Below are 72,089 nucleotides of genomic sequence, written 5' to 3' on the forward strand. Positions count from 1 at the left end.
AGCCAATATTGCTACCAAATGCTGTATGTCCTTCAAAAGATGTTGGCCCCAACATTGTTGGTTCTTAGTTTCCACAATTTTAGAATGAAAGAGTTCTGACCAATCTTCTTTTCCTTTTTCTACTGAAACTTTATGATATGACTTTCTAATCCTATATCAACTCTTCCCACATCACATGTATTTGTTCTATTCCTAGTAGCACTGAGCATTCTCTTCTTTGAATCTTAAATACTTATGTCTTTCTGATATTCCTCCTGTTAGGTAGTGATCTTCTTAAGAAGGACAAATTTAAATTCAAATTTGGGTCATACACAATTTTCCCATATTATATGCCACACAAGTATTGGTTAGACTGACCTGGAATTGTCTCCTCTTCTATCTCTTCTATTTATTATTCTACTAATGCCAAGGTTCATTTTGTAGATGAACATTGAGTGATCTTGTTTCTATATCATGTTTTATCTTTCATTCCTTTTCCCGTATCCATATTGACCTAATTTAATGTTCTGTCTTTGTAGTCCAGAATTAAATTTTTCTCTTTTTCTTGTATTTCTACTTAACCTCTTGAAACTATATCTAAGAATCTGCATTCTACTTTATTCTGTACTTACTTGATTGTTGCAGGAAGTCAGGAACCCTGAACAGAGGGACGGGCTGAAGCTGCGGCAGAAGAATATAAATTGTGAAGATTTCATGGACATTTATTAGTTCCCCAAATTAATACTTTTATAATTTATTATGCCTGTCTTTACTGCAATCTCTGAATGTAAATTGTGAAGATTTCATGGACATTTATCACTTCCCCAATCAATACTCTTATAATCTCCTATGCTTCTTTACTTTAATCTCTTAATCCCATCATCTTTGTAAGCTGAGGATGTATGTCGCCTCAGGACCTTGTGATGATTGCGTTAACTGCACATATTGTTTGTAAAACATGTGTGTTTGAGCAATATGAAATCTGGGCATCCTAAAAAGGAACAGGATAACAGCAATTTTCAGGGAACAAGGGAGATAACCATAAGGTCTGACTACCCGTGGGGCTGGGCAGAACAGAGTCATATTTCTCTTCTTGCGTAAAGCGAATAGGAAAAATATCACTGAATTCTTTTGCCAGCAAGGAATAATCCTGGGAAAAGAATGCATTCCCAGGGGGAGATCTCTAAAATGGCCACTTTGGGAGCGTCTGTCTTATGTGGTTGAAGATAAGGTATGAAATATGCCCTGGTCTCCTGCAGCGCCCTCAGGCTTGCTAGGATAGGAAATTACAGCCTGGCGAATTATAGTCAGACCGGTTGTCTGATCTCAATCCCTGTTTCCTGTTAAGATGTTTATCAATGACAATGTGTGCCCAGCAGGACATGGAACCTCTTCAGTAATTCTAATTTCACCCTGGCCATGTGATCTTGCTCTGCCTTTCTGCCCTTGTAATCTTTTATTGCCCTTTCAAGCATGTGATCTTTGTGACTCACTCCCCGTTTGTACCCCCTTCCCCTTTTAAAATCCCTAATAAAAACTTGCTGGTTTTGCGGCTCAGGGGGCATCACGGAACCTGCCAATATGTGATGTCACCCTCCGAGGCCCAGCTGTAAAATTTCTCTCTTTGTACTCTCTCTGTTTATTTCTCAGACTGGCCAACACTTAGGGAAAATAGAAAAGAACCTATGTTGAAATATTGGGGGTTGGTTCCCCTGATATTTGATTATCTTTATATCCTTGGCTGTCTTTTTGGTACTGATCAACTTCACTATGGGGCTATATTTTAAAATGTTGGTGTTCAGAGATGATGGAGATAGATTGTTAGTAAAACCCATGTTCAATCAATTTACACTTTCATTTACATAATACTTTTTTGTATTAAGAAATCTACATTTTTATAAAAGCGAGAACAACACATGCTTTCTACATGTTTGCATACTCTACTGTTTGCCAATTTTCATGTGATAGATGCTTAAGCTATAAGAGAATACATTTTTCTCTTTTATCCTCAATCAAAAAAGTTGAAATATAATGCTGTGATATTTTAAATGTGGTAGACAGTATTAACATAAATTGAAAACCTAATAAAAAATCTGTTTTCAAACAAAGTATAGATTTTTCAATAAAATTAAGAGGAAATATAATAATAAAAAGCTGCAAAGTAATAGCAGTGTAACAAATCCCCCACCTCTTATTCTCTGCAGGCTTTTTTTTTAAAGCCATAAATACTCTCAATTTTATAAATCCAATTGAAACCTCAGTTTAGTCTTAGAAAGGTGCAGCCACTTCACTGACCTTCATTTCTTTTCTTTAAAAAGTATAATTGGAAATATTTTTTCTGGATAGGGGTCGCTGACACTTGGTTACCACAGGGCACATCTGAAACCATCTTCTCAGTCATAACTGCAAACACGTAGTTTCATCTGCTTTTTTTCATGTTAGTGATGGGCTGGTGAACTCAAGGGAATATTAGATGATCCCTTTTGGAGGACACATCCAAAAGGCATGCATGTGGCTCACAGCTTCCTGTCATAGTGCACAAGAAATAAATGACTTCAATTCAAAATCCATTTCTCTCTCTTATTAGACATGTGGCCTCATCATGTGTCTAATGTGTAATCCCTCTAGTATCTACCCCATGGAGGTAGCTTCAGTACACTTAAGTGGGCATAGGTGTTAAAATTTTACATTAAGATCTTTCTTCTCCAGAGACATGCCTGACCCTTCATTAAGAAAAACTGTTGGAAGATAAGGTTGGATAAGTAGGTTGCAGCCACAAATTTGAGGAGGGGGAGGGATTAAAAACCAGACAAAATGCTTGGATTTGATAAAGAAATATGGGAGAAATACATGTTTTTGAGCCAAAGAGAAGCTGTGCTTTTGGAAACTGTCTTGCAAGTGAAAAGTAGCTCATAAATGGAATCACATTTAGAATACTGTAAGAGGACTTTTTTTTGATCTACAAAATAGAGTAACAATTGCCCACCTCAGACTTGGCGAATAGAACTATAATGTGGTGTAAAGCATTATGTTGGCACTAAGCAGCTTGTCTGCATCTCTTTTCCCTTCTCTGTAAATATAGAGATGATATTCACATATGTGCAATAAAACCATTTATTTTTAAAAATTTATATTTTAAGAATGTTTCCAGAAAACCAGAAATATAGACCTGCAGACCTTTGGATGTGTGGTGATGGAAGGGCTTGGTATTTTTTTTTTTTTTTTTTTTTAAGATGGAATCTCGCTCTGTTGCCCAGGCTGGAGTGCAGTGGTGCGATCTCAGCTCACTGCAAGCTCTGCCTCCTGGTTTCACGCCATTCTCCTGCCTCAGCCTCCCAAGTAGCTGGGACCACAGGCACCCGCCACCGTGCCTGGCTAATTTTTTGTATGTTTAGTAGAGATGGGGTTTCACCATGTTAGCCAGGATGGTCTCGATCTCCTGACCTTGTGATCCACCTGCCTCAGCTTCCCAAAGTGCTGAGATTACAGGCGTGAGCCACCATGCCCACCCAGGGCATGGTACTTTTAAAAGCATGTTTTAAGCATGTATGTCATGAAGTAAGCCAGCTAAATATTCATTCTCTTCAGGATTGAGAGAAGTGGAGACACCATATTTAACAGTTTAAGCACACCTCCCTGCAAGCTAGCTGTAATTCCACTCCTTTTGCTTCCATAAGAGCACACCAGGAAGTAAGTGAGAGGGATGTCACTGCAGTGATCACTCAAATAAGCTTTAATTTATAAAGAATATAATTCACAAAATTCAATACTATTAAATATTTTTAGTGGCAACTAATGCATAATACCTCCCTTTGCCAAGACACTAAGGCAGAGAAGTCTAAGTTATCCTGGCATCGATGTGGTTTACTGGCTCTTCGTTGTGAATATCCCGTCACCTAGGATGCTGTATCCAGTTCTTCCTGTCATTTTCCCAAGGTGGATACCACACATCTATTCCTTCTTCCTCCTTTCCTGTCTCCTCCACCCCTCATCTAATGCTTTTCCTTCACTCCCTCTTTCCACCACTCCTCTTTGCCCACAATTTTTGTGCATTATTAGCAAAGGGAATTCTGGAAATAGGACTAATGCCAAGAAGTATTCCAGTAATACTTGAGATGTGAAAGAGGATCCATTAATTAAATAAATAAAAGCAGATTAATTTGTATTGCCAGATGAAAACTAAGGAACACAATTTCCTAGAGAAATTCTTTGTTATTGACATCATTCACCATGAAAAAGACATAGTTTCAGCCCCTGCATCACTTGTGATGACTATTACGGGGCAGGACACTTCCTTTTTCTGCTGGATGGACAGATGCCCTTGGCTTCCACATGGTTTACATGGGTCCTCAAAACTGAGAAGAGGTAATGAAGGAATGCTGAAAGAAAAATTGAGGCTCAAAGCAGATTAATTGCAGGTCATAAAAGAGAATGCTGGCAATCAAGGACGATACAAATTCCAAGACAATGAGTCTCTACAGTGTCAGGCTGAGCAAGCAGGGAAGAAAAAGTAATGAAGAGTCCAATATAGTCTAACTACTTAATTGTTGAGTGGTTCTTGGAGCTTAAAGACCATGGGAAAAGCACAAATCTCCTGTCTTTCTGCCTGGGGAAAAAATAGTACAGTGTAATAGATTTACCTCAAAAAAGAAAATGGGTGTGAGGAACAAGCTCTCAGATGGGATAAATGTATATAGTACAAACACCAGAAAATATCTCCCTAACAGAGAAGCCTTAAATGGCTGTATGCTCCCTGCTGGCACCACCTAAATTGCTCACTGTGCATAGTAATTCACCAAAAAGAAGATTTAAAAAAAAATTTAATATGACTCTGTATATGTGTGACTCCTTTGGAACAATTAGTCTACTATACTTTATAATACAAGGTAATTATTTGCATTCCCATTTGCAACTGTACCTATATGTGTCTTATTTGTAGGAAACTATTCAGAATAGTGTTTCTTTAACCCATGGTTGATTTTCACTATAGAGATCAGATGTTAATGTGAACTTTCATTTTCATTCTTCCCTAAAATTCATACATCACCAGGCAGTCCTGAAAATTGATATAGAAAACTCATCCAGAAAGCCAGATTATTGGAAAATACACTGGGCATATCTTTTATAAACTGTATAATTCTGCCTAGAATGTAATTTCCAATTTTAATAAGAAAGAAATGCAAGCTCATTGAAACAAAACCTAAACAGCAACAATAAATAAAATTGCTGGGAGAAAAAGAATGAAGAAATTCTATGATTCTGTTGAACCCCTCTGATTTCACTGTTTTACCATCTTTTTTATTATGGTGAAATATGCGTAGTATAAAATTTGACTTTTTTTTTTTTTTTTTTTTTTTTTTTTTTAGACGCAGTTTCACTCTTGTTGCCCAGGCTGGAGAGCAATGGCATGATCTTGGCTCAAGATCCCCGCCTCCTGGGTTCAAGTGATTCTCCTGCCTCAGCCTCCTTAGTAGTTGGGATTACAGGCATGCACCACCACGCCCAGCTAATTTGTATTTTTAGTGGAGATGGGGTTTCTCCATGCTAATCAGGCTGGTCTCGAACTCCTGACTTCAGGTGATCCACCCAGCTCTGCCTCCCAAAGTTCTGGGATTACAGGCATAAGCCACCAAGCCCAGCTTAAAATTTAACATTTTAATAAATTTTAAGTGTACAATTCAATGGCATTAAGTTCAGGCATTTAAAATGTTGTTAAACCATTACCAATATCCATTTACAGAATTTTAAAAATCTTCCCGACTTCATATCCATTAAACAATAACTTCTCATTTTCTCCTCTCCAAGTTCCTGGCAACTACCATTTGACTTTCTGTCTCTATAAATTTGGTTACTCTAGGTACCTTATATACATGGACTCATATGGTACTCATCTTTTTGTGATTGTCTTATTTCACTTGGCTTAATGTTGTCAAGGTTCTCCTATGAAGCATGTGTCAGAATTCCCTTCATTTCTAAGGTTGAATGATATTTCATTGTATGTATATATCACATTTGTTTACCCATTCATCCATCAGTGGAGACTTGAGTTACTTTTATTTTTTGAATATTATGAATAATGCTGCTATGAACATAGGTGTATAAATATCTATTTGAATCCCTGCTTTCAATTCTTTTGGGTATATACCCCGAAGTGAGATGATAGATCATATGGTAGTTCCATTTTTAATTTTTGGAGAATCTGCCATACTGTTTTCTGTAGTGGCTGCACCATTTTACATTTCTACCAACAGTGCACAAGAGTTCCAATTTCTCCACAACCTTATTAACACTTGTTATTTCTGTATCCCAGAACTTAAAGTAAAATTTAAAAAAAGAGTCATTTTAATGAGTGTAAAGTAGTGTCTTAAAAAATTCATATATTCTGATTAATTTTTGGTACAGATCTGAATGGATTTACAAACCTTGATTTTACTAAAATAATATTTTATCCTTTCAGAGTAGGTTTCTTTTTAGCATTAGTGCCTGGCAGATCTATAGCTATATATCTCTAAACTAGTGACTACACCAGCAGGTGGCTTAAGTCACTTCCTGGTCTCATAGCCTTGTCTGCCGCTTCCCACCTCCTTAGGCTGAAACTTTATGTTGGCCACAGTGTCTGCTGTGGCAGGCAGATGCATTTTCTATTCTCTTTCTTGTGTGAATAATTCCACTCCTGCTCCTGGCTTCAATAATTGGAATATGATTTAGGGTGATCAATTGCAGTTTCTGCTTCCCTGAAGAAGCCAAATACCAGGTCTGCTCTGCTTATTACTCAACACTCAGTAGGTACTAACTTCAGCCCTTCTTACTACTTACTATTTGTGTTTTCGATTTTGTTCCCTTTTATTTTGTGCTTGCTTCTTGGTGACACTTTTTTTTTCTTCTCTTCTTATTTATCCCTCAATGCTGTGTGTTTACAGCATCAGGGATGCTTCGAAGTGGGACCACACAGATCCCTCTTGATTAGAAAGAAGTCCTGGGTTAGGTTCTAAGGTGTCATAAATCAGCTAGGCTCAATGCAACATGAAATGGGGTGAAAAGAAATGTCTTAATATCTATTGCTAACTCCAACAGAAGAAGACAGTGCACTGCCCAAGGGGACTACACAAACTCAGAACTATTCAAGGACACACCAGTATCAAATAAATTTAGTATCTACAGATTAACCACAGCAGAAGGGGTCTCAGTTAACTGCAAACTGTATTCAGCATCAGGTCAGAGACCATAATGTGGTTTGGATAATCATTTCAAACCCTAAATGACAAAGCATTGGGGAAAGGAGAGGAAATTTCAGGATCTTACTTGGGTGGCCTATAAAATCACTTGAGAGGACTTCCAACACAGTAGAAAAGGGACATTTCAGGTTTCCATCTCTTCAGAATCACTCCTCCAGATTCACCTTTCCTTCCTATACCAGCCAAGAAATGGAATGAGGGTGGATTCGTGGTGGGAGATTCCTGCTCTTCCAGCCCAGAAGTGTTGAGAAAGACAAAGGCTGACAACAAGTCCTTTTAACATTGGCATTCTACTATCTACAAAAAAGTCTATTTAATTTTATTTGCTTCTTCTACTCATAGTGTCACAATGCAATTGGCTATAGTATAATCAAAGTGCTTAGTACTTATACTCAAATGGGAATATGTCCAGATTAGATATCATATAATAAGACATGCTGCTTACATGGTCTGACAACCAGTACTCCAGAATAATGCCTGTAAACATCAAAGGTGGGTTTTCTTGTTAATAGGTTTTTTTCAAATGCCTTTTTCTAGGTCAGAAAGTTCTAAAGACAGTAAGGAAGGATTGACTGAAAAGAATTTAATTATTGGTATAAAATAAACCATAAAGAGGTTAATAAATATGTAAAGCATGAACTTCCAGATTTCAACTAAGACATCAACGTGATTTTAATGGTAACTGAAAGTTAGGGCCAGGCACAGTGGCTCATGCAGCACCTAGGGAGGCTAAGGTGGGTGGATCGCTTGAGGCTAGAAGTATGAGACCAGACTGGCCAAAATGGTGAAATTCCATCTCTACTAAAAAACAAAAAAAAACATAAAAAAAAAGAATTAGCCAGGTGTGGTGGCACATGACTGTAATCCCAACTACTCGGGGGGCTGAGGCACAAGAATTGCTTGAACCTGGGAGGCGAAGGACACGGTGAGCTGAGATCATGCCACTGCACTCCAGCCTGGGTAGAGTGAGACCCTGTCTCAAAAAAATAAAAAAAGGAAAGTTAATAGTGTCTTGGAGATAAGCATTATCATTGAAAGGAATTGCAAACATATTCAGAATTCTGTTTTTTTTTTTTTTATTTGTTAGCTAATCTAACCATTTATCCAAAAAATATTTATTGAGGATCTATTATGTGAAAGGCAGTGTGCCTGGCATACATTCCACACCTTTATAAAAGCTGTCTTTGAGCTGACTATCTTCTGTATCCCTTGCTGGTTACATGTTATCCGTTGCTGGTTGCATGACCACACCAAACCATTTTGGTCTGTTCACTTGTGTCTGAACTGACAACAGATTTTCAAAGAATCCCTTCTGAGAATAAATAAATTTTATCATTGCCCACAGAACGTTTAGGACAGTCCGGTGACTTTGTGACATGCTTTCCTGTAGTTTACTGCTTTTGTAATTAATACTTCCTTACAGAAATGTGTCAGCTCAGATATGCTGGGAAATATGAAAACTATTATTTGTCTTTGGGTAGGAATAGAGTAACTTTCAGACTGGATGCTACCTGGGAGAGCCTCCTATTCTTCACCTGAATTAATTCTAGTAATTGAAATTACAATACTCACTGGCTTCTTCCTATTTCACAACGTCTAATGTGGACCATGGTCCACAAAATCAAATGCCAATGGGATTGAACAAGTAATAAACATGAATGAAGCAAATTGTGGCATAGCAATGATGAATGAGAAGAATGTGGTCATCTGAAAAGTGCATACTCTGCCTAAAGGGCCGGGCATCACTCATGATCACTGAATATTCCCATATGGGAAATCTGGCCTACTATTGTTAGACTAGATCTTCTCATCTGTAAGCAAAGACAGAATTCTGGAATGTTATATACAATTTTCAATTAAACTTATAAGTGCAATTAAAAATATATCATCTGGCCATTATATGGTTTGGATGTGTCACTGCCCAAATCTCATGTCAAATTGGAGGGGGGGCCTGGTGGGAGGTGATCGGATCATGGGGACAGATTTCCTCCTTGCTCTTCTTGTGACAGTGAGTGAGTTCTCACAAGATCTGATGGTTTAAAAGTGTGTGTCACTTCCCCCTTCACTCTCTTTCTCCTGCTCTGCCATGGTAAAGATGTGCTTGTTTCCCTTTCACCTTCCAACATGATTGTAAGTTTCCCAAGACCTCCCAGCCATGCTTCCTGTGTAGCCAACAGAACTGTGAGTCAATTAAAACTATTTTCTTCATAAATTACCCAATCTCAGGTAGTTCTTTATAGCAGTGTGATAATGGACTAATACAGACCAGAAGGGATTTTTTGTTGTTGTTGTTCCTGAGTTGCCATTTTGTGATCTCTCCTGTATGTCCACAGCTGAAAATGATCCACTTTCTACCCTACTAGGTTTGGGTACTTTAAATCATAATGTCTATTTATGGTATATTTTGCAATGTGAAATATTTTTTCATTTTACTGTTATAGGCAAACTGGCTTTACAATCAAGTCTAAAAATAAAAGACTGATTATACTTTAGAAATTTCTAGCTATTTCTTATACATGCAAAAGGAAGAACTAATATTATAATGCCATTTTCTTTCCATCAATCATTATACAGTTTCTAAGAGAATCACCTTTCAATATTTTGAAATCAGAGTTCTTTAACCAAATTAGGAAATATTCTGAGTGAAATGTTCCCTGAAAGCTCCTTATGAAATAAGTAATAGCATATCAAATTATCAGTGAAGGAACTTAATGTATGAAAAGTAAGAGAATTCAAAAGAGCTGGATCCATTTCTCTATGCCAGAAATTGTTCAAAACTATAGTCTCTGCTTTTCCTGCTATTCCAATGTTTGAATTCACTGCTGATATACTAAGACCTTGAGCAGTGCTGGCATATAACAGTTAATCCAATATAATTACATTTGTTGGGTGAATAAATGAGTGAATAAAATGAGAGGAAAATTTAGAAAGAGTTAGCAAATAATGAGAATAGTCATAAGGAATTTTAAAAAAGAGAACTGCTTGTGCACCTAGGGGCAAATATGAAAATATATGCCAATTATCTTAAGTGAAATAACTCAGAAATGGGAAGTCAAATACTGCACATTCTCACTTATAGGTGGGAGCTAAATAAAGTGTACACATGGACATAGTGTGGAATTGTAGACATTGGAGACTTGAGAGAGTGAGAGAATAGGATGGAGATGAGGGATGAGAAAGTACTTATGAGCACAATATACATTATTCCAGTGATGCTTACACTAAAAGCCCAGACTTCACTATAAAATGTAACCATGTAATAAAACTGCACTTGTACACCTTAAATTTATGCAAATAATAAACAAAGATGTGCCAAGTATCAGCCAGTTTCAATTTGAATGGGAGGCTATCACATAAGTGAGCTCCAAAGTACATAAGTTGAAATGAGACACAATTAAGAAAATGATCAATATGTAATTCTTCCTTTAAAAAGATTTGATTATGGGTATCTCTCATATCTTGGGAAAATGGTGCCATGATTATAAGATAAATACAAAATTAACTGATAAGATTGTAGGGCTGTTTAGGTAACAAGTTCTGGACTATAACATCTTCCAAGTCATTGACTTTTCCCCCCAGTGGTTGTATTTACCACTTACAATGATGGCTGGGGTGGATTTCATAGTGCAATAGAACTCAGCATCTAATTTATTAATCAGATTAAGCTTATAGAGGGCTCAAATGAAACATCTTTTAGCTAAAAATATTTTGTTCATGTAAAAGAATTCAATTTAAGCCAGTGAATCCATTAATGGTTTCCAATCAATCAACTGAATTATTCCATGATTTGATAGATCAACATGGTGACTTTGTAATGAGCCTATGGAGGAGAAACATATGTGGTTGCCAGCTTATCATTTCACTATCAGTGGTGGAATGAAAAATGGACTCTACGTTCCCAGCTGGTTTCCTCGTGAGCAGATTAACAGGTCGAACATGACTATGACTCTTAGGTAGAATGAGAGTCAGCATTAGATAACCATAAGTAAAGGAGTTTCTCTGTTATTTGACAGTGCTGCAAAAGCATGACCATCTACAGGGGGTGCTTATGCTTCAAGTGATTCATACAGAACATGAATGTACTTGGATTATTTTCCAGTGAATGCATATCATCAGACATTTGTTCTCGTTAGTGTACAGACACTGAATCTGGTTGTGATTTTGTATATAGACATTGGTTCTGTTTTCATGTAATGAAGCTGGTTCTGGTTCTCTTTTTGTGTAATATTTTGTTTTATTTCAGTAATGACTATAATTTCCTCTAACTTTTACCCAGTTGTGTTTTTGTGGTAAAGTGAATATCCAGCCCTGCACACATCTTTGTCACCATCATGTAACCCTCTGTTACTCTAGGGCCACTATGCAGTTGGACGGCATTCCCAGGAAGGAGGACAAGGCAGGAAAGACTGGAATGAGAAATGGCTATACCAGGCATGTCTGAGAGGGATGATGACAGACTTAACATAACTGTGAAAGTGGATACAGATGACTCTTCCCTCAAAGGAACCATGGATTAAGGAATATAGCAGTAGCTGAGCTGAATACTGTGGTCAATTAAAAATAAATGTAGTTGTACTAAAAGATGGATATGGGATTCTGTCACTCCTCAGCCAAGAGTTAGGTTGGGACATAACGACAGATGGGACATAATGGCCTGAGAGGAAAATGCGGCCCCAGGATTTGGAAAACTGAGTTATTTTTGTTAATTACTGGAAAATTCCTAATTCCATTTTAAAGACATGGCGTAATCATCCTGTCTTACTCTAAACTTTGTACCAGCTAGGTTCTATCTTTACCTCCAGAGAGCTGCCAAAAATTTAGTGAGCATCAACATTGCTGTATTATGCATCATATTTAATTCTCACAGCAACCCTGTAAGACCTGCATTTTAATCAATGTTTATTGGACTGAATTCTTTTTTTTTTTAACGGACAGAGTCTCACTATGTTGCCCATGCTGGAGTGCAGTGGCTATTCACAAGTTCAATTATAGCAAATTGCAGCCTCAAACTCCTGGGATCAAGTGATCCTCCCACCTCAGCCTCCCAAGTAGCTGGAAGTTATTGAAAGTGGCAGGTATTTATTACACTTCAAGACTGAGAAATTTTGATATTTTTTCAATAAATCATATGTTGAACTTTTATATATTAACATTAAAAACATATTTATATTATATAAAAATTCAATATGGCATGTGAAATAATAATGTAAAATAACAATTATAGTATATAGATTGAAATAAACAAATAAGCATGTTAATTACCCTCCTAAGAAATTTTTAGTTTTGCAAGTTTAATAACTAAATGTAGGTGTTGTTACTGAATAGTATATATTTTTTGTAATTTTTTAGAGATAAAAAGAATACTATTAAACTATCAACACATCATTTTGTTTATATAATAAATGTGGATATTTATATAAAATGCATTAATGTATTTTTCACTACATTTTATTATCATTTAAAGATGAGCACATATAAGCTGCTTTCTAGGCCAATCATAATAATTAAGGTATTGTATGACCAGGACATGTCGTTTCCACATTTTGAGGTAATTAAATGGCATTCCTGAAAGCGAATCTTTTTGGAGCTCATGTTTCTTTGTTGTGAGAACACTGTCCATAATGTATTTCTTCAAATTTCAAAGCTGAGAAACTTGATTTCTAAATCTTTGGTTATTTTATGACCTGAAATCTCTCACCATGAAAATGTATATAAAAAATAAAGTATTTTAACACATAGTGATAATACCGTCAGAATGCCAGAAGTCTTCAGACTCACCTCAGCTACAGTTCAAGAAGCAGCAGCTTGTTTTTGAAGACACGGGATAAAAGTGAAATCTTGAATGGATTCATTGCTTGGCTTTCATATTACATGACAAATCTAATTGTGCACTATTTACCCCATTCTAGGACAATGTGAATGACATCTGTGTAAAATATGAGTACAATTAAATGATTTTCCACAGTCATGTGTGTGCTTTGGTGTCTGTCAATGTGTAATTGAGTTAACACTGAAGTAAAGGGGCTCTGGGTAGCTTTATACGTGTCCTGGAATTATTGCAGAAAAAATAATTCAAGAGTGAAAAGAAACAGAAAAGGAACTTATCTTGTAGGACTGAGAGACTATACATTAATTACTTTGCCTCTTCCAGTATCAGATTTTGAGTAAATTTTTTGAAAACATTCATCAAATCCTGTTTCTATTTAAAAACTTAATAAATAGATTAGTTGAAAATGCAGCACAAAAACATTTTCAGAAATTTAAACTCTTGTCAGTGAAGGCAAGCATGAAGTGAACAGCAAAATCTTATTTATAAAAAGTTTTTGACTTTCATTTTCTTGCATAATGATGTGGTGTTTTGATTGTATAAAGGATACTTTGAATCTAAGAGAGAAATGACTGGTTCTAAGACTAAAATAACTGTAGCAGTTCTTTATTAATTTGAGAAAGAGATTAAAACGACCCTGGTAAATTTATCTTTAATCATAAACTGTGTGAAAATTATATAATTTGAAAGTCAATTTTTTTTTTTTTTTGTCAGGTTCTTTATGTTGCTGACTGAAAACATCTAATTTGTGTATTGAAATCTAAGTAGCATGTCTTCGGGAAACAGAAGTACTTAGAATGCTGAATTAGCCTCTTAGCTCTGTTTGGAGAAAGTGCTATAATAGATTCTGAATTAAACTAGATGTCTAGGCTAAGGTCCTGAATGGGCTAATGTCCATTAACAATCAACAAATTAGTGAATGGCCTTTATTGAAATTTCTTTTCCCAACATAATGGTTTGTTTAACTGATGGCTGATGTGATCATTAGGAGCTATTAGCATGTTAAGAGGGTATTAAATAAAGCCAACAGTTGGCCTTAGAAACAAAAGGATAAACACAGCACAATTTATTATTTTGCTAGGCTAAGCAAACATGGTTTCAATGTATTACTGCCTTCTAACAATGCCAGTAGTCATCTGTTGAATATTCTATTGAATTAAAAAGAATCAAGAAATTTATGATTTATTGAACTTCTAGCTGTTGATATATATTAGCTAATTTTCAGATATTATCTGAGCTATATATAGACTCATCTAAAATTCCACATTGTATTGGATTTTTTTTCAATCAAATATCATTGTTGTGAATAAGGAAAATGCATATTGGAAGCAGATGTGGAGGAAATTGTCTTAAAATGAAGTTAGTTTCTGATGTATTTCATGTAATGTATGTCAAGGTAAAGAAGAATCAGGTAGAAGTATTTTAAATAGTACTTGAAATACAGTTAAATGTTCAAAATCCTCATGTTGATTCTTTACTACTTCTGCTACATTTAGCTTCCTATTGTTTTTGTCTGGAACAGTAGACCTAGCAGTGACATACAGAGGTGCTAAGAAGCTCTTTCCATTAACTTCATTTATTCTGTGATTCAAATGCCCACATTTTTGAAGTTGTTTTGTTTCTGTTAGTCCATCAGCAAATAAATAGAACTTTTAAAATCTGTGCATTTCTCCTAGTCTGTGCCTTCCAGAAAGGAATGTATAAAATGACACTTCCAACAGACTCTCTGTATATTGCCTTAGGAATGTGATCTCATTGCCTCTTTCTGTGCCTGAATTTTGATTAATTCAATATTTATTGATCACCACCACATGCCAAGCACTCTTCTAGGCACTAAGGACACTTAATGAACCCAAGAGAGAGGAAAATCCCTACACTTGTGAATCTTACATTCTACTGGGGGAATACAGACAACAGAAATAAGTCTAAGTAAAGAGATAGAAATGGTGAGGAGGGGAACCATGTAGCATTTTAAATAATAATTTGGTTGCCCATTACCATATTATGATACTACTGCAAAGATTTAAGAGGAGGTAAAGGGGTTTGTCTTTCAGTTATTAGAAGAAAGAACACTATGCAGAAGAAACCAATGGTGCAAAGGATCTAAGGCAGGAATTTACCTCATGTGTTCAAGGAGCAGAGTAAAGAAGGCTTGAGGACAGGGGATTTTTGGGAAATAAAGTGAGAAAGGAAAAAGCAGGGAGGGCTTTATAGTCATTCCATTGTAGGAATTATGAGTTTTACTCTAAGCACAATTTCACTTATGTTTTAAGAGGATAACTCAGGCTGCTACAACTTAAAATGAATACTCACCATAGCACTACTTTTAATCTTCATCACAGCCCTAGGATTAGTTTATGAATGAGTCTATTAAGACTAGACCATAAGAAGGCAAGGGCCCACTAAAGGGGTCCTGATTAGGAGCTGCATTGCAGCGATCCTGGAGGAAGGTAAGAATGGCTTGGTTTAAGGGAGGGGATTAGCAGAACACCAGAAGCAGTGAAAAGTGGTCCGATTCTGGTTATATTTTGAAGAAAGAACCAAGATTTGGATTGGATGTGAAATGGAAGATGTGAAAGACAGAAAAATCAAGGCTGGCTGCAAGATTTCTGAAATAAATGACTGGAAAGATGAATTGACATCACCTGAACTGGGAAAGATTGTGGAGTGGAATAAGAGTTCAGCTTTGAACATGTGTTTGGGTTGCCAGATTTAGCAAATAAAAATAGAGGACACCTAATTAAATTTGTATTAAAATGTGTATTTAATATGGTAATCCTAATATGTTGATTTTTAAATGTCTATTGGATGTCTGAATGGAGATGCAAGGATATTTGAAACTCAGGGTCTGGAGTTTGGGGTACAGCTATGAACTGAAATTTTAAGTTTGTGAGTTAACATGTAGATGGAATTTGAAAACATGAGACCAGATGATATAACAAAAGATGTCAGCATAAATAGAAAAGGACAGAAGTTCTGTCTCCTTACTACAGTGAGGCTTGGGGCATCTTAACTTTTATCAAGGTTGGGAAGAAGAAGACGGACAACAATGAAGAACAAGAAAGAAAAACAAGAGTAGCAGGAAGAAAACCAAGAGACTGTAGGATGCTCGCAGTCAGTGAAAGAAAGCATTTCAAGGAGAAGGTGGTGATCCATTGTGAAGTATCCTGATAGGAACAGTCCAATATAGAGGAAAATATTGATAATGCGATAGAGAGAGAGACTAATTGCTGCAGCAATGTCCTTTACAAGATGAGAAGTAATAGGCTTAACTAAACACAAGTAGAAATGAAACTCAGCATCTAGACTAATAGGCAGAAAGGCAGAAAATACAGTGGCAAATGCTAGCAGGTGGGCAGATGAGGTAGTAGAGTCTGTAGAAGTTCTCTTCTGTTTGTTTCAATTTTTTCAGTGACCTTAGGAAGCAAAACCATAGTTGTAATTCAGGATAGATAAGAAACTATTTGGGGTTTGAAGAGACAGGAGAAGCATAAGACATGTGTCCAGGTCAGGATTTTAACTGGACTGGCCAAGCATTGTGCAGTTACTGGGCATCACTAAAGGTCTTCTTAAGTGTGGGCATAAATTGAAATTGAAACTTACTTAGTATAGTTTTGTGTTATTTGTAGGACATCCACACCAAATTAGGGTATCAAATTAGGGTATGTGAAAATTAAAGTTAGGATTCTTTAGTAAGTGTTACCTACGTGGTTTTACCTAATTTCGGTGAGAAATTCTTAAATATAATAGACAGTCCACCATTTACAGGCATCAATCCATAAGAATTCTCAGAGCAGATCTTCTAATTAGAGATGAATAAAGCTTTGACTGAGCCCCAAATAAGAGAGCTTTGTACACCTTACCATGTAAAAATCATAAAGTGCTTCAGAGAGTAATTTCCACCTTTTCACAAGGAAATAAAGTTGACCCTTGAACAATGTAGGGGTTAGGGGTGCTGACCATCTCCACAGTCAAAAATGCACGAATAACTTTTGGATTAGTTTTCCTAAAACTTATCTGCTAACAGCCTACTGTTGACTGGAAGCCTTATTGAAAATATAAACAATTGCTTGGGATACAAGAAAAATGGCAGACAGGAGGCAGGACTAAATTGCAGCTCCCTCTTGAACGGACAGAGAAGCATGTGGAGACTCACATCATAAACTTTTTGCTCTAAGAACTACCACTGGAACATACCAGGAAAGCCAAGAGAATCCACAGACCCTTTGAAGGAAGCTGATTGCTCCTGTAAGCCCCAGGAGACAGCCAGAAAACTGAGTGCCTGAAGTGTGAAAGTGTGAGGAGGATCCTATGCCCCTGAACACACACTGTCACCGAGAAACCAGAAGGTAGAGATCATGGGAGGAGGATTTTGAATTTACCTGGAGCTAAGTTTAGAGAGCTGAATGAAATACAGGCGTAGAAGAAGCAGCAGGAAGAGCCCTGTGGGCTCTCTAAATCCTCAGGAAAGCCATTTCTGACTTTGTCTTGCAGAGGTCCTTAGGGGAAGGCTGCCAGAGGAACTGAGGAAAGACCAGAGGGAGGAGGAAACTTCCAACTGAACTTTGTAACAATTTTGACTGAATGCAAAGTTTCCTGGACAGAACTCAGGGGAGCAGAGGAATCGGGAGTGCAGATTCAGCACAGAAGCCACAGCAGAAGGGGAGGTGAGAAACCTGAAAGCCCTGCTTGCTTTCTCAGCCAGGACGCTGGTAGCCTGGGGCAAGTCCTCAGCCCTGCTCACCCCTTGCCTGGAAATAAACTTGGTGTTGTTGAAGGGGATGGTGGGAGTGAGACTGGCCTTTCAGGCTGGGGGCCGTGTGGGAGTGGGGTGAGGCCTCTGGGTGCCAGGTTTCCCCCACTTCCCTGGTGACCTGCATGACACAGCAGAGGCAGCCATAATCCTCCTAGGAACATAACTCCATTGGCCTGAGAACCACACCCCCATCCCCCACAGCAGCTGCAGCCAGCCCTGCCCAAGGACAGTCTGAATTCAGACATGCCTAACCCTACCCCCACCAGATGTTTTTTCTTCCTGCCCTGGTAGCTGAAGACAAAGGTCATAATCATTTGGGAGCTCTAGGGACCCACCCACTGCCTGATCCTCCCTATGCTACAGCAGCTGATGCTCTCTTGAAAGCACCACCTCCTGGCAGGTGGCCAACGAACACAAAACTATTGCAATAAACAAAACTACAACCAAGGACCCTCACAGAGTCCATTTCACTCTCCTGCCACATCCACTGGAGCAGGTGCTGCTATCCATGACTGAGAGATCTGAAGATTATTTACATCACAGGACTCTGTGAAGACACCTTACAGTACCAGCCCAGAGCCTAGTAACTCCACTGTGTGGCTAGATCCAGAAGAGAAATAACTAATCACTGTAGTTCAGCTCTCAGGAAGCCACATTCCTAGGGGAAGGGGAAGAGCACTACATCAAAGGAGCACCCTGCGGGGCAAAAGAAACTGAACAGCATCCCTTGAGCCCCAGATTTTTTCTCTGACATAGTCTACCCAAATGAGAAAGAACCAGAAAAAACAATTCTGGGAATATGACAAAATAAGGTTCTTTAACACCCCCAGAAGATGACACTAGCTCTCCAGCAATGAATCTAAACCCATAAGAAATCCCTGAATTGCCAGAAAAAGAATTCAGAACATCAATTATTAAGCTAATCAAAGAGGCACTAGAGAGAGGTGAAGTCGAGTTTAATGAAATAAAAAAAAAAGATACAAGATATGAAGGGAAAAATCTTAATTGAAATAGCATAAATAAAAAACAATACTTTCTGGAAATGAAGAACACACTTAGAGAAATGCAAAATGCACTGGAAAGTCTCAGCAATAGAATAGAACAAGCAGAAGAAAGAATTTCAGAGCTTGAAGACAAGATTTTCGAATGAACACAATCCAACAAAGACAAATAAAAAAGAATTTTAAAAAAATCCTCCAAGAAGTTTCGGATTATGTTACATGATTAAACCTAAGAATAATTCGTGTTCCTAAAGAAGATAAACCTAAAAGTTTGGATAACATATTTGAGAGAACAATCAAGGAAACCTTTCCCAACCTTGTTAGAATTCTAGACAACAAGCTTAAGGAAAACCTGTTAAATTTATTACAAAAAGATCATCACCTAGGCACATAGTTATCAGGTTATCTAAAGTCAAGGCAAAGGAAAGAATCTTAAGAGCTGTCAGGTAAAAGCACCTGATAACCTATCAAAGAAAACCTATCAGATTAACAGCATATTTCTCAGCAGAAATCCTATAAGCTAGAAGGTATTGGGGCCCTATCATCAGCCTCTTTAAACAGAACAATTATCAGCCAATAATCTTGTATCCAGCAAAAGTAAGGTTCATAAATTAGGAAAGATACAGTCTTTTTCAGACAAACAAATGCTGAGAGAAGTTGCCACTACCAAGCCAGCACTACAAGAACTGCTAAAAGGAAAACTAAATCTTGAAACAAATCCTTGAAATACACCTACACAGAAACTTCTTAAAGAATAAATCCCAAAGGTTCGATAAAACAAAAACACAATAAATTTTTTTAAAAAGCCAAGGTTATCAAGCAACAAGTAGCATGATGAATAGAATAGTACCTCACATCTCAATACTAATGTTAAATGTAAATGGCCTCAATGATCCACTGAAAAGATACAGAATGGCAGTGTATTAGGCAGGGTTCTCTAGGGGGACTGAACTAACAGGATATATATATATCCTGTAATATATATGAGCTTATTAAGTATTAACTTACACTATCACAAGGTCCCACAATAGGTTATCTGCAAGCTGAGGAGCAAGGAGAGCCAGTCTGACTCCCAACACTGAAGAACGTGGAGTCCATTGTTCGCAGGAGAAAGATGTAGGCTGGGAGGCTATGCCTGTCTCTCCAGTTTACACTTTTCTGCCTGCTTTATATCCGCTGGCATCTGATTAGATTGTGCCCACCAGATTAAGGGTGATCTGCCTTCCCCAGCCCACTGACTCAAATGTTAATCTCTTTTGGCAACACCCTCACAGACACACCCAGGATCAATACTTTGCATCCTTCAATACAATCAAGTTGACACTCAGTATTAACCATCACAGGCAGAATGGATAAGAATGCATCAACCAAGCATCTGATGCCTTAAAGAGACTCACCTAACACATAAGAGTCATAAAACTTAGGGTAAAGGGATGGGAAAGGATAGTCCATGCAAATGCAAGCAGGAGTGACTATTCTTATATCAGACAAAACCAACTTTAAAGCAACAGCAGTTAAAAAAGACAAATAGGGACATTATATAATGATAAAAGGACTTGTCCAACAGGAAAATATCACAATCCTAAATATATATGCATCTAACATTAGAGCTCCCAAATTTATAAAACAATTACTACTAGGCCTGAGAAATGAGATAGACAGCAACATAATAATAGCAGGGGACTTTAGTACTCCACTGACAGCACTAGGCAGATCATTAAGAGAAAGTCAACAAAGAAATAATAGATTTAATCCATACCCTAGAACAAATGGATTTACAGATATTTACAGAATATTCTACCCAATGACTGCAGAATATACATTCTATTCATCAGTACATAGAACATTCTCCAAGACAGACCAAATGATGGGCCACAAGACAAGTCTTGATAGATTTAGGAAAACTGAAATTATATTAAGTACTCTCTCAGACCACAGTGGAATAAAACTCAAAATATCTCCAAAACGAACCCTCAAAACCATGAAAATATATAGAAATTAAATAACCTGTGCCTGAATGATCATTGGATCAACAACAAAATCAAGAAGGAAATTAAAAATAATTTGAACTGAAGGATAATAGTGACACAACCCATTAAAACGTCTGGGATACAGTAAAGGCAGTGCTAAGAGGAAAGTTCATAGCCTTGAATGCCTTCATCAAAAAGTCTGAAAGAGCACAGACAATCTAAGGTCACACCTCAGAGAACTAGAGAAACAAGAAGAAACCAAACCTAAACCCAGCAGAAGAAAAGAAAAAAAATAGAGCAGAACTAAATGAAATTGAAACAAAAAAATACAAAAGATGAATAAAACAAAAAGCTGGTTCTTTGAAAAGATAGATAAAATTGCTAGATCACTAGCATGATTAATCAAGAAGAGAAGAGAGAAGATCCAAATAAGCTCAATTAGAAATGAAACTGGAGTTATTACAACCAATACTACAGAAATAAAAAAGATCATTCAAGACTACTATGAACATCTTTATATGCATAAAGTAGAAAACCTAGAGGAGATGGATAAATTTCTGGAAATATACAACCCTCCTAGATTAAACCAGGAAGAAATAGAAACTCTGAACAGACAAATAACAAGCAGCAAGTTTGAAATGGTAATAAAAAAATTTCCAACAAAAAAAGTCCAGGACCAGACGGATTCACAGCTGAATCCTATCAGACATTCAAAGAAAGAATTGGTACCAATTCTATTGACATTATTCCACAAGGTAGAGAAAGAAAGAATCCTGCCTAAATCATCCTATGCAGCCAGTATCACCCTAATACCAAAATCAGCTAGGGACATAACAATAAAAGAAAATTACAGACCAATATCCCTGATGAATGTAGATGGAAAATTCCTTAACAAAATACTAGCTAACTGAACCCAATGGCATAGCAAAAAGATAATTTATCATGATCAAGTGGGTTTCATACCAAGTATGCAGGGATGATTTAACATATACAATTTAATAAATGTGATACACCACACAAACAGGATTATAGACAAAAATTATACTATCATTTCAATAGATGGAGAAAAAGCATTTGACAAAATTCAGCATCCCTTGTGATTAAAACCCTCCACAAAATTGGCACAGAAGGGACATAACTTAAGGTAATAAAAGCCATCTATGACAAAGCCACAGCCAGTATTATACTGAAAGGGAAAAGTTTAAAGCATTCCCCCTGAGAACTGGAACAAGACAAGGATGCCCACTGTCACCACTTCTATTCAATACAGTAATGGAAGTCCTAGCTAGCCTGTTCAGACAAGAGGAAGAAATAAAGGGCATCCAAATCAGTAAGGAGGAAGTCAAACTGTCTCTGTTTGCTGATGATGTGATTGCATATGTAGAAAACCCTAAGACTCCTTCAGAAAGCCCCTAGAACTGACAAATGAATTCAGTAAAGTTTCAGGATACAAAATTAATGTACACAAGTCAGTAGCTCTACTATACAACAACAGCAGCCAAGCTGAAAATAAATAAAAAAACTCAATCCCTTTTACAGTAGCTGTAAAAAAATAAAATGCTTAGGAATGGAAAATCAAACATCGTATGTTCTCACTCATAAGTGGGAGCTAAGCTATGAGAATGTAAAGGCATAAGAATAATACAGTGGACTTTGGGGACTTGAGGGAAAGGGTGGGAGGATGTGAGAAATAAAAGACTACACACTGGGCACAGTGTACACTGCTTGAGTGATGGGTGCACCAAAATCTCAGAAATCACCACTAAAGAACTTAATTCACGTAACCAAACACCATCTGTTCCCCAAAAAGCTATTAAAATAAAGAAAAATTTAAAGAACACATATTTTATATGTTATATGTATTATATACTGTATTTTTATAATAAAGTAAACTAGAGAAAAGACAATCATAAGGAAGAGAAAATATTTACTATTCATTGTGTGGAAGTGGATCATCATAAAAGTCTTCACTGTCATTGTCTTCACGTTAAGTAGGCTGAGGAAGAGGAAGAAGAGGATGGGTTGGTCTTGCTGTCTCAGGGATGGCAGAGGTAGAAGTGAAGGAAGTGGAATGGAAAGCAAGAAAGCAGGCACACTCAATGTAATTTTTATTTTAAAAAAATCCACTTATAAGTGTTCCTGTGCAGTTTAAACCTATGTTGTTCAAGGGTCAACTGTAGTAGCAATTTTTAACCAGTGTTAAGAAATCACTGTCTAATGAAGTATACTCCCTCTTTTGTGTCCTTAAGTGGCATTGTGAGATGAATTCTGAATTTCTTACTGGCATCTGAATGGAAATTGCACAAATATACTTTAGTTTTATTCCAAGCATGTTTTGCACTTAGTGAAGTGGTCTTTAAGTATAGAGTTCTAATCTATTAATTTCTACTGAGTAGTAGTTTTCTTTCCTCAAACAAGCTCAAGCTCTGAAAAGTGCAGAGAGCCTGCCTTTGTAGGTATGAAAGAGACTGTGTGATGCTGTAGCTCCCTGCTTCTACTACTGAGTAAAATATTTTGCTTTGTGGCCATAATCCCTCTAAGCTACATTTTCTATGGTATAATGAGCCTTCTCCAAGAACAGTCTTTTCTGAGAAAAGTAGTGAAGAAAGGGTTGTTTCAAATTTATTTTCTTGAAAAAAAAAATTAACTGTCTTTTTGGACTAAAAATTTATCTTTTTCTGGTAGTGCTGACAATTTTTGTATAATCATTAAATATTTCTTCAACAACTAAAACTTAAAGACACTGTTATAGTATTACACCTTCAATAACTTTCTGCCTAATATAGAGTAGTCCAATGGCCTTTAAATGCAAGTTGATGAATGCAATTGGCTGTCTGTGATGATATTTTTACCAAAATGAAAACCAAAACAAAATAAACAGAAAAACAAGGGCATTGTAAAGTTGCCTACTGTCCTTTCTTGGGAAGCTCTTAAGAAATAATTCTAAGAGTTAAGTTCTTTCCAATTTTTATAGCAACCATGCATAATACTTCCTTTACATTTTATGCCATGTTTAATTTTCAAAAGAATTAGAAAACTCTAGTCCTTTAATTTATTTTAAAAATGCAGCTGGTCCATCAAATACAAAAGACTGTGAACCAAATATTTAGTCCACATATGATCTCATGAAGAGCAGAGTATATGAAGGGGCTTAGAAATACATAGAACAAGCAAAGAGAGGAGTAGTTCTGTTCCATTCAGACACTGATAAAAATCCATTTATGCCCATTTATGCTAGAAAAATTGGACTCAATGTTTTCAGATACATTGATTACAATACAATATTTTACAAATTACATTAAAGCCATATATATAATGTATATAATGTAATCAATGTATCTAAAAACATGAGCCAAATTTTGTTTAGTTTTTCATTTCACTGTGGTCTGGTAAAAATATATCAAAAATTTACGTGGCCTCAATATAATTTGTTGTTATATTTCATATAAGCCCTCTAGGTGAGTAGTAGAAAAATTATTCTTCGTTAACTAACTTTAAAAATCATCTGTTTTCTTTACATGGAAACCCGATATTTCCTTTTTGACCATGTGTTTACTGTCATATTGGTGATGGATCTAATACTTAGAAGGGCAAAATGTCATAGGCAGATCCTATGAAGGGGCAATCTCCTATAGTATTTCAAAAAGTTCTTCTGAGTAATTTTTTTCCCTTGGCTGTTTAGATGTCTATGTAGACTTCTAGCAAAAAGATCTACTAAATATTTTTATGGAATATACCTATAATCACAGAATTAGCTTAGATTAGGGGTTAAGTCATATAGAACTTTTAAAAAATAGATTTTATTTAAGCCAGAATAAGAATTCAAAATAATCATGAAAGAAATTTTGTGCCTGGGTTGACCACAGGGATATGTGATTTTTTGTTATTTGCTTTTGGTATAGCATGTATAAAGCCACAACAAACTTGGGGAAAAAAAAGCGACATTCTGAAGTTCAAAAATTTTACTATGTTCTACAAATCTTTTGTCATTAACAATAACAGATCATTCTTCAGTAATTAATACAAAATGGTTTTTCTTATATTCAAGAAGTTCAGATTACATTATATCTTACCAAATAAAAAAGAGTTTTGTGGTGAGGTGATTTCAGCATAGATAGCAAACAAAGAAAACAACAGTTTTGAACCTAAATGTCTAATCACAGAGTACTATTTAGAAAAACTCTGGTAGGTATATTTGATGGCACGCAGGGACATAGCTATAAGGGACAGAACAGCTTAGAGTTAAAAATACAGACTCTGGAACCAGACTGCTTGGGTTTGTGTGCCTGCTCTGTCCCTTACTCCCTGTGTAAAAATGGGCAGGTCAATTAACTAACTTCTATGTGCCTGTTTGTGTTTTTAATCTGGAAAATTGAGATAATAGTATATACATCATAGTCATAGCATGGCTGTGAACATTAACTGTTAATATATGTAAAATGTTTCAAATGGTAACTGACATATGATGAAAGTATAAGCCTTTACTTTTTGAAATTAAAATTTTAAATGTTATACAAAACATTAATAAATTACATAGTATATAATGTTAGGCAATAAAAATAGGGTACATGACTAGATACGTATATGATTGAATTGGCATTTCAAATAGGTTTAAAACAATCCCCATATAGAAAATGAATGTCTACCAGAAAAATTATAGCTTAATAAGAATTTATATTACAGCCTAAATTAGTGTTTGTTTTGCTCAGTAGATTCAATATTCACAGCACCAACTTCCAATTTGCAAGTAGACAAAAATGTTTCTCTTTCTCCTTTAAAAGTGAACTCCACAGCTTTGCAGAAGCCCTGGGCTTGGCTGGGGCGAGGATCTCTCAGTGACTCTCTACAGGCCCACCTCTTGCAGCAGGCTCAATTCTGATGTGTCATGGACATTCTGGCCTCTAGAGAAAAATCAAAACTACAAATTTTAAATTGGAGAAAAGCCAAAGGTCAAATGTATCTCTTGATCTACTTCTGCTATTCTTGTCAATTTTTTCACCGTTTCTATTATTATCCCAACAATGAACTCTCATTGAGCACAGCTGCTTGAGAGTTCTAAAAGAAGCTTGTCTTTTTTTAAATCATCTCTCTATGGATCAGAAATATAAAAATACACAATCATTTCCCTTGTTAAAATCCTGCTATCCACAGGGATTGAAAATACGATCTTCACCCCTAAATTTACAGTCGTTTCCATAAGCAGGTTCAATTATTATTAAAGAATGTAAATTCAGGTTCACTTCCATTTATCACACATATTGGGATTGGTTTGTTGTTTTTAAAGTAACGTGCAAATTTATCTAATGTTGAGTCAAATTAATGACTATTTTATCATTACCGAACTGCTTTTTATCCAGTAAAATATGAAAGCTGGAATAGGGTCAATTTGTTTGGAGGTAAGAGGAAGAGCAGTTACTTAAGTTTTCTGTATTTTTTCAACTATTTTTTTTTTTGTGATGCAAAAGAATTCTAAGAAAAGACATTTCCCCCAATACAGAAGCTATAAAATATTTTTTTTATGAGACAGTAAGTACGTGTACAACACATGTAAACTGTTGGTCGCATATGGTAAACAGATTAACTGCTAACCTAATGTTAAGAGAGAATTATGGTCCAATTTCTCAAAAGCAGGTTTAATTTTTTTACCTCTCTATAAGTTTGCTACTAAAGGGATGAAAATAAAGCTAGTTATATTGGAATTTTTGTCTATAAATTTACAATAAAACTTTGTAAGGGGTATATTTTGCCTATGCAAATATCTATGAAAAGATTATCATGGTAACAATTTCTTTCATAACTTTCCTCACCATATTACCTTTGCTTGGTCATGTAAACAAAAAATTTACTAATTATTAGTATGATGATAGTATTCTAGAAAATATTCTGTTGCTACTTTTTATATTCACTTAGCAGTCATAATGGAGATAAACTCATAATAAATAGATTATATCCTTTAGGAGCTACTATGTTGAGCCTTTTCTAAAGCTTTTCTAAAACATAGCTAATATTCAGTGAAACAAATACTTTTAATCATCTGCCGTCTATAATTCCCTTGGTACAGGATCACAAAGAAATAGGCGGTCTAATATTGGAGAAAAGCCACAGAAACCAGAAGGTTGACGTAGCTCTGAAATCAAAGGTGTTACGTGGTGCTGGGTAGAAGAAAGGGTGATGAGAGGTCAGACTGACAAGAAAGATTGAATCTTGATTTTGAAGGGCCTGTGTGGTTTGGGGAGAAGACTGGAAGCAATGAATGGTTTTGAGCAGCAGAGTAGCAGTCAAGTTTACATTTATGAAACATCTCTGGAAGCGAGTCTAGAAGAATATTAACAGATCATCTAGGTAATGTGAGGCTTTTACAATGATTCTAGCAAGAAATAACAAAAAGAGGCAGTCATAGACTCAGTGGTAGAGAAGATAGGAAGGAAGAGATTGATTCAAAATTTAGTTTTGATTATTTCATTCCATCTGTTCATATTTTTCCTTGCCCTATTTCAATCAAGGAGTTTTACTAAAGCATAATACTTCACTGAAAGTTAACCAAATAAATATGTGGTGCTTGAGGGAGTCAAAGTTATGAGGAAGAGAGAAGACATACTTTCTAACATCACAAGTAATAAGTTTGATGGAAATACTCTCCCTTTCATGCACAAGAGCTTGCCAGTTGACCCATATCTAAGTAATTAATAAAGATGCTAAAGAGGAAGACACGCCATGCTTGAGAAATTCAGTTGGATACATCAATGCCTACTGGTGCGTTTTCCCTCTAGGATGACACAGACATTTCCCACAAAAATCCTCTTGTACATTTAAGACAAGCTTAACCTTGTCTTGTTCCTGTCCTCTCCATTTGCTAAGTGGCACAGGGCTAGAAATTTAACAAAGATGATATATTTTGAATGTATTCTATGTTCAGTCCCCTTTGGACAATCAGGCTAATTATAATTATGGATTCCTCATCCCTGCTATTATGTTATGGAAGGAAATTCGATTAGGTGGACAGGTTTATTTTTGGATTTTTCTCAATTCCCAGAGATCTTTGAGGCACTTGCAAATTGATTTTTAAAAGATGTTTAATATAGCCGGTACAAAATTACGTGGTTCATAGAGTTGTTCTTTTCCTCTTTTACTTAGAAATAACTGTATAGTTTCCCAGACAGCATCTTACTCTAATATAGGGATAACTGAAATTTCCATCTTCACCTATTTGCTTTCTCTCTGTTTCTTCATCCACCCCACGCTAAGGCATGTGTTTTTGAGTTGGCAGTTGTTTTGCCAGGTCTCCCTGGGGTACCCAGGAGACTCCTCAGAGCATGCTGCAACCAAGCACACAGAACTGCTGCTAGGTTATTTTAAGAGGCCTGCCTCCTCCTTTGGGCCGGGGGAGCTGGAGCAGGGTTGTATAAGCTGGCTGACAGATAAATATAAAGTAAAGCCCCAGATGCTTTTCTGTGGTGATCTGGGTGAGCACCAGCCTGTGGGAGCGGTAATTTGTGACACTCCACTCTGAATCTAGCTCTCTTCTCGAGGTTGCTTTTTTATACTGAAGTCCCCAGTGAATTTACTCCCTTGTTATACAGATTTCCAATTTGCAAACACATCTAGTTAAGAGTGAATTTGCCATGGATAGTGTTTGTTCTCTGTTGGGGTCCTAAATGTGATACTTAAGAATCAGCATAGGTTACTAAAAGACCTCAGGTTAGAGCTTTTTAAAAACTGTATTGTAGCCGGGTGTGTTGGCTCATGCCTGTAATCCCAGCACTTTGGGAGGCTGAGGCGGGCAGATCACGAGGTCAGGAGATGGAGACCATCCTGGCTAATATGGTGAAACCCCGTCTCTACTAAAAATACAAAAAATTAGCCAGGCATGGTGGCAGGCACCTGTAGTCCCAGCTACTCAGGAGGCTGAGGCAGGAGAATGGCGTGAACCTGGGAGGCAGAGCTTGCATTGAGCCGAGATCGCGCCACTGCACTCCAGCCTGGGTGACAGAGTGAGACTCCTTCTCAAAAAAAAAAAAATGTATTTAGGGGGTACGGAAATGGGGTACAATTAATCAAAATAGATTTTTGCGAATCAATGAATTTAAACCAGATTAATAGTTACTTAGAATCATTTTTTTCTCTTTCTTTTAATAGAATTTAAACTTGCTAAGTTAAAATCCGATGCTAATATGTCAAAGTAATAGAATTTTATGAGAAAAACCCCCTAGAAATGAGAAGAAATATTTAGAAGCAATAGATAAAAGTAGTAGTGACAATTAAACAAACAAATATCTTAGTCCATGGTGAAATGTTTCAGTTAAGCTCTAACAGAACCCAAACCTGGGAAAAGGCAGTCCCCACCCTGGCCCCTGCGTTTCAGAGAGCCCAGCATTTCACAAACACAGAAATTCATAGAATATAAAACACATTAACTGTCTGTCACTTGGGATCTGGCACTTGTGACCTGTGACCCTAAATGTCTACTCTTGTGACGAACATCATTTAGGCCCAAGAAAATAGATGCCTCTCTTATATCTTTTGCCCCATGACACTGAAGTGAAAGATGACTCCATGACAATGATAAAATGCACACACAAAAAAGATCTTCTCCTAAAACTTCCTGGCTTCTGTGTGAACAAGTCCAGGGTGGCCTGCTGGGGGATGAGCAGCTAGCTTGAACAGAAGTGAATCATCTCTGTTAGGGTCATCCCAAGCCAGCCAACCCTCAGTTGCCTGGAAGCTGCCCACTTCTGGAGAGCTAAGCCAAGGCAAGAACTACTGAGATGATCCCAGACCAAATTGTAAATGTTAAGAAGTGTGAATTAAACAGATGTTATTGTTTTTTGATCACTAAGTTTTAGGAAGGTTTTTGTACAGCAAACATTAACATCAGTTAATATACATTGGTATAGAGAAATATGATTGCTTTTTGTTTATTGACCTTATATACAATATAATGATTAATAATTATTATCGTAGTTTGTCTGTAGGTTCTTTTGATTTACTATAATCACCAAAATTTTACATATGAATGATGACAGCTTTACTTATTTTCAATACTTGAATCTTTTTTTTCTTTTTCTTATTTTATTATAGTTGCTTGAATCTCTGGTACAACACTGAAGAAATATGGCGATGTTGGTCTCATTCTTAATCTCAGAAGGGAGAGTTTACAATAAATCTCCTTTAGGTATGAGGCCTCAAAGCACCTTTAGCATTCAACAAATCTCTTGAGGGAGATACAGTCTGTGTGTTTGAAGTGCTTCAAGTCTCTTCTTTTTTTTTATTTTATTATTATTATACTTTAAGTTTTAGGGTACATGTGCACAATGTGCAGGTTTGTTACATATGTATACATGTGCCATGTTGGTGTGCTGCACCCATTAACTCGTTGTTTAGCATTAGGTATATCTCCTAATGCTATCCCTCCCCCCTCCCCCAACCCCACAACAGTCCCTGGAATGTGATGTTCCCCTTCCTGTGTCCATGTGTTCTCATTGTTCAGTTCCCACCTACGAGTGAGAACATGCGGTGTTTGGTTTTTTGTCCTTGCGATAGTTTACTGAGAATGATGATTCCCAGTTTCATCCATGTTCCTACAAAGGACATGAACTCATCATTTTGTATGGCTGCATAGTATTCCATGGTGTATATGTGCCACATTTTCTTAATCCAGTCTATCGCTGTTGGACATTTGGGTTGGTTCCAAGTCTTTGCTATTGTGAATAGTGCCGCAATAAACATACGTGTGCATGTGTCTTTGTAGCAGCATGATTTATAGTCCTTTGGGTATATACCCAGTAATGGGATGGCTGGGTCAAATGGTATTTCTAGTTCGAGATCCCTGAGGAATCGCCACACTGACTTCCACAATGGTTGAACTAGTTTACAGTCCCACCAATAGTGTAAAAGTGTTCCTATTTCTCCACATCCTCTCCAGCACCTGTTGTTTCCTGACTTTTTAATGATCACCATTCTAACTGGTGTGAGATGGTATCTCATTGTGGTTTTGATTTGAATTTCTCTGATGGCCAGTGATGATGAGCATTTTTTCATGTGTTTTTTGGCTGCATAAATGTCTTCTTTTGAGAAGTGTCTGTTCATGTCCTTTGCCCACTTTTTGATGGGGTTGTTTGTTTTTTTCTTGTAAATTTGTTTGAGTTCATTGTAGATTCTGGATATTAGCCCTTTGTCAGATAAGTAAGTTGTGAAAATTTTCTCCCATTGTGTAGGTTGCCTGTTCACTCTGATGGTAGTTTCTTTTGCTGTGCAGAAGCTCTTTAGTTTAATTAGATCCCATTTTTCAATTTTGGCTTTTGTTGCCATTGCTTTTGGTGTTTTAGACATGAAGTCCTTGCCCATGCCTATGTCCTGAATGGTAATGCCCAGGTTTTCTTCTAGAGTTTTTATTGTTTTAGGTCTAACATTTAAGTCTTTAATCTATCTTGAATTAATTTTTGTGTAAGGTGTAAGGAAGGGATCCAGTTTCAGCTTTCTCCATATGGCTATCCAGTTTTCCCAGCACCATTTATTAAATAGGGAATCCTTTCCCCATTTCTTGTTTTTGTCAGGTTTATCAAAGATCAGATAGTTGTAGATCTTCTTTCATTCTCTCTCTCTCAGCACTGCAAAACCAGAAGACCATCAAAAAGTCTCCCAATTTTGCTATACCCCAGTGGGACCCTCTGTCTAAACCAAACTTCCATTGCCAGCTTTCCCTGTATCAAACCAGTGAGTGCTCTAGGGAAAAAGTGGCTAAAGGTATTTTAGCTGCCTCTCCAGGATTCCTTCCCTTCCGGAATTTTAGCCTCTCTAGTCCTCGTTGCTTCCATAGCTGTCTGATACCTTTAAAAAAAGCCCTTTGTGTTTATCTGGCTTGTCTAGTTTTCTTAATTAGAGTTTTGATCTGTCTGACACAAACTATACCATCCTTCTCAGAAACTTAAGTGATTTAGTGTGATATTTGTAATAGTTGCACACGAAAACTAAGGAATATTTTGCATAATCAAAAAATTCATATTGCAATTAAATTTGCATATGTGCAACTCTCAAAGCAATAACTAGATTGCTAAAATTTATATTACTCTTCACATTATAGTAGAAACTAATTCATGCTTTTAGAGACTGAAAATTATGATATTAGTAACAGTAAATTATGTGAAGAAATTAAAATTTTTTGCAATGTTTTCTGCATAAGGACAATATATTGTGTGTCCCCATTATGATGTTTGAAAGTGATATGCAAAATTCATGATTTATTTTTTAATCTAACTATAACTTTAAGAGTTTAATTGCAATTTCAGTTACTATTGCCTCCACAGAATTTCTTAAAATTGAAATTAATAAAAATCTGTCCAATAACTAGAGTGACTCAAAAAAGTTGTTTGTCATTTAAGCCACATTAAAATCATAACCTTATGTGTATTTTTCAGTTTTGTAAATTTGAAGATACAGTTTTTTCAAGGCAGGTGTTATGGGGGTGAGTATTGGTGTACCCCTCAGAGTTTAGTTTACATGTTGAAGCCCTAACCCCTAATGTGTTGGTATTAAGATATGGAGCCTTTGAGAAGCAATTGGGTTCAGAGGAGGTCATGAGGGTGAAGTCCATCAATGAGACTAGTGCTCTTATAAGAAGAGGAAGAGGCTGGGAGCGGTGGCTCATGCCTGTAATACCAGCACTTTGGGAGGCTGAAGCAGGCAGATCATGATGTCAGGAGTTCAAGACCATCCTGGCCAACATGGTGAAATCCCTTCTCTACTAAAAATACAAAAATTAGCCAGGCATGATAGTGCATGCCTGTAATCCCAAGTACTCAAGAGGCTGAGGCAGGATAATTGTTTGAACCTCGGAGGCAGAAGTTGCAGTGAGCTGAGATTGTGCCACTGCACCCCAGCCTGGGTGACAGAGCAAGAGTCTGCCTCAAAAAAAAAAAAAAAAAAAAAAGAGGAAGAGACACCAGAGCTTTTTCTCTTTGCCATGTGACAATATATCAGGAAGACAGCAAAAGTTGGGAAGAGGGCTCTCACCAAGAATGGTATCTGTAGGCACCTCCAGAACTGTGAGAAGTAAATGTCTATAATTTAAGTCACCTAGTCTTTGGTATTTTGTTACAGCAGCCTGAGCTGACTAAGTAGGAAAATACAGTATAATTTACCTGGAGGCATTAGTTCAATTTCTAATTTATGTATATTTAGTAATATGGTATGTATGCAGACTTTCATTTTTATTCCTGCTCCAGGTCATGAAAATAATGGAGTCAGGCCCGCTATTTTAAAATGTTATTTTATCTTTTCTGTCAAAATTTACTGTTACTTCATTTTATCCTCTGTGTCAGTTAGGGTTCAATCATAGGAGCAAGTTCACTATGAATATTATGGAATTAAAAAATTATTATACAAAATAAGCCTTATACCATTGTTGAAGGATCTAAAAAATAAAGGTCTGAAAAGAATCAGAAGGAAAATCTCTAATCCTATTGTTGATGAATGACTTGCAGCTTGCAGGAAGCTAGGAAGCTAGGCTGTCTGGGTGCTGGAGTAGAACTGGTGCAGAAGTCCATGAAAGTTCCTGGCTCTGCACAACTCAGTAAAGCAACTTCTGTTGGCCTGAGTGTGCTTATATATATTCAGTAGGATCGACGGTCAGGAAGGAGAGATGCGCATGGAGCAATGAAGTGAAGACATGCTGTCATCTGCCAAGCAATCTGAAACCATGTCATCTCTTACAGTGCAGTGGCTGCTTTTTTACATCTGCTTCCCATATCCCATGTAAATTTTTGTGTGTGGCTGATCTTAACCCAAATTTTTCAGGTAAAGAAACTCTAGGCTATTTAGTTTGTTTAGTTTGGGTAACACAAAAACCACATTCTAGTCTATCACCCTATAGGATGGGTTAAAAAATTAGAATTGGGAACACTGAGATGCAGAAAGATTATGTGATTTTTTTTTCTTTTTTTTATTATTATACTTCAGGTTTTAGGGTACATGTGCACAATGTGCAGGTTTGTTACATATGTATCCATGTGCCATGTTGTTTTGCTGCACCCATTAACTCGTCATTTAGCATTAGGTATATCTCCTAATGCTGTCCCTCTCCCCTCCCCCCACCCCACAACAGTCCCCAGAGTGTGATGTTCCCCTTCCTGTGTCCATGAGTTCTCATTGTTCAATTCCCACCTATGAGTGAGAACATGCGGTGTTTGATTTTTTGTCCTTGCGATAGTTTACTGAGAATGATGCTTTCCAGTTTCATCTATGTCCCTACAAAGGACATGAACTCATCATTTTTTTATGACTGCATAGTATTCCATGGTGTATATGTGCCACATTTTCTTTTTTTAATTAATTAATTAATTTATTTTTTATTATTATACTTTAGGTTTTTGGGTACATGTGCACAATGTGCAGGTTTGTTACATATGTATCCATGTGCCGTGTTGGTTTGCTGCACCCATTAACTTGTCATTTAGCATTAGGTATATCTCCTAATGCTGTCCCTCCCCCCTCCCCCCACCCCACAACAGTCCCTGGAGTGTGATGGGCCCTTTCCTGTGTCCATGTGTTCTCATTGTTCAATTCCCACCTATGAGTGAGAACATGTGGTGTTTGGTTTTTTGTCCTTGCGATAGTTTACTGAGAATGATGTTTTCCAGTTTCATCCATGTCCCTACAAAGGACATGAACTCATCATTTTTTATGGCTGCATAGTATTCCATGGTGTATATGTGCCACATTTTCTTAATCCAGTCTATTGTTGTTGGACATTTGGGTTGGTTCCAACTCTTTGATATTGTGAATAGTGCCACAATAAACATACGTGTGCATGTGTCTTTAGAGCAGCATGATTTACAGTCCTTTGGGTATATACCCAGTAATGGGATGGCTGGGTCAAATGGTATTTCTAGTTCCAGATCCCTGAGGAATCGCCACACTGACTTCCACAATGGTTGAACTAGTTTACAGTCCCACCAACAGTGTAAAAGTGTTCCTATTTCTCCACATCCTCTCCAGCACCTGTTGTTTCCTGACTTTTTAATCATGGCCATTCTAACTGGTGTGAGATGATACCTCATTGTGGTTTTGATTTGCGTTTCTCTTATGGCCAGTGATGATGAGCATTTTTTCATGTGTTTTTTGGCTGCATAAATGTCTTTTGAGAAGTGTCTGTTCATGTCCTTCGCCCACTTTTTGATGTGGTTGTTTTTTTCCTGTAAATTTGTTTGAGTTCATTGTTGATTCTGGATATTAGCCCTTTGTCAGATGAGTAGGTTGCAAAAATTTTCTCCCATTGTGTAGGTTGCCTGTTCACTCTGATGGTAGATACAAAATCAATGTACAAAAATCACAAGCATTCTTTTACACCAATCACAGACAGAGAGCCAAATCATGAGTGAACTCCCATTCACAGTTGCTTCAAAGAGAATAAAATACCTAGGAATCCAACTTACAAGGGATGTGAAGGACCTCTTCAAGGAGAACTACAAACCACTGCTAAATGAAATAAAAGAGGATACAAACAAATGGAAGAACATTCCATGCTCATGGGTTGGAAGAATCAATATCGTGAAAATGGCCATACTGCCCAAGGTAATTTATAGATTCAGTGCCATCCCCATCAAGCTTCCAATGACTTTCTTCACAGAATTGGAAAAAACTACTTTAAAGTTCATATGGAACCAAAAAAGAGCCCGCATCACCAAGTCAATCCTAAGCCAAAAGAACAAAGCTGGAGGCATCACACTACCTAACTCAAACTATACTACAAGGCTACAGTAACCAAAGCAGCATGGTACTGGTACCACAACAGAGACATAGATCAATGGAACAGAAAAGAGCCCTCAGAAATAATACCGCATATCTACAACTATCTGATCTTTCATAAACCTGACAAAAACAAGAAATGGGGAAAGGATTCCCTATTTAATAAATGGTGCTGGGAAAACTGGCTAGCCATATGGAGAAAGCTGAAACTGGATCCCTTCCTTACACCTTATACAAAAATTAATTCAAGATGGATTAAAGACTTAAATGTTAGACCTAAAACCATTAAAACCCTACAAGAAAACCTAGGCAATACCATTCAGGACATATGCGTGGGCAAGAACTTCATGTCTAAAACACCAAAAGCAATGGCAACAAAAGCCAAAATTGACAAATGGGATCTAATTAAACTAAAGAGCTTCTGCACAGCAAAAGAGATTATGTGATTTTTATCAAGTACATCATGCAAAAGCTCTGTGGTTTTTAAGAACTTTTGTCATCTGCTTCTTAGATCAGTGTGCTCAGCGTCTTGCTGGCTGATGTGCTTATTTCCTACTCTACTCTGGGTTTTTCCTTTGAGTTTAGGACCATATTTGGACAAAGAAGGATATTGGTCCAGTGGAAATGTCTGAGCTTTCATAGAAATTACACAGCATGGGATGTTGAAGAATTGGAGCAGCCAACTTAAATTGAGGATAACCATTCACTGAGGAAGTGATGGTGATGCCACTGGCATCATTAAACACAGAAAGCATTTCCTGAGCTCTGTAAGGCAAGAACATAGAGGAGAAAGGACTTTTCCATCAGCCAGGATTGTCCCTTGCTTTTTAATTTATAACTTCATGCTCTGTCCTCTTCTCATCAAATGTCTCTGCGTTTGCTGAAAATGTCAGGAAGACGTGATCCAGGGTTTTATATTTTATAGAGCAGAAATGTTAGTGTTTCATGTCTTGGGTCCTGTGTCTGCCAAGTAACTTCCCTACTGCAGTGCTTGCTTATCTCCTGTCATCAGCTGAAGTATTGTTGTGGTATTTACTGTTATTTTCTGTGACAAGGTAATACTAAACAGGAATCTATTTCTATATTGTTTTGTTCTGCAATCTTCCTGCACAAGCCAAATAACTACCTTATTAGAACTCATGGGATTTCCAGACTAAAATGTCTCTAACTGGCAGTCAAATCACAGTGATGCGAGATGGTGTTTGCATGGTGGAGCACACTCTGACGTCCTAAGCACACCCAAAAATGCAAAATGCAAATAGTAGTGCAAGAAGAATTCTTGGGAATATTTCAGCATCAAGTCGAATTTATGTTTCATAGACAAAGTGCCAGGACAGCAAGAAAATATAGACATTGTCTTAAGTGTGTATGAAAAACTTAAAGTTTTCTAAAGTTCTAAAGAGAGTAGAATTTCAAATACTTTCTTCACTGTACTTCACCATGTCTCTTAATTTGGTAAGCTGCATTTATCTTGTAATTTTATAAAGTGTTTTATTTACAAAGCACTTTCCTGTAAAAATTATATTTACTTTTTATAACAACCCTATAAGGTCAATATTAATATTTTCATTTTCAAATAGGAGAAATAGAGGCTCAAAGGATCAATGAGTTGTCCAAAATCACACAGTGTGAGTGGACAAGGTGGGTCCCTCAAATGTGCTTTGCAATATTATGAACCTACTCCTACACATAGCACAACACAGATGAACAATATGCTATTCACTGGTAATATTCTTTTTAAAAAAATATTGAAGACTTTCATGTGAATTTAACTCACACTCAAGTCTCTCTCTTAAAACCTTCACATTCAGTGACTCTTGACTTACCTTTTTTTTTTTTCCTTTTTTGAGACAGAGTCTTGTTCTGTCTCCCAAGCTGGAGTGCAGTGGTGCGATCTCGGCTCACTGCAACCTCCGCATCTCACGTTCAAGTGATTCTCATGCCTCAGCCTCCCTGAGTAGCTGAGATTACAGGCACACGCCACCGCGCCTGGCTAATTTTTGTATTGTTAATAGAGACAGGGTTTCACCATGTTGGCCAGGCTGGTTTCTAACTCCTGACCTCAGGTGATCCGCCCAGCCTCCCAAATTGCTGGGATTACAGGCATGAGCCACTGCGCTCTGCCCGACTCTTGATTTATCTTTTTTCTTTCTTATCTAAATTCAACACAGAGCCCACACTCCCTGTTCCTATTCAACTTCATTCATTTCCAAATTCTTAGCAACCTGGTTCCTGTAGCCATCATATCTCATAAAATCAACATGTACCTCCTAGTTATTAAATAAAATGCATTTAGGGATTTTTTTTTCTGGGATTTTAATATTTCTATTAAATTAGCTCTTTTATTATAAAATGCTATTCTCTATCTTAATATTTTTTGCCTTTAAAGTTTAATGTGTCTGATGTTAATATAATAGCTTTCTTTTTTTTTTCTTTTGAGACGGAGTTTCTCTTCACTCTTGTTCCCAGGCTGGAGTGCAATAGCGTGATCTCCGCTCACTGCAACCTCTGCCTCCTGGGTTCAAGTGATTCTCCTGCCTCAGCCTCCCATGTAGCTGGGGTTGCAGGTGCCTGCTACCACGCCCAGCTAATTTTTTGTATTTTTATTAAAGACGGGGTTTCACTATGTTGGCCAGGCTGGTCTTGAACACCTGACCTCAGGCGATCCACCCACCTCAGCCTCCCAAAGTGCTGGGATTACAGGCGTGAGCCACCACGCCCAGCCACTTTCAAACTTTCTGTGTTCTTAATATTCAGATGTAATCTCATGTAAACAGCATATACTTGGGACTTTATTTGTTTTAGGTTTAAAGATACTTTATTACTGAACCAATATGTACAAACTCTAACATGAAAATAAGCTACAGAATACCAGACTACTTACAATACTTTTTTGTATTTTATAAAACTTTTTTACCAGATTAATTCTCTCTAACATGACAGGCATTCACAAAAATCAAACTTTTATTAAATGCATAAATAAATATTGACTTCAGTTGACCACTGTAAGGGACATGAATTCTACAGACCATTTGGATGAGAAGGTAGCAGTTCTGTTTTCTGTATGCTACAATATAATTATGTTACAAAAACAAACAAACAAACAAACTTTATATATACCTTTGTTAAACACTCTCCATGTTACGTAACTTGCTAAAATATTCAGTAGAGGCAAGACAGCCATGAGAGTCCATTCTGCACCTGACACTGAGTCTGGGCATGCAAAAACCATAGATGAGTCAACATCTTTATGGACTTATTTATATTTTATAATGAACTTTAAAGTGCATGGAACAGATATTTAGCCATTGTGTTCTGGTTATAATGTGAATGTTTGTATAATAAGATTTAGAGTTATTTGACCTCGTGGAAATGACTGAGTTCGAGGAATTCATGGTTAAAGAAAATTTTCGATATTAAATAAGTTAATATAAAAATGACATTTATGGATACATAGGGCAAAAATTAGTATTTATGCTTATATGATACAGACACAAGTAAAAACTTAATCACACTTTTAATCAGGATTTTAGTGAACATAAAAGACACAGTTTAGGCCTTTGTAGTCAAATATAACTTCTAGGCCGTCTGTTGGTTGTTTATTAATCCAGTCTGAAATTATTTGTCTTTTAATTGAAGTCTTTGGCTGGTTTATATTTAATATGCTTTGGCCTATACCTATCATTTTCTTGTTTGATTGTTATCTTTTATTTTACTTTATTTCTATCTGTTTTTTGTTCTTTTATTCTTCTTATCTTTTTTGGATTAATCATGCATTTTAAATATCCTATTTTTCTGTAGTAATTTTGAAATTTATTTTAAACATTTATTTATACATTTTATTTTTCAAATATTTACATGCTAATTTACTCTTTGTTTTGCCTTCCATTTTTTTTCTCTGATATTTTGTGGTTACCACTAGGAAAGTTTTTCCCTCTACTTAAAATCTCCATTTAGTAACTATTGGATAGTAGGCTTAGTACCTCGGTGATGAAATGATCTGTACAACAACCCCCGATGACACAAGTTTACTTACATAAAAAACCTGCACATGTACCGCTAAACCTAAAATAGAAGTTTGGAAAAAAATATCCATTTACTATTCCTACTAAGGTAGCTTTTGTTTGTCAAAAAATCTCCTATTTTGCCTTTATTTCTAAGGGATATGTTAAGAATGAGCATAGAATGCTACATTAGCAGGTTTTTTCTTTTCATACTTTAACGATGTCATTTCACTGCCTTCTGGTTTGACCATGTCTGCTGAGAAGTCAGCTGTCTTTGTGTACTCTTGCTCCTTTAGAAGCAATATGATTTATTTTCCCTCTGATTGTCTTTTTTGCTAGCATTTTAATTATGCTATACCTGTGTGTGTGTGTGTTCTTTATACTTTTCTTTCAAGGGGTTTGCAGAGCTTTTTGTAAGTGTGGATTAAAGTCTTTTCCAGTTTTGAAAAATTTTCACCAGTTCTCTTTTCAAATATTCCTTCTGCCTTGTTTGTTATCTTTTATTTTTTATTTTATTTTATTATTATACTTTAGGTTTTAGGGTACATGTGCACAATGTGCAGGTTTGTTACATATGTATCCATGTGCCATGTTGGTTTGCTGCACCCATTAACTCGTCATTTAGCATTAGGTATATCTCTTAATGCTGTCCATCCCCCCTCACCCCAACCCACAACAGTCCCCAGAGTGTGATGTTCCCCTTCCTGTGTCCATGAGTTCTCATTGTTCAATTCCCACCTATGAGTGAGAACATGCGGTGTTTGATTTTTTGTCCTTGCGATAGTTTCCTGAGAATGATGTTTTCCAGTTTCATCCATGTCCCTACAAAGGACATGAACTCATCATTTTTTATGGCTGCATAGTATTCCATGGTGTATATGTGCCACATTTTCTTAATCCAGTCTATCGTTGTTGGACATTTGGGTTGGTTCCAAGTCTTTGCTATTGTGAATAGTGCCACAATAAACATACGTGTGCATGTGTCTTTATAGCAGCATGATTTATAGTCCTTTGGGTATATACCCAGTAATGGGATGGCTGGGTCAAATGGTATTTCTAGTTCTAGATCCCTGAGGAGTCGCCACACTGACTTCCACAATGGTTGAGCTAGTTTACAGTCCCACCAACAGTGTAAAACTGTTCCTATTTCTCCACATCCTCTCCAGCACCTATTATTTCCTGACTTTTTAATCATGGCCATTCTAACTGATGTGAGATGGTATCTCATTGTAGTTTTGATTTGCATTTCTCTGATAGCCAGTGATGATGAGCATTTTTTCATGTGCTTTTTGGCTGCATAAATGTCTTCTTTTGAGAAGTGTCTGTTCATGTCCTTCACCCACTTTTTGATGGGGTTGTTTGTTTTTTTTCTTGTACATTTGTTTGAGTTCATTGTAGATTCTGGATATTAGCCCTTTGTCAGATGAGTAGGTTGCAAAAATTTTCTCCCATTCTGTAGGTTGCCTGTTCACTCTGATGGTAGTTTCTTTTGCTGTGCAGAAGCTCTTTAGTTTAATTAGATCCCATTTGTCAATTTTGGCTTTTGTTGCCATTGCTTTTGGTGTTTTAGACATGAAGTCCTTGCCCATGCCTATGTCCTGAATGGTATTGCCTAGGCTTTCTTCTAGGGTTTTTATGGTTTTAGGTCTAACATGTAAGTCTTTATTCCATCTTGAATTAATTTTTGTATAAGGTGTAAGGAAGGGATCCAGTTTCAGCTTTCTCCATATGGCTATCCAGTTTTCCCAGCACCATTTATTAAATAGGGAATCCTTTCCCCATTGCTTGTTTTTGTCAGGTTTGTCAAAGATCAGATAGTTGTAGATATGTGGCATTATTTCTGAGGGCTCTGTTCTGTTCCATTGATCTATGTCTCTGTTGTGGTACCAGTACCATGCTGTTTTGGTTACTGTAGCCTTGTAGTATAGTTTGAAGTCAGGTAGCATGATGCCTCCAGCTTTGTTCTTTTGGCTTAGGATTGACTTGGCAATACGGGCTCTTTTTTGGTTCCATATGAACTTTAAAGTAGTTTTTTCCAATTCTGTGAGGAAAGTCATTGGTAGTTTGATGGGGATGGCATTGAATCTATAAATTACCTTTGGCAGTATGGCCATTTTCACAATACTGATTCTTCCAACCCATGAGCATGGAATGTTCTTCCATTTGTTTGTATCCTCTTTTATTTCATTGAGCAGTGGTTTGTAGTTCTCCTTGAAGAGGTCCTTCATAAGTCCTTTGTAAGTTGGATTCCTAGGTATTTTATTCTCTTTGAAGCAATTGTGAATGGGAGTTCACTCATGATTTGGCTCTCTGTTTGTCTGTGATTGGTGTACAAGAATGCTTGTGATTTTTGTACATTGATTTTGTATCCTGAGACTTTGCTGAAGTTGCTAATCAGCTTAAGGAGATTTTGGGCTGAGATGATGGGGTTTTCTAGATATACAATCATGTCATCTGCAAACAGGGACAATTTGACTTCCTTTTTTCGAAATTGAATACCCTTTATTTCCTTCTCCTGCCTGATTGCCCTGGCCAGAACTTCCAACACTATGTTGAATAGGAGTGGTGAGAGAGGGCATCCCTGTCTTGTGCCAGTTTTCAAAGGGAATGCTTCCAGTTTTTGCCCATTCAGTATGATATTGGCTGTGGGTTTGTTATAGATAGGTCTTATTATTTCGAGATACGTCCCATCAATACCTAATTTATTGAGAGTTTTTAGCATGAAGGGTTGTTGAATTTTGTCAAAGGCCTTTTCTGCATCTATTGAGATAATCATGTGGTTTTTGTCTTTGGTTCTGTTTACAGCGAGAGCCCCCGTTTGTTATCTTTATTGTACTTCTCTTTCTCTGTGTTTTTTATATATATATATATATGTAACTATATATACTTATATACATATAAGTTATACATATGTATACATATGTATGTATGTATACATATAAGTTATATATGTATACATATGTAGTTATACATATACTTATATATATTATATAAAAGTATATGTAGTTATACATATAATATATAATATATAGTTATTTATATCTATATATAGAGACTTTAATATATAGAGAGAGAATGTAATATATACATACATTTGCCCTTTTGACTATGTCCCATTTATACATTTTATTCTTTTGTTTTATTTTTTCTTTTTCTTCTCTTTACATATATATGTAAATATTTTATATGTAAATATATATGTATATATTTTCTATTAACCTGCCTCTCTGTTTGCTAATCCTGTCTTCTCCCATGTCCAGTATGCTATTAATTTCCCATAATGAGCTAACTTTGGATATATATTTCAGTTCTAGAATATACACTTGATTCGTTATATAGAGTCCAATTCTTTATTGAAATCCTCCACCTTTTTATTCTTCTTGCTCAGCTTTACTATGTTTTCTAAAACATATATTTGTAGTCGTTTAAAAATCCCTATATACTAAGCCCAATATTTGGATCATTTGTAGGTCTGCTTCACTCTCTATTTTTTTTTGTAGTCACATTTCCCCATTGCTTCATGTTTGTATCATTTTTTTATTTGCATACCCAGCATAGTATAAAAGATGATTTCTTATAGCAGCAAAGTGCTCTCCAAACTCTTTTTCATTTTTCCTTTCTTTCAGTGAGGCAGACAGATGGAAGGATGAGAACCTCAATTAAATCAGAAAATGAGTTGAGTCAGGGCTAAGTTTCAGTTTTAGAAAGACTCAATCCATCTGTTCAATGTGCAAAGGCTGAGACCACTGAGAACATGTCAGATTTCTGTCTCTGGTGCTCTAAAAAATACAGAAAATGTGGTTCTGCCCTTCAAAGCAAAATTCCAATTTATGCAGTCCACATTGTTTCTAAAGCTCTCTAATTTTTTAAAACATGATTTTCTAATTTTCCAGATTTTATCTAGCTGTTACGGCAAGAGCATTGAGCTGTGATGGCCTAATAATTCTACCCAGAAGTAGAAGCACCTCTCCTCCTCTTTTGGGATTCGTATTAGCATCAAATTATCCAGCAGGGCTCCGCTAATTTTCTGCATTGCATGAAGTTACTATCTTTATTTTTTCTTCATCATATTCTATGATTTTTTTAAATTTTTGCAATCATCATCACACATTATAATTCTGATTCTATGCTTCTGTGTTTCAAAAAATACTCTCAAGGAACCAGACCTACTGTACAGTATGCATTCTTAAGCAGATTAGCATATACATGTAGCATAGGGGTAACAAATGCTTCCCATACACTTAATCTCAAAATAATATGCTAATCACTTTTATATGTAACTTTGGTTGTCTTTCTTTTTATTAAAAATTGTCCTCTCTATTTGAGATGTTTGTCACTCATTACACTCATTCATCAATCATTACAGAAATAATATTAAGGATTTTCTAAAAGATAGAAACAGGGTTAATAATGAACAAATCAGTTATTCAAGTTCCTGTGCTGTTTTAATCTGATTGGCAGAAATGTAGCATATTAAGCCTGATGTAAAGTAGTACTAAATTCACTGCAGAGCCCATGGCTTTGGATGCGAATGTATCCAATCAAGTCCAAGTGCAAATTGCCAACAGAATCAATTATTTCATAAATCTAAACTACACCTACATTGCAGAACTAGAATGTGATATGGGTAACTGCAAATTCTTCTAAAGTTTGACAAAAGATTTACACCCTATGCTAGCTGCTATGCTAGGGAATACGGATGTGACTACTAAGGACAAGGTAAATTGAGGGAGGCAGGAATTCCATGTTCTGGATAACAATGGCCTCATTGCAGTCAGATAGAAAAAAAAAGAAAAGAATAAACACACACGTGCATGACACACACATAGCTTTTCCTGGGGGTGATACTTTCATCTTATTATTCTCCCTTACTGCCTTCCTTTTCTTCCCTTAACCATTCCTAGATTGTAGTCCACTACACTGAGACATTATGTTTCATCTACACAATTATATTACTTTCCAGATACTAAAATTCTGGTTCAGTGTCAAGTTACATTATCATACTGCTGCAAATTCTTTGATTGAAAGAAGAAGCTGTAGCAATTACCTCACTTTATAAGTAGAGGAGTCTTTGCTTATGGCACATAACTTGAGAGGCCCCAGTCCTGCATGCTGGGGAGTAGTTCTCTCCAACTTGTCTCTAGAAAGACCCATTCCTTTGGCTTAATTCATGCTCTTTACAAGAACCAGGGTAAGGTCATAGTGATTCTCATATTCCTCAAGGGTTGCCTGTGTACTGGGCCCGGTACTGAGCATTTTGCATGTATTAATTCACTAAACCCTCAAAATTATTCGATAGTTAGAGCCTACTATCATTTACATTTTATGGAAAAGAAAAACAGAGGTAGCAAAACTTGTGCAAAGCAAGACCCCCAGTCAATGGCAGGGTAGAATTTTGAAGCCAGGAAGTATGGTGCTGCAGTCTGAACCCTTACCCATGGCCTCATGCCAACTTTTGAATAAGTTGAAGTTACTTAGTCAAGGAAGGAGAAGTCAAGCTATTCAGTGCTTGCCCTTTAAGAGGGGCTCTTAGTTAAGAGGCAAATCCGTGGTAAACGGAGGGGTGGAGGGATGCTGTTCAGAAAGACAAGGACATTGAAACACCTTAGGGTGAGACTGGGTGCAATGGCAGGTAGCAAAGCAAACTTGTAGTCTATTCTCTGGTAGACATGAATAAGAGAATGTAATCTGAACATCAGTGTGGAAGAAGTGGTAGTCAAATATACTGTGCGTAAGAGTCACCTTCAGTGCTTGTTAAAATGCAGATTCCTGGCAGTACGCTTAGTTTCTTATTCACCTTGAGCATCTGAAGGATGCTGTGGACTGTCCGTTTTTAACAAGCATAGCAGAGGATGCAATTAACTTTCTGACACACTTCAGGAAGAATGCCATAATAGTATAGTCACGCGTCACTTTAATGATGGGGATACATTCTGAGAAATGCGTCGTTAGGTGATTTCTTCATTGTGTGAACATTGTACGGTGTACTTACACAAACCTAGAGGATATAGCCCACTATACCCCTAGGCTATATGGTATAGCCTATTGCTCCTACGCTACGAACCTGTAAAACATGTTAATGTATGGAATACTATAGCCAACTGTAACACAATGCTAAATGTTTATGTATCTAAACATATAAAAAGTACAATACAAATATGGTATAAAAGATTTAAAAAATGGTAGACCTGCATAGGGCATTTGCCATGGATGAAGTTTACAGGACTGGTAGTTGCCCTGGGTGAGTGAATGAGTGAGTGGAGAGTGAATACAAAGGCCTAGGACATTACTGTACACGGCTATAGGCCTTATAAACACTGTACACTTAGGCTACATTACATTTATAAAAATTTTTTCTTCAATAATAAATTAGTTTTAGCTTACTCTAACTTTTTTACTTTACAACCTTTTTTTTTTAAATGTTTTGACTCTTGTAATAACACTGAGCTTATAACACAAACACATCATACAGCTGTTGTGCAAAAAATATTTTCTTTTTTATATTCTTATCCTCTCAGCTATTTTCTGTTTTTAAAATTTTTTATTGTTTTATTTTTTTACTTTTAAAAGTTTAAATTTTTGTTAAAAACCACCACAAGCACACACATTAGCTGAGTCCTACATCAGAATCATCAATATCACTGTCTTCCACCTTTATGTCTTGTCCGACCAGAAGGTCTTTGGGGGCAGTAATAAGCCCAGAGCTGTCGTCTGCTATGATAACAATGCCTTCTTCTGGAATCTCTCTTGAAGGACCTGACAGAGGCTATTTTATAGTTAACTTTTTGAATAAGTAAAAAAGTATACACTAATGGAACAATAAAAAGTATTGTATAGTAAAAACATAAACTAGTTATATAGTCATTTATTGTTATTACCATGTATTATTTACTGCACAAAATTGTATGTGCTATATTTTATATGACTGGCAGTGCAGTAGGTTTGTTTATACCAGCATCATCACAAACACCTGAATAATGTGTTGTGCTACGTAAGCTGACGTTATGACAGCTACAATGTCACTAGGCAATAGGATTTTTTCAGCTCCATTATAATCTTATGGGACCACAGTTGTATATGCCATCTGTTGATTGAAATGTTTGTGCAGTGCATGACTATATAATATAACCATGCATTTTTATGTTTTCAAAGTTTTTCATAACTTTAGCCTGGTATGCAACTTTAAATGATAAATTAAAGACCTAAGGACAGGGTTAAATATTATATCTACGTTCTCATTAATAACCAGTTTTTCTACCCTAGTTTCCATGTATACTAAACTCTATTCCTTTTTTAAAAAAAAAATGAAAAAGAGTTGCCTAGCCTAATCACATATGCAATATTCCAAATATTTTTTCTGCATACTTATTTCAGTGGAATAATGGGAAACAATACACAATTCAGAATTGCAAAGAGGATGGAATCAACCTAAGTGCCTGCCAACCAATGACTGGATAAAGAAAATGTAGTGTGTGTATATATATATATATATATATATATATATATATATATATACACACACACCATGTGATAGTACTCAGCCATGAAAAATAATGAAATAATCTCTTTTGCAGCAACTTGGTTGTAACTGGAGGCTATTATCCAAAGTTATTCAGGAAAGGGAAACCAAATAACACATGTTCTCACCTATAAGTGGGAGCTAATCAATGGTATGCAGGGGCATACTGAGCGGTATAATGGACATTGAGTCTCAAAAGTGGGGAGGATGGAAAGAGGGGTGAGGGATGAAAAATCACCTATCGAATACATCGAATACAACTTGCACTATTTGGGTGATGGGTATACTAAAAGTCTTTCTTTGTTTCTAGGCATGTGTTCCTGTTTGGGGTGGAGGTTAGTTTGGCATGGTGATCAGAGACAACTAAATGTGTTTTCCAACAAGTAGGTACAATAAAATGGTAATTTGCAAACAACAGAGACCCCAGGCTGGAATGACAGAAAGTCTGCTGCAGCCTCTCAGTAGGCATGTGTAGCAGGTAACCCCAATGTGAGCATACAGATACCTCATTTGAGGAAAAAGCTAATCAATTCATTTTGGATGCCTGATAAGAAAATATGTACATACAGATTAAAAATTGGCTGGGCATGGTGGCTTGTGCCTGTAATCCTAGCACCCTGGGAGGCTGAAGTGGGTGGCTTATCTCAGGAATTTGAGGCAAGCCTGGGCAACATGGCAAAACCCCATCTCTACAAAATATACAAAAATTAGCCGAGTGTGGGTGTGTGCACCTGTAGTCCCAGCTACTTGGGAGGTGGAGGTGGGAGGATGGCTTCAGCCAGGGAGGTGGAGGCTGTAGTGAGTCATGATCCATGATCATGCCACTGCACTGTAGCCTGGGTGACACAGCAGGACCCTATCTTAAAAAATAAAATAAAATAAAAATTTACAGTGTTCCTAGAAGAGTCATTTTGGGGCTAATTTTTGGAAAGCATTAATGTCAGATAATGTGTTCCTTCCCCATGAACTGAGTGGGTTATTGTTAGAGAAAGGAAATTAGAATGTTCTGTCTTAAAAATAAACTGGATTGATTATTGGGTCTCATAAGTTACATATTTTACAGATATCCTTTTGTATGCGACAAGGAGAATGTAATAAAAAGTTTAAAAACTAATTAGCACTAAAATTCCACTATAATAAACTTTTAGAAAAAACTAGTTTTAGAGGCAAAACTCCTCCTTTGTTGTGATAATAGTAGGCATTTTTATTGAATGAGACATAGCTTTTCAAGCTGAAAGCATACTCTTGGCAGTTCATGAAAATAAGTTTCCTTTAAAAGAAGTTATACTGCTTGCATTTGAGAATCCTTATATGCCAGGATGGTGACTATGGAAGCTGAATCCTTGAAAGTTGAAATCAGATGTGGAACATGGAGCGCAGGCATGGGGAGTATAAGATTGGGTAGCATGAAACTCTCATACTCTGTTCACATTCATAGGCATCCCTGACAGAATAGCAATCCCTGGTTTCTTACAAATGGGAAGTTTTCCACCATTTCTCTTGGGAAGCCAGTTGCCCGACAGATGGAACACATTTTCTCATAGAAACAATTCTTTAAATAGTAAATAGTTGCTATGGTTTGAATGTGTTCCCAAAAAGCATGTGTTGGAGACGTAAACCCCAATGCCACAATTTTGGGAAGTGGTGCCTAACAGAAGGTGTTTAGGTCACAAGGGCTCCACCTTTGTGAATGGATTTATGTCACAGAAGGGCTTGAGGCTGCCAATTCAAGCTCTTGCTCTCTGTCTTGCCTTCTCTTGCCTTTCTGCCTTCCACCACTGGATGATGTGGCCAGAAGACCCTTGTAATATGCTGGCCCTTTGATCATGGACTCCCCAGCCTCCAAAACCATGATTCAATAAATTCCTGTTCATTATAAATTAATCAGTCTCAGGTTCTATGTCATAGTAGCACAAATGGACCAAATTTGGGCAAATTTCAGAAACTATTTAACCACCGTGATACCAAACAAGAACAATGATGAAAATTGCTGGTTTCTTAACATTTTGAGGGGCAGGGGTCCATTAGAAAATATGATGAAAGCTATGGGCTATTGCTACACACATACACACACACACACACACACACACACACCCCAAAACATCTGGTTAATAACAAACAAACATAGGTGTAACCTGTGACAAAATAAAGTAGAACTTGTTCCTTTTCAGGAAGCACTAATGGGTACTGCTGACAGTATCTTATTAATACTAGCAGAATTTTCCTTGGGCTTTGGAGTATACCGACTGCAGGTACTCATTTACCTTTGGAATATCAGGAAATATTATTTCAACTTTGAATGTCGTACCCATCATCATTATTATCATTAAAATAAAAAATAATCGTGGTGGCTAACATTTAATGAACTCTTACTCTGTGCCTAGGATTGTGTTACTATCTACTATGTGCTATCTCATTTACTCCTCATACCAGCCCTATGATGCAGTAATATTGTTACAACTTAACAGACAATAAATTGGGGCCTTAACAGAAATCAAATAACTTCCCAAAGGTAACACAACTAGTGAGTGGCAGAACTGTGTTCAAAACTCAGCTGCTTTGATTCTTGAGAATTTTTATAAAGTCAAATAATTAGTTGAGAATTCTTTTTCCAAATAAGCTACTTAGAAAGCAATCAACGTACATACATGCTGTTTTTTCTGTATGTTTGCTAGTTTGAAACTACAAATAATATTTGCAGTGCTTGACATTGTTTCAAGTGATTGTCATTGTTTCAATTCCTTCATTATCAATATGAAGCTAATAAATCTCTTAATCAGGGAGGCGACCTGAAATGATTCTTACTCATTCATACATTTGTTTTGTGCTCTTATTAATTTAAACTGCTTCGTAGTACTAAGGTGTATATGCTATTAGCATTTTACAAATAAAGAAATCAAAGATCAGAGAGATGTCATATCTTCTGCCAGTAAATGTTGAGATGCCAGCCCCATAAATACAAATATTGATCAAAAATTGTGCACTCAACTCTTACATTACAAAAGAAGTATTTCTCCAATGGAATCTTCTCCAAATTTTCTTTTATCTTTGACTTTTTTTTTCTGTCATTGACTGACCTTTTCAAAAATCCCACACTGATGAAAATACCTTACTAATCCATATCCATCTGGTCACTTCCTTCAATCAGGACTGATAATGGATGTATTATGTTTACAATACATCAAGCATTTATCAATCTCTAGCTACTACCATATTGAACATTTATTTTAAGCACTTTTTCAGATATTTTTAGATTAAACTTTTTATTTGGAGCTAATTAGAGTTGTAATTTCCATTGCAAAAAATAATTCAGAGAGATTCAATGGACCTTTTACTCAGTTTTCTCTGATGGCAACACCTTGCAAAAATATAGTACAATATTACAAAGAGGAATTGACATTTACGTAGTCAGCATACAGAACATTTCTATCACCACAGTGATCCTGATGCTGCCCTTTTGTAACCACACCTAAATCTCCCCCTCTCCTGGTACTGAGCTCTGGCAAAACTAATCTGTTTTCTAGTGCTATATTTTTTGTCATTTCAATGTTATATGCATGCAGTTGTACAGTATATAATCTTGGGGGATTGACTTATCTCCCTCAGCGTAATTCCCTTTAGCTGTGTCTAAGTTGTTGTATGTATCAGTGGTTTGTTTCTTTTTATTGTTGAGTAGTATTCCATGGTATGGGTGCACCAAAGTTTATTTTACCATTCGTCCACTCTACAGCATTGCTGGTTGTTTTACCTGATGATTCTGTGTTCAAAGCACTTTTAATAAAACAAATTAAATGCAGTTCCCAAATCACATTTTAATAAAAATTGCCTGACCTTCTTTGATTCTAGGTGTGATTCCAATGTTCACGAAAGAAATCTACCATGAGCATTCATGTACAGGCTTTGGGACGAACATAGGTTTTCATTTCTCTGGGATAAATGCCCAAGAAGGCAATTCCTGGCAGAATTTGGTTTGAGACCAAAGTTGTCCTAAGCAGTAATTAGTCTCTAGCTACTACCATATTGAACTCACTGCCGCACATTGTTTTGCGATGCCAGAATTTGGGATGCCATTTTATATACATTTTGGAGAGTTTCCTTTTGATGTCTACAGTGGTTTCTCTGTTTGCACTGAGGGACGAATTAGATGACACAGGCTAAAATTTACTTCTAATGTATCTCATGTAAAAAGTAAGTCATTAGAGTTTTTGAAATTCTTTTCCTTGATTGTAGCCACTTAGTACACATAGATGGCATGGTGTTCACCTGGGAGCATGAAATAGGAGGTAGAAGGAGGCAAGAGGACGATGACAAAAGAAAAAAGATGCATTTTATATTGGCCTACATCTTAGAGCTGATCATGAATTGAAACTTAAACATGCTATGGTAAAACAGGCTATGGTAATCTTTGGCCTGGCTCCCCTCCCTTACTGGGTATTCCTATCCCCAAGCTCCCAGGCCAGAGCCCTCTTGCTGCTCTGAACAGTCTAGACACTCACATCTTCCACTAGGTCTTTAGTGCCTTAAACAAAAACCCAGAATTATCAACCTCCACTTGCTCAGCAACACAGCTGATTTTTGCTCCATGTCAGGCTGTAAGCATCAGTCCTGGGCACTGGTTAACTACTTAGGCCATGGTAAGAGGTAGCACACTTCAAAATCTAGCTCTGCCATTCCTAGGCTGCCTGAGCTTGGAAAAGTAATTTAAGTCTTTAAGCCTCAGTTTTGAACTAGGCAAAAAGGCAATAATAAACCTACCCCATAAAGTTCTTGTGAAGAGCACATAAAATACTACTTATAAATGAGAGTAGTTAGTGATGACAAATATAAAGAGCCTAATAATATTATTATATATTCGATATTATTATTCGAATAAATTCTTGCTGACTTCTGAGAAACTTGTAGTTCTGAGGAAAGATATTTGTTTCCGAACTACTGTTCATTCATTCATTCATCCATCCATTTGTTCAGTACCTATCATGACAGCCGTGTACTGATGATACAAATCCGGGCAACATCTAACGCCTACTCATAGGATTAGGAGTTTACTCTGTGTAGAAGATGGCTTCATTGTCCCACCATATTCTCCACTAACAGAAGGGTAGTTAATGGAAAATGGCCAATTCAAATCAATGGCTGTGGATTTTAACATTTAATACTTGCGATACTCTGAGGGTACATGTTACCTCTCACCCACCCCTGACCCTAGGCTGTAGGAATCCAGCTGTTGGCCAATCATAGATGGAGATTCAGTGAATAAAGCCTCCATTTTCCTCACCCTTGGTTGGGAGAACTATAAAGTGCATTTTACATTATCTCACAGAATACACAACAGTGTATTGAGTAATTGCTCCATGTCAGGCTGTAAGCATCAGTCCTGGGCACTGGTTAACTATTTAGGCCATGGTAAGAGGTAGCACACTTCAAAATCTAGCTCTGCCATTCCTTGGCTGCATGAGCTTGGAAAAGTAATTTAAGTCTTTAAGCCTCAGTTTTCAACTAGAACAGTGGTCCCTAGGGGTAGCAGACCTGACAATGCACAGGTTATCGGTTTTATTCCCTTTCCCTTCTCACTTCTCCACTTATCTACAACCATTTCCTAGATGGCTTTCCAAATAAAGTATTTAAATTCTGATCTTGTCTATGGGTATCTTTTTGTGGGAACTCAAACTAAGGTAGTATGTATCAGATATAATTCTAGTAAGTCAATATTAATTTATTTAATCTTTGACACAGCACAATGAAATGACTTTCTTAATTTTGAAGATTAAAACAGAGCAAAAGCAAAATACTGTCTCACCGTGGTAAAGAAAGTAACTCAAGGGCAATATAATAGATCATGGCACATCTGCTGTTTTATTCTAGGTATATCTGGCTCCAAAGCTTACTGGTTTTAAAATATTCTTTTGGTTTTGTTTTGTTTTTGATTTTTTTGTTATCTTCATTGTAAACTTACTAAGTAGCAATGATAACAATAGAAAATCTGAAGAATTAGAAATATAAATTAAAATCTATAGTCATTCAATTAAATTGGTCATTTTCATCTGCTTTCAAAGATAATTTAGTTTTGCCTATGTTTTCATGTTTAAAAAAATATCTTTTGTTGACACTGATTCAAAGTTTAGTTGGTTTCCTTCCGAAGTTTGTAAGCCTCCATAAACAGGAAGGCAGTCATTTTTTTGGCATAGTTACATTTTGGACATCACAGGGCTTTTCTAATAAAGATGACCACATTTTTCTGCCATGGTGCTTGAAATTTTTATCAGTAACAACACTTTTAAAGAGGTTTTCTGGATATTGTTGCTTTTTAGTTGGTGATATGGTTTGGCTGTGTCCCCACCCAAATCTCATCTTGAATTATAGTTCCCATAATCCCCATGTGTCATGGGAGGGAATCGGTGGGAGGTAATTGAATAATGAGAGTGGTTACCCCCATGCTGTTCTTGTGATAGTGGGTGAGTTCTCTTGAGATCTGATGGCTTTATAAGGGGCTTTTCCCCCTTTGCTCAGCACTTTTCCTTCCTGCCTCCATGTGAAGAGGGACATGTTTGCTTCCCCTTCCACCATGATTGTAAGTTTCCTGATGCCTCCCAAGCCCTGCAGAACTGTGAGTCAATTAAAACTCTTTCCTTTATAAATTACCCAGTCTTGGGCAGATAGCAGCATGAGAATAGATTAATACAGTTAGGTTTTATATACAGAATGTATCTTCCTGCCAAGGTGAGCCTCTTTGCTTGTTTTTATTTCTTTCGCCATTGTCTACTGCAGTGGTTCCCAAATTATGTTCTATGGAGAAAAATGGAAATACATGATGGTAAGAGTTTTTCTTCAGTAACTAACTTTGAATTATATATATGTAAAGGCCTTTAAATAGTTGTTTTGAATGATATGCAACAGCTAAGCATTCCAGGAAGCCACAAATGTGATCACATTATGCATTGTCTTTAATAAATTGCCATTAATGAATAGGCATCACTTATCACCTTTCTCTTTAAGTTGTACAATGTCTATTGTATTAAATTAGTATGAATTAATTACGCATTATGCATTTGTTCTGCAAATTCATTATGTATTTGTGATATTATTTTGGTCTTTATTCATACATTTTGCTACAATTAATTAGTTTCTGATAGATGTTTTATATTCTCTATTTTATCCATGTCATAAATCATTATTGATTTTTCATCAATACTTTAAAAAATCTCTTACTCAAATAAATACGAGAAATAGGAATCTATAGGACTAATGTCCAAATTCTCAGCATAGCATCTAAGCACTTCCCCACTGATCTCTGAGCCCCATTATCTTTCTGATAGTACTTTCTGGGCATGCTGTTTCCTGAATACAATATACCTTTTGAGTTCTCTGTGCACTTGCTGATGATATTTTCTCTGTCTGTAATGCACTCTCTACTGTCTATTTGATGCAATTCTTAAAACCTCAATCTAGACATTACTTGCTCCTGAAAGCCTCATTTCCTGCTCAGGGGTAATTTTTGTCTCCTTAGTCATTATAATTTTGCATGCCTCTGTTACAGACCTATCACCTTGTTAATGTATTATTTATTAATATATTTGTCTCTTCTACTAGGTCAGGTGTTCCTGAGTCTAGGCTATCTTATATTTGTGTTTGTGGTTAGCATAGGATCTAAAAATACTAAAAATATCCAATAAATACTTACAGAATGACTAAGTAAATGCACATGTAGTACAACCTTCATTTTTCTTCCTTCTTCTTTCTCTTTCTTCCTCCTACCACCATGTATTTTTTTACATTATATATTCATGACAACTTTGTACTGACCACTATGTTTCCTGCTATGGAGGAAACAAAAATGATTAAGACATAGTTTTTGAGCTCCATGAATTTTTAGCCTGGTATTAACTAACATTGGCCATTGTAAGTTGGGCCCTGGCTGAAATATACATTATAATATTATATAATGTACAATACATATTAGAAACAATATATGTATAATATATCTTTTTATAATATATGTATCTCTCTCTATATATATACATATCTTCTAAAATCTCCAGTTTTTTTTAGCTATGGCCTACTTACATAGATTTATAAGAGGTTGTGTCACATAATTATTTTAGGTTCTTGTCATTCTAGATCTGATAGTAATTGGACATGACAGTGTTGTAATTATTTTTTATTTGACCAGGAGCAAGGAGAAATAGTTTGCTGATTATGAAAAACTTTAAATGAGAGTAGATACGTTTGGTACATCTTAGGCATCTCAAGAATTTAAGTTTTTAAAAGTTATTCATGTAAAAATTAAATATTGACAATTTCTTTATCCAAATATCATGAAAATTTATACTTGAAGACTTTTCAGCTTGTATTATTTATCTGAGCAACAGCATTCTCCAAAGTGGGTTCTGCAGAAGGCCTTAAATATTTTTAATATTTTTATAAATAGAAAGTGGAAACATCTTGATCAAACAGGTCTAGTGAATAGCCTCTAGCCCCATCTCCTTTTGGAAATTTATGTGCTTATTAGCATATTATAAAGCTATGAGATAACCATCAATGAAAAATGCTTATTTCACTTTTTTTAACAAATTCTTTTGACTTATAAAACTTTTTGTATGTTACATCTAGAAGTATCCTTTGTGATTAATATTTTAAAATGCATAATAACGTTGGTTAATACATTGAGTGACATTGTTTGGTAACTTCTGATAATATGTGACATAATAGTCCATTTTACTAACCATTGTAAATACTCTGACAGGTGGAAAGAGAAGCAAGATAAAATGTCTGCTTCAGCTCGAACAGCTTTTGACCCCATCCAAAGAACCAAGGCAGAGAAAGAGAATGGAGTACTATGTCAAGGTTCAATATAGAATCAAGCAGAAACAGAATATATGTAGATTTTCAGAGCTTACCATATAGTCAGAATCAATCACCGCAAATCAGAGAGAGAAATAGGAAAATGTCATTAAACAAGTTTCAGAGAAAAGGACTTCCTTTCCAAATGGGGGGCCCTGCTTCCAAGGACACAGCCAACTTGGATCATGGGCTGTCAAATGTGAACCAAGAATTACAGCCCCAGGAGGAACAGCTTTCTTGCTTTTAGGACACCGAGGTCTATGCTTTGCTCAAACCTAAAATGTATTGGCCATTGAAGATACATCGTGATTCTTTTTTTCAATTAAAACTTTGATTTTTGCATCTCAATGATTGCACATAATAGGCCCTCCTAAAATATTTGTAAGACTAAAGGAAATAACTTAAGGAATAAAAAAGTGATCATATGCATAGGCAATATAAATGAAAAGTATTAATTTATCTATAGTATTTTAATAGAGTCGCCTATGGGTTTTTTTTTTTTTTTGCTTTGGTTTTACTTGATTTTTAAAAAGGGTTTATGTATGTATCTATTTGTTTCCTCTTGACATGTGTGGATGAAGCTGCAGAGGTGAAGGAAAAGATACTATTTATCACCTACCACCTAATGCTGTAAGAATTTATTAAATAATGGTGACTCTTCCATGATTCCTTCTCATACTCCATGCAATCCCTACTGCTTCCTGTGGAGAAACTGCTGTGTGAATAGCAAAAAATGTTTTTGGATGGCAATGATGAACCCCAAATATAAACTGCTTCTTTAGAGGAGAGAATTTCTAATGTTCTTTTATTGACAGAGCATTGGAAGAATAGAAAATTACAATCTTCTGTCTCAGTTAGCCTGGAGTTCTTCTCTAAATCAATCCCTTATTTAAACATGAAATGTACATCTTATGGCTCCCTCTTCTCTCCTCAACTTCTTGCTTAGGGCAAGACCGATGAGCTTTTGAAGTGCTCCAGCTTAGCTGGTTTTTAATCTTCCTTTTAAAGACATCATTTGCAGCTAGAAATCCGATTCAGTTTAAAATGCTGAGTTTTAGCAAACTGAAAACCGAGATTTATAAATGCATAGTGAAGATGAAATGCAGTAATCGAAGTAATAAAATAGCATTATGAAGAGTAGTTGACATGCATGCTTAGAACCTATTTTTCAAGTATTAAATACTAACTCTAAATTATGTCAAAATCAAACATGCTTTAAAAATAGAAAAGAACTAAAGGTCATATTATGAAATGTCTATAAATTATAGTCTTTTTAAAAGCCTCAGTGACCAGAAGTTTATAAGGAAAAAAATAGTGATTCCAAAAAATCAGCTGAAACCATAAACACAGAATATTATTTTTCTATTATGTTATGACTCCCCTCTACATTATTTTGTACTTAACTGAAAATTTGTTTAATTTTTGTTTTCTGTTACATACTTTAATATTTGCAAGAATTTAAGAAAATATATTCGCAATGACTATTTCCCTAAAGATCCGGTTCTAGATGGTGTAGAAAGACCTTGAAATAAGTGAACTAGAGGCTTCTTTTAAGATATCTATAAAGAATTAATTCCTAACTGCAACATCAGAAAGTCAATATTTCTAATAATAAACATAGTATATCCAATACATTTCTGCTACTATATAGTCCATCTTAATTAGATTTTGTTAATCATAAATAAAGTCTGAAATGACATAACTATTGAAAGTCATGACAAATTGGTGTTTTACGGTTGGACGTGGCCCACCTCCTGCTCCTAGAATAGGATGTTTTTAAACTATAGGAGGACATTCTACTTTCTGAGATGCATTCTTATTGTTTACAATCAACATTGGGTCTCCCCTTTAGGCTTGTCACTAGGCGGAGACTCAAGTAGAATAATACTCCAAGACCATTTGTTCTTAATGAAAGCAATTTGTTATGAGCTGAGGGGAAAGTGTCCTTTGTCCTTCTGCCAAAACAGCCTTGCTCTGTTTTTGTTGAGGTCATTCAGATTAATGGGGAGACTACAAGATGCTCTAAAACAAAAGCATTAGTGGGAAGATGCAAAGCATTTTTCTAAAACAATGCCAAATACCAGGGAACATGTGTAGTATGTTTTCAGACATCTATTATGAAAACTGCTTAAAATTAATTATTCTTAATTGTGTTTTCCTATATGGTATCCATATGGCCCCATTGTTCATTTAATAAAATGGTTTTTGACAAATGTTATTTTTAAAGAGTGATGGTAGGAATTGTACAGATATAAATAACATTTATAAGACTACACAATTTATAGTTCATGGTCAGTCGATTTTAATAAGACTATGATCAGAACACATCATTTTATTTTATTTATTTATTTATTTATTTTATTTATTTATTTTTTTTGAGACGGAGTCTCAGTCTGTTGCCCAAGCTGGAGTGCAGTGGCATGATTTCAGCTCATTGCAAGCTCCGCCTCCCGGGTTTATGCCATTCTCCTGCCTCAGCCTCCCGAGTAGCTGGGACTACAGGTGCCTGCCACCACACCCGGCCAATTTTTTGTATTTTTTAATAGAGATGGGGTTTCACCAATCCTTCACTTTAGGTGAACATTTAGGGGAAAAATATACCTATAATCACCTTGAAGAGTAGCAGATAAAAAAATGAAAAGTAAAATACAAAGAAATATAATGAATTATCTTAGAGAGAGAAATCATGGCCAGGCCATATGAGATACTTTTATAGTAAAGACTTTCAAGTATTCTAATTACCACATAGGCTGAGGAATCTATGCATTTGAAAAGAAATATCACCTGGATGTCTCTTTCAATTAGAATTCTCTATTTTTCGGTGACCTCATCCTGACAGCTCAATCCAGAAAGATTGAGTTTTATCTTTCTCACACTTCCTTCTTAAGGGCTGCATCTGTTAGATGTTTATTTCAAACACTTTGTCTTCATTTCCTGTAAGTTTTCTAACTTTGACCATACATCCCTTACCAAGGATTCTATGAGGGGCAGATAATAACATATTTATCCAATTTGGAATTTGAAAACAAAAAAGAAAAACCATGTTAAACTTTAAGTAGTATGGTTCTGGATGACAGTGACTTTATAAGAAATTAAAACAATATTCTCCATTGAGAAGATTTGATAGACCACACATGCACCCTAGATAAATCATGCTGCTTTTATCATCCCATTCAGGAAAGTTTAATTTTTGTCCTTGAGAGATTTAAAGGCATCAATTGTTCAGTTATTTGTGAGAAGTTCTGACCAGTTCTTGCCTTGTGGTATTCTTATTATGTTACTTAGAAGATTATATACGTGAAGATTTTGTTTTTGCTGCTTTTTGTACATAAGACTATGTAATCTTTTGTACAAGCTTGTTGGAAACTCATTTGATATGTACGAAGTGTCCACATATGATACTTAAATAGAACTTAATTAATAAGTACCATTAATAAGTATCCATTAATAAGTACCTACTATGTTCTCCACACTTTAAGACATTTTCAATAATTATTAATTTGTCCACTGTAAGTGGATGCAATACTGGCTAAAAGTCTTGGTTGGCTGGAACAGAAATAGATGGCTTCTGTGTTACTGTCATAGGATTTCAGGCTTCCTGTCACAATATATATTTCAATCCTGTTCTAGATGAAGCATAGTAGGAGGTAAGGAAGGAATTCATCATTTTCAGTCATGTGGCTTCTTAATTATAGGCCTCTTTGTTGAGGCTATTCACTTGGGTTTCAATTAGGATCAAGTGTTATGCTGTACTGGCTGCTAGATACAAGTCTGCTAAGAAAAGCACTGAGATAACCAACTCAAAGTTGTCATAAACAGAAATGACATGTGGTCACCCTCAAACTGTTATTAATCAGAAATTAGCTGATACTATAGTGGATAAGATTTGGTACGATATAAATGATTAAATCTCAGGAAAACAATTTACCAATCACTTTCTTCATCTGCATTAGACATAGCAAAATTCTGCCACAAGAGTTTTGTCAGGAGTAACTGAAAACTGAAAGGTAATTTTAAAGGGCTTAGCAAAGTCTTCACAGTAACAAAAATAATAAGGATATACATACCAGCTAACAGGATAATTGTACAGATAATTGGAAAATGTACTTCTTTGGGTGCAATGTTTATACCAAGAGGTAAAATAATATTAGTAAGATTCCATCAATGTCCATAAAACACACATTAATAAATGGATTCATGCTGCATCTACGTATTAGCAGACATTTGTATTAGGATTAAATTATAAGATAGGCTTGTATAAATAATGGAGAACAGGAGAGCATTTTTCACTTAAATTTGAGATGATATATTACTGAAGAGTTTTACTCTTACACTAAAAACATATATTCTTAAAACCTTAAATAGAGGAGATAAACAAATACAAAAGCCCAACAACAACAACAAATGCTGCAATTAAAGCAGTTTGAGAGACATACAAACAAAGGCATTTTGGTTCTATACGACTGATATGCCTGGTACTGACAGACACTAAAAATATAATATTCTGACAACACCCTTTTGCTTGATATAGAGATATTGTTCTCTATATCACACACACACACACACACACACACACACACACACGCACACACACACACACATATTCTGAGATGGAGTCTCGATCTGTCACCCAGGCTGGAGTGCAGTGGCACTATCTCAGCTCACTGCAACCTCCGCCTCCCAGGTTCAAGCGATTCTCCTGCCTCAGCCTCCCAAGTAGTTGGGATTACAGGTACCCGCCACTACACCCAGCTAATTTTTGTATTTTTAGTAGAGATGGGATTCCACCATGTTGGCCAGGCTGGTTAACTCCTGACCTCAAATAATCTGCCTGCCTCAGCCTCCCAAAGTGCTGATATTCAGGCATGAGCCACCGCTCCTGGCCTATATTCAACATATTGATCAGCTGAATTAATGAGTTGCCTTGCTACTATTTAGTTGTATTTTTAAAGACAAAACAAAACATAAAGAAGCAAATAATCCAATAAATGTAATTTAATTTATAATTTCCTCTTTCTTCCCTCCATCTTCCTGTCCTCCATCTTTGGTCCCACTTTTATCTTTGCTCTACCTCATTATACAAGGGATTTTTAACTGATCTTAATATTAATTTATGGTAGACAATAATAACTCAACTGAACCTGACACTTTGAGAATATAAATACAGTTTTATTTATACTGATTATTTTAAAATCACACTTTAAAAAATTGTTGCTCATATTTCATGTATAACTGAGCATATTCTAAGATGCTGAACTCTAAATGGGGTATTGTTGAATATGGGGCTGGGCAAAACTCCATGCCCTCTGCAGTCTGGTGAACCATTGTTTTGCTCTGTTGCTTGTGGCTTACCCTGTGGTCCCTGCAAAGCTCTGAAGTGGTCAACAGTGGCTGACTGGCCAGCCGCTGATACTTGGCCCAGTGGTTTGATGTTGGTGATCCAAATCAGATCACGTTCACCAGAATCTGCCCCTTTTGCTTCCCTTATATACTTGTGTGTACAGGAAAGGATCTCCTAACGGCATTGCCTGAAACAGTACGACAGAGAACAGGTTTTCAGATAATGTCTGTCTTATCCACTGTCTGCTCCTTTGGCTGTAGATAGAAAAATCAGAAACTGGAAGATTACCAGTATCAAGTTCTTCACAAATTTTCAAGTAGATTTGAACATTTTTTTTTTTTCTCAAAAGTTGACACAAAAAGGCATGGTAATGCGACAACTTGAAATAAAGAAAGGAATCAGGCCAGTCGCGGTGGCTCACCCCTGTAATCCCAGCACTTTGGGAGGCCAAGGTGGGCGGATCAGTTGAGGTCAGGGGTTCAAGGCCAGCTTTGCCAACATGGTGAAACCCTGTCTCTACTAAAAATTCAAAAATTAGCCAGGCGTGGTGGTGGGCACCTGTAATCCCAGCTACTCGGAAGGCTGAGGCAGAGAATTGTTTGAACCCAGGAGGCAGAGGGTGCAGTGAGCCGAGATTGCACCACTGCACTCAGCCTGCATGACAGAGTGAGACTCCATCTCAAGAAAAAAAAAAAAATTAGCCAGGCGTAGTGACACATGCCCGTAATCCCAGCTGCCTCAGGAGGCTGAGACACCAGAATCGCTTGAACCTGGGAGGCGGAGGTTGCAGTGAGCCAAGATCAGGCCACTGCACTCCAGCTTGGGCAACAGAATGAGACTCTGTCTTAAAAAAAAAAAAAAAAAAGAGAGAAGTGAATCAAGCCATAAGAATATTGTTATTTCCTGAACTTACAACAAAAAGTCTACACTATCTGGATTCGATTCAAGTTTGATTTTATTCTCCACATATTTCTGCAATGTTGAATTTACCTTAAGCATACTCATATCTTATGTTTATATTTCTACTGGCTTTCCAACTGGCTAATGAGTCATACATTTTATGATAAAATTTTACTAGAGTTGGAAAGGGACATGAGAGCATATTACTGTATTCAAATCTATTTGAGTTTCTTTTAATAACCAGGTTTACTCCCTTCTTTAAATCATCCTTATTCCCAAATGGAATTTTGCTAGAAATAGAGTCCAATCATTTCTAATTCCCTTAAGAACTGAAAAGCTGAAGCAATATGGAAGGTTTTAGATACAACTCTATTATTTCTATAATAATCATAATTTTACCAGCTTGTTATACAAGACTGTTATTGAAGAGCTATTGAGTCATTGGATTGTGAATTACTGAAAATTTCATGACAGTTGGCATACTAAGAGATAAATGAAATGCTGAATTAATGGGACATTTTCTAGTAGAAAGTTAAAATTAAAAATCATTGTTAATTATAAAACAACTTGCACTTGTATGCTATCACTATTAGTAACAATGATTTTGATAAAAAATGTTATAACTAGAAGATTACTTATTCTATTATAAGCTTTTATTGGAGAGAGTTATCTTAGCCATTTGAAAAATAATTAGCTACTTATATAATTAATAGTATAAAATAAGTAAAAACTTGATTTTCCTAGATAGAAATATATTGTCCTTTGAATGTTTTATATATGCAAATATTTTAAAATAAAATATATAACTACATGTTTGAATACAAATATTAATTTTCTTTTATAAAAGTTTAGACATTGTTAATTAAAAAGCAGTAAATATAAAAGATTTGAGTCTGAATTTTATGTTTTCACAATAATAATATTATTGGTTAGGTTTACCAAATTATTAAGCTATATTAACTATGTTACTACAAACTGCCTAGGAACGAAATTTAGAAAACTGTACAGTATGAACATCTTCTAGCATAAAACTAAAAATGTGGTGATGAATGAAGACTCTAAACTATGTCAAATATGGACAATGTTAATTCTAATTTGCTAATTTTATATCTTTCTAGTTTTTGCCCTTCACTAGTCTGAAAAAATATACCAACATATTAGCTGTCTAATTTTCAAATTATTTTATTGTTCACTCTAAGATTTCCCACAAGTTACTCATTTCCTTAGATTACCAAAATTAATTGACCTGGAAGTGAGAAGATAACATTTTAATGAGGCTGATAATACCACTGAGATCAGAGCCCACACCTTTGATTTTAAAAGTATAGTTTTAGGTGAGTTTAAGGATACAGAAGTAACGAAATACAGAAGATTGACAGGGGGAATTGAATGGAAGAGACAGTAGATATTTTGAAGGTGTATTCTACAAGACTGGGAAACCAATCGGATGAAAGGAGTAAAGAATTAGCAAACTGAGTGACAGCTTCTCAGCTCCCTAACACATAAAAGCTCTGGTAATTATAATAACACACACTTAAAATATAATTTACCATGTGCTATACATATATTAACTCATTTAATGTTCAAAACAATCTTGGGTAGTAAATTTTATTACCATCCCATTATAAAGATGAAAAAAAGAAGGCAATATAGATGTTAAATTTTTTGCCCAAAACCACCAAACTAGGAAATGGCAGAGCTGAGCTTTAAACCTTGGAAGTTGTATTTAGGTTTGTGGTCTTTAACATTATGTAATAATGCTATATTACCTTTCTATATCCTTTTTTCCCAATAAAATATGCTGTGTGCTTGGATAATTGGGGAATTTTTTCAGTTATTTAATCTTTACCCTACTTTGTATCTATGCTAGAAGACCAGGAGAGTAATAGGTTGAATTTGAATGCATTCCTGTGTATCCACGCTGAAGGAAACCTAGCATACTCTGGATTGGAAATTTCAGTTGAGCCCAAAGTGTCAAGTTATTTCAGAAGGCTCACGTAAGTCCTTAAAGATGCCCACATTGCTATCACTTCACTGGAAGTTTCCCTCACAATGAACAGTACTGTAAGAAGTTCTGCTAAGACCTTGCTCAAGAATCCTGAACCAATGATCCCTTCTGATCTCGGGTGTCTTACATAAAATGACCCATTTGTTATCCACGAGAGTTAATGACCCTTTAATATCTGATGTGATCATAAGATTAAGAGCTTGGCTTTTGGAATCCAGAAGATTTAACTGGTTGTTAGTCATAATAAAGTGGTTAAGTGTGCACATTCTGGAGCCAGATTGCTTGAGTTCAAACTCCAGCCTCACTACTAGTTACTGGTGACCTTGGAAAAATTCAATTCACTGTGTGTAACTCACTTTTCTCATTTGTAAAATGTGTAGCATATTAGAATTATCTCACAACTTGTTATGAGAATTAAATGAGATAATATATGGACAAAATTTTAAATGGTGTCTGGCTTTTGGTATATCCTTGATGAATATTATCTATTCTAGTACTATGGGCGCTTGAGCAAGGTGCTTACCTTTTAAAGCCTCAGCCTCATCACCCATGACATGATCATGGTAATAACTGCTGCCTTGTAGAGTTGTTGCGAGGCTTCTAAGATATGGTGAATGGAAAGTGTTTTGTATAGAGCTTGGCATAAATCCAGTGTCACCCTCCTGTATTTCTACTTTGCACTCCTGGACATGATTGCCCTGGTGTCTATTCACAGCTGCAGATTCACAACAGCATGTCTACTGTTATGTGATTGTGTTATTTTGTTAAGAAAAGGGGATTAGAAATGATACAGAGAGATGGGGAGGGCTGAGTTAGGCCATTTGGGTGAGATTTGGAAAAGGCTGGAGCCCGAAGAAACAGCCCCACTTTCTGGAGCAGGTCTGTGAATGGGGCTTGCTGTGCTGCATAGGGACATGCATGCTGGGCAGAAGAAACAGTGATAATTGAGAGTCCTGAGATTAGTGCAAGCAGTATTCATGTGGGGGTGGTCCTGCAGCCAGCCTGGCTGACACCAGTGGTCTCCAGGTGACTTTGTCTTTGTTTCTCTATGAATATTTGGAAATCTCAGCTTTGGCATGGGTGTGGCTGCTGGCTGTGTTTCAGATATATTTTAAAGTTTGAATATAGTTGTCAACAAAAGGGTGTACATATGAGTGGGAAGGGAGCAAAGGAACATCTGTCATGTAATCTACATACTCAGTATTACCAGCATAGGAAGTTGGATAAACCTGGGCAAATTTCTCTTAATATTGAAGTATTCTGTCATATATAAGCACATGCAGATAAGTATAAATTTCAGCAGAAAATTATATTTTCAAACATATTAAACATGTTAATTTACAGAATTCTTATAATATATGTAAACCAGGGATTATGATCCTAATTTTACAGATGAGGATGGGGAAACCTAGGCTCAGAGAGATTGAGAAACAAACCCGAAACCTGATAGTAAATAAAAGAACTTGGATTTGAAGCCTGATCTATTCTACACTATTTGTGTGTGTGTGTATGTGTGTGTGCACACATGTGTGTGAGAGAGACTTGCGGGTGGCAGATAAAAATCTCGCTAAGACTCAGAAATGTAAGAAATACAACAATTTTGTATAAATAAATTCAATTTCTATTTTCAGCCTACATTTCACTCAGTGGCAGAAATATACTTTTAGTTGGTTTGTACCCCTTTTCTTAGCCTGCATCTAAGTTCCAGGAAGCTTGCCTTGGAATATAGCCAGAGAGGGACACTTCATCCTTAATACTGCATATCCCTAAATGTACTCATGTAAACAACTCTTGTTTTTATGGAGATCATCTGATTTGTTATCTCAAGCAGGCACTTTCCAGAATAAAAGGAGACACTGGAAATAACTATGCCAAGACAATGAATACAAGGCATGACTACCTTAGGCAAACCAGATGTGTGGTCCCTATGCATGTTTCTTTCTGCTGGGTCTCTTCTGGTCTGGCAACCCTCTTCAATAATTTTGTACCAAGCCCAGATCCACAAGGAAGTATGTGTAAAGGGAGCACATGTTGCCAAGAGTCAGTCTACAGAGGCAAGGCAAAGCATAACATGGCTGCAGCTGTGTGCTATAAGGACAGAAACCCAGTGCCTTGACTCTGTGTGCTATTTGTCCTTATTCAGCCTTTGCGTCCTGTACTGCCTGAATTGCGACTACATCAAGCTCTGGGAGTCTCTGTGAGACTATCCATGTCTCTGTCTGTTTCAGCCCACAGGAATGTCTTCATTTGCTGGTTTCTTGCCATCTTTCCCAGGCTGTCTATGGGGAAGGTCTCTTCCATTCTCAGAGTCCACCAATCTATTGTGGGCTCATCAACATAGTAGTAAGGGAGGTGAAAAGATGCAACAAATAAACTCAAACCCCACTGGCTTTTGTCTTGGTTACCTCTTGCTCCACTTGAGTGTTTGGTGGGCACCTTTTCAGTCACAGTATGATTCACGGTCCAGGCTCTTTCCATCTTGTGGCTCCTCCATCTTCTAAGGGCTCTTCTAGAAAACAGACAGAGCATGGGGTTTATAGAAACTAATCTTAAAAGTGATGTACATCACTTCTACCCACTTAAACTGAAAGAGAGCTGAGCAATGTCAGCTAGCAGGGATCAAGGCTTAGGAGGGAAAACCTGGATTTTTGTAAGCACTAGCATTCTTGACCAGGCAGCACCTCCCTGTGTCAATCTTTTTTGTGGCTTTCCTCTTCTCTGCCATCAGCCTGATTTGGGAAAGGAGGCTGGGGCTAGGCATACATGATTTTCTTAATCATCTTCTGTCAAATACTCTGTCTATACTAAGATTCTTCTGAGTTGATTTTTTTTTCTAAGAGTTTTATGCTTTGGAAAACAAGGCCAGAAACATATTCATTTTTCCTGTTTTCCACTCTGTCACACTACTCTTCTGAGTTATAGGTTGGGCTGTTTGGTGTGTGTGTGTGTGTGTGTGTGTGTGAGAGAGAGAGAGAGAGAGAGACAGAGAGAGAGATGCAGGCACAGTGGGGCAAAAGAATAAAGTCAGAGAGTAGCAGGAAAAATTGTTAATATTCTCAAAGCATTATCTCAGGATGGAACTATGTAGCTATGGCTCAACTACTGTGAACTGGCCCATTTCCACACAGCAAATATAAATGCAACATTGTTTCTCTCTTCAAGGCTGTATCACTTGTGTGTTCAGGTATTCTAAAGACATGAGGATCTAGAGGGTGGCTCATGCTATACTGATACACTGACAGAAACAGGAGAAGCTGGCCTCAGACAAGCCATGTTTGAAATATGAAAACTAGGTAAATCCCCCAATTTAATCAACAAGTTTTAGCAATTCAACTTCTCCAGTATAAACAATCCATTACATTTTTATATATGATGGCAGTAATTAAAATTTTCGAATACAGTAAAAATCAATTTCTCATTGAAGGTAAAAATGACTATTAATATCAACACTGAGTTTTGCTCAAGTATAGCATAATGTAGGTTTAGAGATGAATCATCAGAACTCTCTGAGGGTGGCATCTCTTAGGAAGGCAGGTGCCTGGTGAGAATAGACGGCCCCCACTAGGAGACTCCATAACCCCCCCAAAAAAGGCAAAAGGGTGGTGGATCTGAGTTACAGGCAGTGGGCACAGAATATGTCTTGACTCAGAGTTCGTGGGCTGTGCATGCACCAGGATGGGGGCTGAGGTTATAAACAAGAATGTTTTTTGACCTTGTACCACATTGAGACTCGGGAGTCTGTGAGCCCTCCAGGATACTGTGGATACCAAGGACTCTCCATCTTCTGAAGGATTTCTATGGAATACTGCGATCAAGCAGTTTGGAAGCCACCAAGCAGAGCATCTGGCTCATACTTCAGTATTCCAGGCTGAAACACCCATGACTGCCTAAAGCCTGTATTTTCCTTTGGAGAATGTTCACTGCCCTGAGTCCTCCAGCCATCTGGTCTCCTTCTACTACTGGGTAGACTCAGATGTCCAGCATTTCTGAGCTGCCTCACACAAGTTGAGCCACAGAGCCATGCAGCACTGGGCTTCTGCAGCTTGATCTCCAACGCTGCAAACCTTGCCAGTTGACTAAGAGCCCCTCTGCCCTGAAGTCTCATCACTTTCAGGGATACTGCTATCCTAGTACCTATAGCCACTATTGGTTCAATGGTAAAATGTGTTCTTGCCATTTTAAACCTCAGCCTTTACCCTGGTGCATGCACACAGCCCAAGAACTCTGGGTCAATCAGTGTTCTGTGTCCAGTGCCTCTGACCTAGATCTACCACGCTTTTGCCTTTCATGTGGTCATGGAGTCTCCTAGTGGGGACCCTCTGTTTTTACCTTGCCCTTGAATTTCTTTAAATAAAATTAAATTTAATTTAATAGTAAGTTCTGGGATATATATGTAGGATGTGCAGGTTTGTTACACAGGTAAATGTGTGCGATGGTGGTTTGTTGCACCCATCAACACATCAACTAGGTAGTAAGCCCCACATGACTTAGCTATTTATCCAGATGCTCTTCTCTCTGTTCCACCCCACTGACAGGCCCCATTTTGTGTTGTTCCCCTCCCTCTGTCCATGTCTTCTCCTTGTTCAGCTCCCACTTATAAGTGAGAACATGTGGTGTTTGGTTTTCTCTTCCTGTGTTAGTTTGCTGAGGATAATGGCTTCCAACTCCATCCATGTCTCTGCAAAGGACATGTTCTTATTCCTTTTCATGGCTGCATAGTATTCCATGGTGTCTATGTTATACATTTTCTTTATCTAGTCTATCATTGATGGGCATTTGGGTTGATTCCATGTCTTTGCTATTGTGAATAGTGCTGCAATGAACATACGTATGCAAGAATCTTTATAATAGAATGATATATATTGCTTTGGGTATATATCCAATAATGGGATTGCTGGGTCAAATGGTGTTTCTCATTCTAAATCTTTGAGGAATGAATGACAACACTGTCTTTCACAATGATTGAGCTAATTTACTTTCCCACCAACAGTGTAAAAGCATGCCTATTTCTCCACAGCCTTACCAGCATCTGTTGTATCTTGACTTTTTAATAATCACCATTCTGATTGGCCTGAGATGGTATCTCATTGCATTTCTGTAATAATCAGTGATGCTAAGCTCTTTTTCATGTTTGTTGGCTGCATAAATGTCTTCTGTTGAAAAGTGTCTGTTTAGGTCCTTTGCCCACTTTTTAATGGGGTTGTTTGTACTTGTAAAATTGTTTTACTTGTAAATTTGTTTAAGTTCCTTGTAGATTCTGGATGTTAGATCTTTGTCAGATGGAAAGATTGCAAAATATTCTCCCATTCTGTAGGTTGTCTGTTCACTCTGATGATAGTTTCTTTTGCTGTGCAGAAGCTCTTTAGTTTAATTAGATCCCATTTGTCAATTTTTTCTTTTGTTGCAATTGCTTTTGATGTTTTTGAAATTTTTGGCTGTTCCTATGTCCTGAGTGGTATTGCCTAGATTTTCTCAGGTTTAATAGTTTTGGGTTTTACATTTAAGTCTTTAATCCATCTTAATTTTTGTATAAGATGTAAGGAAGGGGTCCAGTTTCAATTTTCTGCATATTGGCCCGTGTCTTTCTAAGGGATGCCCCCCACTCAGAGAGTTCTGATTATATATTTCCCAGTCTACATTGTGCTATACTTGAGTAAAACCCAGTGCAACTATTACTAGTTATGTTTGCCTTCAATGGGAAACTATACTGTATTTAAAAATTTTAATTGCTGCCATTGTATAGAAAAAAAAGTAATAGGTTATTTATATTTGTAAAGTTAAATTGCTAAAACTTGTTGGCTCAAATATTTTGACTGGAATTAGTGCTATATGCTCTTGTTGTTTCTAACATTTGCATAAAGCTAAGAGGGTAAAAACTTGCCCAAAATATCCAAGTCTATCTTCTGCTTTTCCATTCACATTCATATGCTTGTGAACTTTCTACTTCATTGGGGCCACTTGACTTCAATGAAGACTTTTAATGCTCACAACAATAATAAGAATAAAAGTTTTGTTGTGCTTGATTTTGAATGTGTCCTTCATTAGAATAAAAGGGGGTGCTATTTGAGAACAGAATTTTTATTATAGTAGCACTTAAGCACATTAGCCTCATGTGTCTTGGACTCACTGTCATGGTTCTTACAATTTTTGCAGGCTAGTTTAAAAAAAAAAAAAAGAAAAAAGAAAAACTGGCCAAACAGACAGGCTCCTGGTGCCTCTTGCAAAGCACCAGTAGAATTGTGGAAACAAATATTTGTTTCGAAGTTCTGAATAATTTCACACAATGAAATGTTGCTGTATTTTTTTTATCTTTAAGTTCTAGGGTACAAGTGCACAATGTACAGGTTTGATACATAGGTATACATGTGCCATGTTGGTTTGCTGCACCCATCAACTAGTCATTTACATTAGGTATTTCTCCTAATGCTATCCCTCCCGCAGCCCCCCACCCCCCAACAGGCCCTGGTGTGTGATGTTCCCTGCCCCGTGCAAGTGTTCTCATTGTTCACTTCCCACCTAGGAGTGAGAACATGCAATGCTTGCTTTTGTCTTTGTGATAGTTTGCTGAGAATGATGGTTTCCAGCTTCATCCATGTCCCTGCAAGGGACATGAGCTCATCCTTTTTTATGGCTGCATAGTATTCCATGGTGTATATGTGCCACATTTTCTTAATCCAGTCTATCACTGACAGACATTTGGGTTGGTTCCAGGTCTTTGCTGTTGTGAATAGTGCCGCAATAAACATATGTGTGCATATGTCTTTATAGTAGCATGATTTATAATCCTTTGGGTATATAACCAGTAATGGGATTGCTGGGTCAAATGGTATTTCTTGTTCAAGATCCTTGAGGAATTGCCACACTGTCTTCCACAATGGTTGAACTAATTACACTCCCACCAACAGTGTAAAAGCGTTCCTTTTTCTCCACATCCTCTCCAGCATCTGTTGTTTCCTCACTTTTTAATGTTTGCCATTCAAATTGATGTGAGATGGTATCACATTGTGGTTTTGATTTGCATTTCTCTGATGACCAGTGATGATGAGCATTTTTTCATGTGTCTCTTGGCTGCATAAATGTCTTCTTTTGAGAAGTGTCTGTTCGTATCCTTTGCCCACTTTTTGATGGGGTTGTTTGGTTTTTATTGTAATTTTGTTTGAATTCTTTGTAGATCTGGATATTAGCCCCTTGTCAGATGGGTAGGTTGCGAAAATTTTCTCCCATTCCGTAGGTTGCCTGTTCTCTCTGATGGTAGTTTCTTTTGCTGTGCAGAAGCTCTTTAGTTTAATTAGATCCCATTTGTCTATTTTGGTTTTTGTTGCCATTCCTTTTTGTGTTTTAGTCATGAAGTCCTTGCTTATGCTTATGTCCTGAATGGTACCGCCTAGGTTTTCTCTAGGGTTTTTATGGTTTTAGGTCTAACATTTAAGTCTTTAATCCATCTTGAATTAGTTTTTGTATAATGTGTAAGGAAGGGATCCAATTTCAGCTTTCTACATATGGCTAGCCAGTTTCCCAGAACCATTTATTAAATAGGGAATCCTTCCCATTTCTTGTTTTTGTTGGGTTTGTTGAAGATCAGATGGTTGTAGATGTGTGGTGTTATTTCTGAGGCGTCTGTTCTGTTCCAATGGTCTATATCTCTGTTTTGGTACCAGTACCCTGCTGTTTTGGTTACTGTGGCCTGGTAGTATAGTTTGAAGTCAGGTAGCGTGATGCCTCCAGCTTTGTTCTTTTGGCTTAGGATTGACTTGGCAATACGGGCTCTTTTTTGGTTCCATATGAACTTTAAAGTAGTTTTTTCCAATTCTGTGAAGAAAGTCATTGGTAGCTTGATGGGGATGGCATTGAATCTATAAATTACCTTGGGCAGTATGGCCATTTTCACAATATTTATTCTTCCTATGCATGAGCATGGAATGTTCTTCCATCTGTTTGTGTCATCTTTTATTTTATTGAGCAGTGGTTT

This window comes from Nomascus leucogenys, chromosome 3 (genome assembly GCF_006542625.1).
Source record: "Nomascus leucogenys isolate Asia chromosome 3, Asia_NLE_v1, whole genome shotgun sequence".
Lineage (NCBI taxonomy): Eukaryota > Metazoa > Chordata > Mammalia > Primates > Hylobatidae > Nomascus > Nomascus leucogenys.